This window comes from Canis lupus, chromosome Y (assembly GCF_048164855.1).
Source record: "Canis lupus baileyi chromosome Y, mCanLup2.hap1, whole genome shotgun sequence".
Taxonomy (NCBI): Eukaryota; Metazoa; Chordata; class Mammalia; order Carnivora; family Canidae; genus Canis; species Canis lupus.
The window spans coordinates 3,208,261-3,269,208 of NC_132877.1; the positions used below are offsets into that span (position 1 = coordinate 3,208,261).

At 39.5% G+C, this 60,948-nt stretch overlaps 1 long non-coding RNA gene across 2 annotated transcripts; it reads right to left on the minus strand.

Annotated features, from left to right (window-relative positions):
* Positions 1-18,941: 18,941 nt before the first annotated feature.
* On the minus strand, positions 18,942-60,600 carry LOC140629133 (uncharacterized). 2 transcript variants are annotated; one of them, XR_012026991.1, is made up of 8 exons: positions 60,257-60,600; positions 52,570-52,785; positions 45,071-45,163; positions 42,405-42,492; positions 34,476-34,538; positions 25,361-26,161; positions 24,743-24,858; positions 18,942-19,308 (listed from the first exon to the last, which is right to left on the minus strand). It is a non-coding gene; the product is annotated as an uncharacterized lncRNA (long non-coding RNA). The 2 variants fall into 2 exon arrangements; XR_012026990.1 differs by lacking the exon at positions 52,570-52,785 and having other exon boundaries at positions 18,951-19,370; positions 25,745-26,161.
* Between the last annotated feature and the right edge of the window lie 348 nt (positions 60,601-60,948).

Sequence of the window (60,948 nt, forward strand, 5' to 3'; positions counted from 1 at the left end):
ACTGAGCAGGGAGCCCAACATGAGGCTCTATCCCAGGACCCTGAGACCATGACCTGAGCTGAAGGTGGACCCTTCACCACCTGAGCCCCCCAGGAGCCCCTAAATAGCTCATTTTAATTGCCATCCCATTCTGTCATCAATAGTGTAATCAGAGTTTGACATACAATGCTTCATTGCCCTCTCACACGTTTCCATGTCAAGAGACCATTCTCCACCGTTCTATAGATAAGGCATTCCAGGGTCAAACAGCTTTTACTATTTTTGACAGTCACACTAAGTATCAAAATCCAGACTGTGACCTCTGTGCCCTGGCTCTAACTTTCACACCACACTTCTTAAAGGAAACAAAAGATGAAAGTCGGATGCTGAGCGGAAAAAAAAAAAAATCCATGTCCAACGTATACAACCCTATATAGTTCCCTTGGGTGACAATCTTGCAATGGCAGATTTGTAGAAGAGAAGGTGAGATCGGAGGGTGTCTGGGGCAGGTGAGGGAGGGGCTCTGTGAATACAGAAGCGGCGTCAGGGAGGGCTTGATGCTGGTGGAAGGGTCCTGCATCATGGTCTTGGGAAACAAAATAGGATCTAAGCGTGACAACAACATGCATTTTCCAGTTGGGATGCTGGTAACACTGGGACAAATGAGGGAAGGGTACTTTCAGCCACATAAATGCTTTTATTTTCTTCTACATATTTGTTTACAATAGATTGTGAATGTATAATTTTTCAAAATAAAAAATTTTTAGGGGTCTACAAATTTTGTCTAATATCAATCTCCTTAGCTTCATGATGGGATTTTAGCCAAGTGGATTAAACGGGGGGATGGATGTGTGACAATTAGCCTTCGATTGTAGTAAATAACAATAAATTTTACTTAGAAATTAAAACTAATAATGAGATTCCTGCACATGTAAGCTCTCACTCAAAGGGTGAGATGCCACGCTTTGAATGTTCTACCATATAATCAATCAGACTAGATTATTGACATCGATCAATCAGCAGAAACAAAGATATGTATTTAAGGGGGAGTGGAAGACATATACAACATTTGCATGCAGTAGCAATGGAAAATTTGAATTCTATACAATAGATAAAATTTATCCTTAAAATTTCAGAAAAAAATAGTAATTTCCTGTATCTTATAATTTAATTTCCTTAGGCTGCTGTAACAAACACGGCTACAAATTTCGTGGCGTAAAGCAACAAATTATTTATATTCTAAGACGGGAGGTCTAACGTGTGTCAGAGGCTGTGTGCCCTCTAGAAGCTCTCTGGAAGAATCCACTTCCCTGCTGTTCTCAGCTTCCAGAAGCCATGTGCTCCCTTCCCTCGTATCATAGACTCTTCAAATCTCCTTTTCTGGTTTGTGTATCCTTCCTTCTTAGGGCTCGGGAACCCCCTTTCTCTTTCTCATGAAGACTCTTGCCCAGTGACCGTGGGCCCACCTGGATCTCCCAAGGTAATCTCTCCATCTCAAGATTCTTGACATGATCACACCTGCACAGTCCCTTTGATCTTCTATGGTAATACATTCCCGGGTTTGCAACGTTAGGGCATGGACACCTCTGAAGGACTATTACTCACCTCGCCAGAGGAAATCAGGTAAGATTGCATTGAAGGAAAGACCTTGATGTTGCCTTGAATAATAAGAGGAGGATGCTACCAATGCCAGGCAGTCATACCTATAATGTCGGGGTGGGTACAGATTTTAATTGTTCCTGCTTTATAGCATGTCCTATTCCTTATTGCAGCAGCTATAAGCCTTCTAAATGTATCGTATTGTTCAATTTTGATATAATTCAATCTCTAGAGAATCATCATGGAGTCCCTGTAGAGGTGGAGAAAATGAGCTTCAAGAATTTCAAATATTAGGGATTAAGGAGTCAATATACGTGAGCCTAGCTTCGTGATGAGCCCTTTTTCTGTCCTGAGACCCAAAGAGCCACACAGAGCTGGCGGGACAGCAGGGAGACCTGAACCACATATGAGGCCGCTTCCTAATGCCCTTTGTCCGCAGGGCCAGAACGGTTTGCCCCATGCAGGCCAAAGTTAAAATTCATGATTCAAATGCAAGCAGAAAAACGCAGAAGGAGAATGTTTGCACAGAACACGCAGTCTTAGTATCTGGAAAACAGAGCAACCAAACACATTACCTTGCTTCAGAGCAGCCTGGATGCTGAAAACAGCTTTCCAGGTGTGCGTGTAGGAAGGTTTCTCAGCAGATGCACAGCCTGCCAGCTGGAAGCGGAGACCCAGGTGTGGGAGCCGCCACTTTGCTGCTGACAGATTTTCAAGTAAGCGATGGGGATTGTGAGCCTGGGTTTGTCTTAGAGCACTGGGGGAACGTGAAGACACTGGCTGCTGTGTTTTTTCTTGTTTTTGTTTTTGTTTTTTTGTTTTTTTTTTTTACAACTACCAAAGAAAATGTGGCATTGATTTCGCTGGGATGGATGGAATGACTCGTCATTCGAACACTCTCAAGTGTGGCCTCCTTACTAAAAAATGTCCAATCCCAGCATGGGGTGGGTGGGGAGGGGCAGGCATGCAAACATATCCCTAAAGTTCAGTGTGAAGGTAGGGGCGCACATAATAAAGGATGTACATGAAGTTGAGCAGGAAAAATATTCAATGTTGGCAGACCTTGCGAGCCATCCTGTCATCCTGATGAGTGAGAATCAATTCAGCTCCATGGGGCATTAGACTGGCTTAGTTGACTTTCACCAGAACATGCTTTTTCCTGTGACTTTGGTCTTGCACTGTTTTTACTTCATCCATTATATTTTTTCAAATATATTTAGTGACTACTCATGGATCTTTATGGCCTAGAGCTGACTAAGGCATAAGCTACCAGAACTTGGAGGGTGTCTGGGGCAGGTGAGGGAGGGGCTCTGTGAATACAGAAGCGGCGTCAGGGAGAGCCGCTATTTCAAATTGTAATGTACGCACAGAGCGCTACTCAAATGCAGATTTTTCGTTCTCTAGGTCTCTTTCTACCGTGGTCATGCGTGATATCAAAGTTGCTGTCATGGAAGAGAAGAAAGTGGCTAGACCAATTGAATGGGGTGCCATTTGAAGCTATGAGGAGACATTTCTCCATAAGATTGTGTGGAGTGGCTTTCTATAATGGAAATGGGTAATTAGACATTCTGAGTCTATAGAGTTCAAACCTTGGGATGTCAGACTCCTCCAAATGTAATGTGGTTGACATGCAGCAAATCCACCATGAGAAAAGAGGAGAAATCAAACCATCATCTATCTATCTATCTATCTATCTATCTATCTATCTATCTATCATCTAGCTAGCTAGCTAGCTAGCTATCGGTCTATCTATCCATCCATCCATCCATCCATCCATCCATCCATAATCATCTAGATCGATGGATCTATCATCTATCTATCATCTATCATCTATCTATCCATCCATCCATCCATCCACCATTCCCACCCCTCTTTCCCTCCATCTGTTCCATTTTCTATTTATATATCCATGTAACATCTATCCATCCATCTACCATCCATCCATCCTTCCCTCCATCCATTCAATTTCCTGTCTATCCATTTAACATTTATTCAGCCATCACCATTCATCCATTCATCCATTATCCATCCACCATCCATCCTTCCCTCCACCTATTCAATTTTCTATCTATCTATCTATTATCTATCTATCTATCTATCTATCTATCTATCTATCTACCTATCAATCATCTATCTATCATCTATCCATCCATCCAATCATCCTTCTATCATCTATGCATATAGGTACTTATGTACACACATAAACCAAAATGCAATAGCCCATAATCATAGTCCAAAGAAAAAATTTAACTTTGTCAAAGACTTGAGAGAAATACAAATAAATATAATGATAGAGTTTTGTTTCAAGTTTAAAATGAAATTTTGGAACCTGTATCAAACATGTGTATTTTAAATATGAGGTGGGCAGCCCTTCAGACTGAAAACCCATGTGCCTCTGCCCTTCCCATGACCTTTCATAAAATAATTGAGAGAAAGTACCTAGCCACTCTAGATGGGTTCTGGACACCTGTTAGATGGGAAGCTATGGACTATAACAAGGAAGAGAACTTAGAAATTAAGCTCTACCAGTCTGGTAATGCTTTCCCCAAAATGATTTCTCAGAGTGCACAGCCCACCAGACATCTTGTAGCTTCCTAATCCACAAACAGGTGAGCACCAGAGCTGCCTAGTACAGGAAGCAGGGGCTTGCCCATTCCTATCTCAGTCCCATTCTGTATGCTGGCTAATGATCACTATCCCAAAAAAGCATCTTCAGTATCACAATGTCAATAATCTAATCTTTTTTTAAATGGGTGGACATCTTAACTTTGAATTCCTACACACATTCTGTGAATCTTTTGCACTTTTGGTACGTGGATTATTTCAGTATGAGCTATGACTTTAAATACTCTGTAATGTTTCATTTCTGAGAAAGAGGTACATTTGAAATAATTTGGATGACAGAGGCACCTGGCTGGCTTAGGTGGAAGAGCACATGATGGTTGATCTCAGGTCATGAGTTGGAGCCCCATATTAGGTGGAGAGATTACTTAAATAAGTTAACATTTTGGGGATGCCTGGGTAGTTCAGTCGGTTGAGCATCTGACTCTTGGTTTTAGCTCAAGTAGTGATCTCAGGGTCATGAGATCGAGCCTCTGGTTGGCTCAGCGTGAGTCTACTTGGGTTTCTCTCTCCCTCTCTCTCGGCCCCCCATCCTATTTTCTCTATATGTAATAAATAAACAAATCTTTTAAAAATAGAAAAATAAATAAACTTTTAAAAAATATCAAAATTTTAAAACAGTAATAACCTGGACGACACAAATGACCAAAATTTTATTACTAACATTTCCTGAAATAAAGCGGAGAGACTAATATCTAGTTACCTGATCTCATGAAAAATTTGCATTTGACTTTCACTTTCTATAAAAGTGTTGGAAATGTACAAACCTTTGACAAAATCTAGGAGCCGTCGATCTAAACAAATCTCTGATTCTATGTAAAACCATACAGTTGGTTTCCTCAATGCTTTGCAGCATTTATGATGGGCAATGATTCACGAGGGCCCTCATTCCCTATGGGTTTCTTTGGATAGAACTGCAGGTGCTAAATTGTAGGGAGCAACCATCTCTGTTGCATGCAAATGTTTGCACCTGAAAATGTTGAGGTGTATTTTTAGACACGTATTTAAAAGTTAACATTATCATTTCATGTGCTTCCCAAGATTATCTGAATCTCCATTCCTTTTGCCAGATGGCATATTCAAATGTTAGCTCTAACAGTGATCTTTGGATGCCAATATTATTTCCAATGATTTTTTTTAAATAATTGAGGATAAGATTTGGCTATAATATATTTATAATGCTCAAAATGCCCTATCAAATATCAAAGAAGGGAAAAAAAATCATATGTCCATTAGAAAATTTAAAAGTATCCCAAACACATGTTTCAGGCATTTTTTCTCACTCAAACTATTTAAATACCCTATGCATGTTTCTTAATAATAAATAATGAATCCTGTCCTTCCCGTTTTTAGGACGGTCAATCGCCTTCCTTTGTGTTTGCAAGAGTCCACGGATGAACACAAGTGTTTGAAATATAAGCTGATGCTTAAAAAGAGCTTTAAATAAAAAAGGAACTTAAAAGATGAGAATTATTGTCTGTGATGGAGAGAAAAGAACGCATTCATGTTGGTTCTTGTTTGATCAAACGGGAGGGGATCGCAAGGATCTTATGGATGGCGTTGATAGAAACATGCTTTATTAAGAGTGGTTTGGTGTATTTACTACTACTAAGCCTACCGCTACATCACCAGCACTAGTCGGGTAATTACTAGTCAGGTGTGTCAGGTGACATTCTCAGCGCTGTGTCTAGTAATGCATTGAATGCATTAAATCATTTGGTTTAAAAATGGATTGGAGAAATTTGGGAAGAATTGGATTGGAGAAAAATTGGATTGGAGAAACTTGGAGCAGTCCTGTTTTAGGCAGTCTCACCATCCCAATATTATGGATGAAGTTACCATTTCTGGGGGTACCATCATGTGGAAACCATGCTTGTGGCTTTCCATTAACTCTTGTTCTCTCCCATTTCACAGTCATCGGCTCATTCCACATGCTTGCCCTATAGACTTTAAGACACAGCATCGGATAGGAGAAATGGCGGCTTTATAGAGTTTGCTAACTTGCTCTCATCACTGGGTGAGGTCACACCCTGGTGCTGCTCCTCTGGTTGTAACCTGTCTGACCCACAGAAGAATTTTAGTGATGTGAAAAATTAGAGTGATAGATTTGATATATTTTTCTTAAAGTATTGGCAGCCCGGATGGCTCAGCGTTTAGTGCTGCCTTCGGCCCAGGGTGTGATCCTGGAGACCTGGAATCGAGTCCCATGTCAGGCTCCCTGCATGGAACCTGCTTCTCCCTCTGCCTGTGTCTCTGCCTCCTTCTCTCTCTGTCTCTGTCTCTGTGTCTCTCTCTGTGTGAATAAATAAATAAAATCTTTAAAAATTTTTTTAAAAAAATAAAGTTTTAGATCTTACATCGAAACTAAAATGCAACAGTGTCTGGCTGGCTCAGACGGTAGAGCATGTGACTGTTAATCTCAGCATAGTGGGCTTGGACCCTAGAGAACTAACTAAATAACTGAATGAATGAATGGGTGGATGAATAAATAAAGTAAAATGTAATTCTTATTTTGAAAAACAATCTTAAAAATACAATAAGTTATGGACAATGTATCCTATGATTTTTAAAAATTCACCGAATATTTGAAAATGGGCATATTTTACATTTATAATCAAAATATACTTAAACTTACAGATATTTATGTTTGATTTGCTTTGGCTGTGAGAATAGGCATGATCACACCAACTTCCCAAATTTCTCCAATCCATTTTAAACCAAATGACTTAAAATTTCTAACTCTCCAAAAGATTGGAAAGATTGTACTATTAAATTGATAACTATTTTCATTGTACTTATAATGTCTGAGTGCCTTTTAAAAGGGACATCATGAATGAAATAATGAAATAATTAAGAAATAAAAATAAAGGAAAGTACATGGATATCATATCTGCTGGATAAAGGAAGCCATTAATGAAACCAGTAATTCTTCAAAAAACAGGATACTGACAACTGGTTCATTGAAAAACCGACTCCTTGCTCACCTGTGTCTATCTATGTATCTTCGGTTGGATAGTATTATGCACAAAAACAGGTTTATTTACCTTTTTATAAATGCTTTTTAAATTTTCCACACTCCGATGACTTTGCTGGTTGAAGTAAGTGATCTTGAAATTATAGTAGCTTTCAAGTGTGAAATTTAAATGGGTTCCAATGGGAATGTTTCATTAAACTTTTTGTGTTTCTGCCTGGTTTATGGATGATATTTATTCTATATTTTGTTACCAATAAACAAATTCCCTTAACTTTAATAATGAGATTAATGAGTATTTTACAGTGTTATAAAAATTGTCCTTGTATTTATTCAGCCAATCTACATACTTAATAAATCAGTAGATTCTCATCTAGTAAAGTATTTAGTTTTACCCTTCACACAGATACATTTTAGTATATTTTGAGTGGGGCAATATGAAAACAGATGAACAATGTGACCCACATTTTTGGCATAACAGCAGGTGTTCAAACCCAAATGCTTTAGTTGTGACATATGATTTCCTTGACATAGAGGGTAACTTTCAGGAGCAGAGAAACAGCTTCTCCCAAGCTGGAAATATGTGTGGGGTCCTGGGAGATGTATGCCTGGTGTTTATCTAGGGAAATATCTGGATATCGCGTAGCATGATTTTTTAAACATGTCCCTGTTACATGTTTCATTTACAATTTCCCATATAATCTAATACATTTTATATACGTTTTCAAATTCTTACAGGACACCAGAAATTCAAAGAAATTCTGATTTCAATGTTTAAAAAAAAATGCCTTGATCACTATCTTTGACCTGTTGCTAAGAATTCATTGTCGATTCCCCTGGAAACGCTTTCCAGTACAGATGACTAGGTATTGAAATCTCGTTAGAATAGAAAAATACATGAAAAGCTAAAACAATTTTCTAGGTTGTTGTTCTGGCTTTTTGTGTTGTTGTTGTTCTTTTTGTTGCATTATTCAGATAAGTTGATTTTCATTTTGTTCATACAGATTTGGTTTTAGTTAAACTAGAAAGATTATTTTGAAGTTATTAGGGCAGTCTTTTTATTTAAAAAGTTGGTTCATTCCACTTGTATGCATTATTTCTTCTAACCAGAGGAGTTTTTGTTTGCTTGTTTGTTTGTTTGTTTGTTTGTTTTAAGTAGGCTCCATGCTCCATTGGGGCTTAAACTCACCATCCTGAGATCAGGAGTTGCATGCTCTACAAACTGAGTCAGTCAGGTGCCCCCTAATGAGAAGTTTTTTTTTTTAATTTTATTTATTTATTCATGAAAGACACAGAGAGAGAGGCAGAGACACAGGCTGAGGGAGAAGCAGGCTCCAGGCAGGGAGCCCGATGTAGGACTTGATCCCGGGACCCCAGGATCACGCCCTGGGCCAAAGGCAGACGCTCAACTGCTGAGCCATCCAGGCACCCCTAATGAGAAGTTTATAATCAAATTCTACACTATTGTTGCTATATTTGGTTGATTATTATTACTGAGTAGTTTTGAAATATATTTTTGCCTTAATTGTCTTCCTCACAAAAGTTCTTTCATTTGTAACACTGAAATAATTAAAGAATATGCAAAGTTTGAAATTTTCTTGATATAATTTAAGTAGGAATTTTAGTTAAAGAAAGGAAACTAAAGCAAAAATAATACTAATAAGCCTTTTTTTTCAAAACGGTGTATCCACATATTTTCAAGTATTAATAAAAAGCCAATTTGCCTCTCAAATACCACAAATGCATATTTAAATTTCTCTTGAGAACCTCTCTCACTATTTTTGTTTCAATTTAATTAAATAGCAAGGTAGCATTGATTTCACGAATCTCTGAATCAAAGCTCTCTACAATACAATTGAAGAGGATTTCTAAAGTGTAACTCTGAAATGCAAAGGGAAAATTCATTATGCTTTAAAGTGAAATCCCTTTATTTGAACTGAGTAACATGAAATTGCAGTGACACCTATGATTAAGCGACTGATATTTTACAAAACTAACATCCCTTCGTGTTTGAAGACTATTGATTTCAAAGGGATCCCACACAGAGTGTTATGCAACTGTGGGCTTTGAATTTGCCCGTGAGCTCTTGAAATTAAAAGCTATTCACAGGTTTGGGAAACTATGGCAATCCTCCTGTCTCCTCACTTCACTTCATGTCCTACATCTAATCTGTTAGATGAATCCCTTTCACTAAACGATTAACATATACCAAGAATCAGGTACCTCTTTTGACTGAATTCCACAGCTCCCTCCTATGCTGAGCTGCCATTTCTGTTCCCGTGAATTTCTGCCAGCGTCCTTCATCTTCACACTTGGGCACATCCCCAAGACTTTTCTCAACACAGACCAATTCGTCTACATCAACTCTTTCAAAGCACCTGCTACTCTATTCTTTTCTTCTTAAATGCTGTTTATTTTATTTATTCTATTCTTTATTGTCTGTGTCTTCTACTAAAATATAAGGCTGTCAAGGGCAAGGATCTTTGTTTTGCTCATCATGAAACTATACACAGCACTCTGTCCGAAACACTTGTTTACCAGAAAATAGGTAGGCAATAAATAAAGGAAAATGTGAATACATGAACACAGTCCCTACCATTCCTCTTAGAATCAACTTAACTGAGCATTGCATTATACCCATATGGGTTAACAACAACATTTTGTTTTTATATTTTGGGTTTTTTTCTTCCATGCCATCTGATTATTAAAATAGTATTGCCATTGATTATAAAGCTTTGTATCATTTTCTATTTAGTCTGAATCTCTAATACAATAAAGAGTCAATGATAGATCCATATTGTGACTTTCTAGGTGGAGAAGGAAATATTTTCCATTTGTTTCACAGCATCAGGTGAAGCCGAAATTCAAGCAATACCGAGACTAGAAAGTGGCCTTCAGTTTGTGATTGTGTCATAGCTTGTTTTTCATATTTGGTAACTGGTCTTATGAGGGAAAAAATCTAAAGGATCCAAAATATTTAATCATGAATTTAGTAAAAGAGATAATTATGATATATTGGGTTTTAGTTTGTAGATGCTTGAAAGAAAAAAAAATTATATTCTGTTTATTTTAGGCATAATAATACATTTACAAAACTCTTAGTTGCATTGTGATGTGGAGATGTTGACTACAAATGGAAGAACAATGTGTGTGCTGCCAAAGTGAGCACTATAAATAGGAGAATAAAAGAATTTCCTTAGTTTTGAGAAACTGTGATCCTACCATACAATATTATTCAGTGAAGTTTATTCTGAAGTTTAGAATTCTCTTAGGTGAAGTGCCGTTCTTGGTGCTGAGGAACCCGCAGGTGTCTGACATAAAACAGGCATGATTTTGACAAGCCCAGTTCATTTTGAAACACTGTCAGGAAGTATTACTTTTGGAAATGTTAAAAAAGCCAGAATCACTTTTGAAGCAGATAGAGAGAGTGCAGGCATCTGTTTCTTTGATTTTTTAAATACACCAAAAGCAGTAACATTTATATACTGGATATTCTGGCTGCACAGAATTAGGTAAAAATGTAAAGTGGCTGGTATATGCGTAATACAGTAAGACCTTTGAAATTTATTGGTATTGATACCACCCATATTCTATTTATGTTTTTATTTATATTCTAGTTAGTTAACATACAATGTAATATTAGTTTCAGGCTTACAACTTAATGATTCAACACTCCCATATCTCACTGGGTGCTCATCACACATGCACTCCTTATTCCCATCGTCTATGTATTATTTTCTTTAAGTAGGATGGGCACCCGGTGTGGAGCCCAATGTGGGGCTGGACCCTGAGATCAAGACCTGAGCTGAGACCAAGAGCCACCCATCTAACCGACTGAGTCACCCAGACGCCCCATCCCATCGCCTATTTCACCCATCCCTTCCATACCCCTCCCCTCTGGTAAGCATCAGTGTGTTCTCTATAGTTAAGATGCACATAGCATGTTTAAAATAAAACATTGTACTTTTTGTATTCATCTGATAAAATAGAAATTGTTATCAGGATTCATTTAGAAGCTCAGGAAGTTGAAACCACTAATAGATTTTCATAATCTAGATATATATATATATTCTGAGTGAAAAAGAAAAGTATTGGGACGCCTGGTTGGCTCAGTGGTTAAGTGTCTCCCTCTTTCTCTGTCTCTTATGAAGAGATGGGTAAACTCTTAAAAAAAAAGAAAGAAAAGTATCATCATATCAATAGATACATTTGACCAAATCCAACACACATTAATGACTAACACTGTCAGTAAACTAGGAATAGAAAGGAACGCTCTCAACTTAATAAAGACTATTTATGAAAAACCCACTGGTAACGTGGTACTTAAAGATGAGAAACTGCAAGTTTTCTCACTAAAATGAAGAAACAAGGCAAGGATGTCCCCTCTAACCACTGCTTTGTAGCATTGTAATGGAAGTTCTTCCTAATGCTCTAAGACAATAAAATGAAATAAAAGGTATCTGGATTATGAAGCAAGACATAATACTGTCTGTGCTCACAGATGACACAATCACCTACGTAGAAAATCCCCCCCCCAAAAAAAAAATCAACAAAAAAGAAAGCAATTACAGAAAGGTTATAGGATACAAGGTGAATATACAGAAGTCAACTGTTTCCCTATGATTCAGTGCAATTTAAAATTAAAACCAAAATACCACTTATATTTGTACTTTGAAAATAAAATACTGGGTATAAATCTAACAAAATATGTACAAGATCTACATGATAAAATCTATAAAGCTCTGATGAGTAAAATCATGGAAGTAGATAAATGGAAAGGTGGTCTGTGATAATGGATAGGAAGACTGAATATTTGTCAATTCTTTCCAACTTGATCTATAGATTTAATCCCAATAAAATTTCTAGCAAGGTATTTTATGGATATCGAAAAACGGATTCTAGAGTCATATGGAAAGGCAAAAGACTCAGAATAGCCAATACTGTACTGAAGAACAAAACTGGCGGAGTGATGCTATTCAGCTTCAGCACTTACTATAAAGCTAGAGTAGAGAAAACAACAACAACAACAAAACCCAGGGTGGTATTGGTGAAGGAATAGATGCATAGATCAATGGAACAGAATAGAGAGCCTGGAAATAGACCCTCATGAATACAGATCAAGTCATCTTTAGCAAAGAAGCAGAGGCAATATCGTAGAGCAAAGATCATCTCTTCAAGAAATGCTGTGGAACAATTGGACATCCACATGCAAAACAAACTAATCTAGACATGAATCTTACACTCTTCGTGAAAAGTAACTGAAAATAGATTAAAGGAAAATGCAAAAATGATGAAACTCCTAAAAAATGATGTAGGAGAAAACCTAGATGTCATCTAGGTGTGGTGATGACTTTTCAGATCTCACACTAAAGACACAGTCCATGAAAGACAGAATTGACAAGCACCACATCATTAAGATAAAAACTTTCCACTCTATGAAAGACAGTGTCAAGAGAATGAGAGGAGAGGCCACAGATTGGGAGAAAATATTTGCAAAAGTCACGTCTAATAAAGGACTGTTTTCCAAAATATACTAAGGGACTTTTATAACTCAACTATAAGAAAACAACAACAACAAAAAATGGATTAAAAAAATGGGTCAAAGAACCTCACAAGAACAGATATGCAGATGGCAAATAAGAGTCTGAAATGCTCCAGACCATACATCACCAGGGAGATTACGCAAACTAAAACAACGATGAGATACCATGGCACACCTATGAGAATGCCCAAAATCTGGAACACTGATAGCACCAGATGTCCGTGAGGATTCGGAGCAACAGGAATTCTCAATCACGGATGGCGGAAATGCAAACTGCTATGGCCGCTTTGGAAAGATAGTTGGGTGGTTTCCTACAAAACTAAAGAAACTTTTACAAAAGATCCCATAATCACACTCCTTGGTATTTACCCAAAGAGTTGAAAACATGTCTACACAGAAAGTTGTGCACGAATGTTTATAGCTTTATTCACCGTTGCCAAAATGTGGAAATAACCAAGAGGTCCACTAGAAGGTGAGTGGATAAATAAGCCATCGCTGTGCTTGTTCTTTACAATGGAATATTTATTTGGGGCTAAAAAGAAATGAGCTAACAAGCCATGAAAAGACATTCTGGAACCTTAAATGCATCTGCTGTATGTCAAGTACCTTCACCTGAAAATAATGAATACGTCAAAGAGACATATTTTGGGGTGGCGTGTTTGGATTCACCAAAAGACAAGTACAAAAATATTATTAGTAATAATCAAAAACTGGAAGCAACCTAAATGTCCATCACCAGTAGAATGGGCAATTAAACTGGGATATTCCTACAATGGGATACTATACAGCAGCTAGAACCAACAAATTAAAAACCCTCAATGGAAGAGTAATGTATTTCTGGAATACGGAGGGCTCTTGTGTCCTCATTTCTTCTCAAGCTTCAATTCTGTGTCCTTTCTGCTTATCACAAGGTCAAGGAACAGGGAAGATCTCATGGTACCTCCAACTCCACACCAATTCTTGTCCTTGATTAGTTTGTAGGGCTTCATCTACTAGGAGTGCAGTATCACCCCGGTTTCTGATTTTCTCTCAATAGTCATTGACGATATCACTTGTTCCTTGAAATCAACAAGTAGCTCTTCTTGAAAACCCATATTGCGTTTTTTTAGCTCTCTATTCACCTTTCTATCTAATCCATCATATTAATAAAAAACTATATCTTTGTACCCGCTCTCTGCCACTAGAAAGAAACCTGTTAAAGCAGCATCAAAAGTTTAAATTCATCTTTATTCTCTCAGAACATGCTGTATTAGATGAAATTTTAGAATCCCTAATTAGGTAGCATGCATTTAAATTTAATATAAAATAATGTCTTAATTTAGAAACACTGCTCCATCTTCTTTGTGTTTCATGACGTCATTTCATGCATAGTTTTCAATACATTTTAAAAACATTGTCTTCAAAACAAGGATAATCCAATGCAGTTGTTCATAGCACATCAAATTTATATCCATCAAAGAAAAATTTGAAGTCACGCAGATTTTCATCCCAGCGTGATGCTGTTAATGGACTTTTATTGCAAGACACAAGTGCCCATTTCTATGACATTAGGACTGTATTTTTCCATTCTACAAACAAAGCCTTTATGGCATGACTTTACATGTGGATTTAAAATGTTGGAAAATCACGTGGGTATTTTCACACCCTCAAGAAATAACACTAAATATTAATCATGAAATTTAATATGTTTAATAATAATAATAATTAATAAAAGTAATGAAATATTTATTTAGTATTATATATAGTACATAGTATATGTATTACTGCATATGTTGTTGCTATATTATATATATTATATATATTAATTATATATTATTATATATATTATATAATTATATTATATATAATTATTATATATATTACTATATATAGTAATAGTATAGTTATGTATTAGTATACTAATATATATTAGTCATTAGTAATGACATATATGTACTATCAGATTATTATAAATTATATACATAATAATCATATATGTATAGAGTACTAAAATACATATGTACTTATATATTATGTATTAGTAATATGCACTTATCATTATTAATAATAAAACTGATTATATATACTATATATAATATACATAATCAGTTAATGTAACATATATTACTAATTAGTTATGACATATACATATTAGTTAATATATACACATACTTAAATTATTTTGCATATTTTTGAAAATAGTAATGTATTATATTTATATATTTTTGCAGACAATAATATATTAGTTATTAGTAATCATGACATTAACTATGACTATATATACTACATATGCCACGTGATAACTAAAATACATATAATTATATAATATACATTATATTTTATACATATGAACTCATGTATAATACCATATATTAGTAATATATATACCAGTTCTTTTTTTTTTATTTTTTTAAAAATTTTTATTTATTTATGATAGTCACAGAGAGAGAGAGAGGCAGAGACATAGGCAGAGGGAGAAGCAGGCTCCATGCACCGGGAGCCCGACGTGGGACTAGATCCTGGGTCTCCAGGATCACGCCCTGAGCCGAAGGCAGACGCTCAACCGCTGAGCCACCCAGGTGTCCCTATATATACCAGTTCTAAGTAATGATCTACATATAAATGTGTAATTATATATGCTATATCTACTATACATAATTACTAATAACTAATAGGTATCTGTATATAACAGTTATTTGAGGGATTCATTTGAGGGTCATGTAGCCTCTTCCAAGATTATATGGGGATTTAAATTCAGCCAATTATCAAACACCCCTACCTGGACACCCCAATCTATAGGTTGAACATGCATCGCAGACCAGTCTGAGAATTCCATCCTGCCTTGTGCAATCCCAGCGTAGCTCCCCCAAAGCCAGTCTACCTGCTAAACCTTGATCAGCTCTCTTCCTGTCTCGTTCCTGTTTGCAGAATTTTGGCTGAGAGAAAGAAACAGGGAGGCATGGTGTGCATGTGCTTCACTTCCATATGCTTCTGTCCCCTCTTGTCATCCATTGTCATCCAGGGCAGTCTGTGCTCTGTCTTGGTTTTTTGTTTTTGTTTTTGTTTTCATATTTAGGTCTCTATGTCTCTGGGAATCATAACCTTCAATGTCCATGTCTGCAGCAGAGTGAAATTTTGGTTTTACTGTTGACCTCAGTATTGATTTACATACTCAAGGACCTTCCCCTCCCCCAACCAGGACTCACTATTCACAGCAGTCAATCAACTTAATTGGTTTTATTGACATTGGTGCTTCCAGTATTGGCTTTGAAAGCGGAAGCAGTTTGGAAGAGTCAGACCCCAGCAGCAGCTGGATGGAATATGTGGTGAGAAGCAGGCAAACGGATACGGTTCTTCACTCCTTCTTCCAAAGCAAACCCTGAAATGACTCCATAATTCGGCTTTACAGAATTGATAAAAAAATAAATTTTTATTAGTATGAAAGACGAACAGAAAACTAGAAGACAAAATATGGGTTTTCAAGAAGAGCTTCTTGTTGATTTTTCTAAATGTTGAGACAACCTATGTCTTAACTGAAGAATGAGAACCAGGAACAGGGTCTTGTAGGCTCTGCACATAGTGACATCATCCATTAGGTGCTTAGTACCGTGCTGTTTCCACCCTCCACTTTCCTATCATCCTCCAAATAGATACTGTAAGCTGTGTTTAAGGGACTTTATAGGGACACCTAGTTGGCTCAGTAATTGAGCATTTGCCTTTGGCCCAGGGCGTGATCCCGGGGTCCTGGGATCAAGTCCTGCACTGGGCTCCCTGCATGGAGCCTGCTTCTCCCTCTGCCTGTGTGTCTGCCTCTCTCTCTCTCTGTATGTCTCTCATGAATAAATAAATTTTTTTTTAATTTTAAAAAAGAGACTTTTTAATAAAATCTGTTACCGACTGTGTTTGAAAGATCACCATGTTGCACAATACAAGCTTTTATAATTTAAATATAACAATATCAGTGAAACCAACGCTCTCTGGACTCTAATCCCAATGCTTTTATTCACGCAAACAATTTATAATAGGAATAAATGAAAGCATAGGAACAATGAGTCTAAATGTGGAAGCGACCGAGTTGTCCTCCCGCAGGAGAATGGAGAAGTAAATGCTGGTCTGGTCCACACAATGGGATGTCATTCAGCACTAGAAGGAAACAAGCTATCAGGACTTGAAAAGATATGGAGGATCATTAAATGCGTGTTAGGAAGTCAAAGAAGCCGATCTGAAAAGGTGGCATATGATATGATAATAGCCAGGTGACGTTCTACAAAAGGAAAAACTATGGAGACATATGAAAAACATCAGTGGTTGCCTGGGTTTTGGGGAAGAAGCGATGAATTAAGCAGAGCACGGGAGATTTATTTTTAAGATTTTATTTATTTATTTATTTATTTGAGATAGAGAAAGTGACCGATGGGGGCGAGGAGCAGAGGGAGAGGGATAAGCAGACTCCGCGCTGAGCACTCAGCCAATGCGGGCTCTACCCCACGACCTTGAGATGGTGACCTGAGCTGAAATCAAGAGTTCCATGCTTAACTGAGTGAGCCTCCCAGGCACTCCATGGAGGATTTTTCCGGCAGTGTATGATACCATAATGGTGGATACAGGGCATTCGACATTAGTTTAAACCCACAGAATGTGTAACACCAAGGGTGAACCTGAGTGTAAACTATGGAGCTTGGGTATTATGAGGTATCGATATAGATTCATCGATGGTCACGGATGCATCACTCCAGTGAGGGATGTGGACCATGGAGAAGGTTATGCATGGGGCAAGGGATGGAGGATCTGGGCAATCTCTGTACTTTCCCCTGAAGTTTACTAGGAACCTAAAACTGCCCGAAAAGTATGACGTCTTGGCAGAAAGAAGAAGTGTAGGTTTTGTGCACCTGCTTCATAACTTCCATCCCAAGACTGTGATGTTTGAGCATGCTCGCTAGGTCATTCTGCAGGCTTGTGCTACGGGTGATATGTTAGCTTCTGAATGCAACGGTGAGTCTTGCCACTCATGTGGGAATTTGGGGACTTCTGTGCAAAGGGGCAGGAAGATATCACCAGAACTTCAATTCAGTGGCAGGTATGCAAAGTGAGGATGTCACCTCCCCATCTGGTGGCAGCCTGCAAAGCATATGACAGGGGGAAGATTTGCACCAGCAACCAGCACCGTGCTGAAAGTTGCAAGACATCTTTTGGAGAAGTGAGTCAGCAACATCATCACCATGACTATTAATGCCTGACAATAACAGCCTTTTGGTGCCAGTTTTTCCTCAGAAATGGCAGTTTATAGATAGCGTAAAATCCAAACATTTGCTCACAGCTCTCTCTTTGCTCCAACCCAAGAAAATGTGAGCCACGGAATTGCAGAATAATGATGTTTTTTAGAGTGGTCACCTTGACCTTGCTGTAATCGGAGGGGAGAAAGTTGGCACGTTGACTCCTATAAATTATTGAAAAAAAATGCCCACAAAATTCTTAACACAGGAGAGTTTACAAGGAGACAGTTTTCTCCAGCTGGTAGGAGAAGGCGAAACCAAATGCACGAAGGCTGAGGAGGAGATGCTGTGCCATCGCTGGATTGGAGGGCATGGTTGGAGGGAGGCGTGTGCAAAGGATTTTACTAAGAATTTTTGGACCCCTTGGCACATGTGTCATAAGTAAGGGATAGCTTGAAAACAGTTAATATTTGAGAAAAAAAAAACAAGGACAGAAATATGTTAGAATGAACATATTTGTCCACCATATTTATTGATATGATACATATTTTGATATATATTTTGTTGTGCGGTAAATGGTAAATGGGATCAACCATGTCATAGGACAATGTATGGTTCTCCATGCTTAGTGCTTTGAGGGTAATGGTGCTCCAGACCCTTCTTTGGATGACGGCCTTACAAAGTTGATGGAGGTATTATAAGGTCTTCTGCTTCCTTTCGCGAAGAAGTCAGTGCCATGGATACAACGCTTTCTTATGTGGAGTTTGCTCGATAGGCGGAAATTGTCTCAAGGAGCGTGCCAACCCCACATCCCTAAAAACCGAGTCATGAATCCTTGCTTTTCTGTCATCCATCAGCTGTTCTTCTGTATGGAGTCTACATAATCTGTGGCTGGGTTATGGGGACAATGATATGGACACTGTGTTTGTTAGTCTTCATGCACGTTACCCATTTGGAAGCAAAATAGGAGAAGACCCCCCACCCTGAAAAGCATCTAAATGGATAAAAGCTGAAAGTGATGCAATCCCCCCCAAAGCATTTAAATACATGGACAAACGTTGAAAGAGATGGGACGTAAATTGTTTCAATCTCCCCAACTGCTCAGCACAGAGATTAGGTTTTAGACACATTTTTATAAATCCCACCCTGTGTTTTTGCATAAACCACGTTGACAGCAGTAAGAATAAAGCCAGGAATTGCTTTTTATGTTCCAAGACTCAGTTAGTTCCCCTACTCGAGGTTGGAGAGGCTTTTCATTCATTGCAACTTTGAGAATGAAAAAGTTCATGGAGTCATGGCGGCTTGGGCCCCCAACATCGGGGTGCTGAGCCTCGCAGTCATCGTGAAGAAGCCATGTCTCACACGCTGTTTCTCCAACGATGGCCCTATCCATCCTCCATGGGCTGTTGCAAAAAAAAAAAAAATTACTTTTCATAAGTCGTGTGAAGTCAAGTTTCACAATCGCCTGTGGATGTTTTCATTTGAGATGTGAAATCGCCAGGAGGAAATTTGGAAGGTGAAGAAAAAAAGAAAAAAAGAAAAAAACTTAATAGGGTTTATGTTTCTGTATGCAATCTGGTTTTTGTTAAATTCTGTTAACACATCCATTGTTACGTGTGTTCTAATTTCTTCCGTTGAATTTTAAGTGTGAGTTGACACAGGTCTGCTAAACACGTAACCAAGGCGCAGAGGCATGTACAACAGAGTAGAAAATGTATGAAATGTATGAAATAAGATGAATGCATTATGGCTGAGAGTGTATTTTCTTATGAAAAATAAGACCTCTGGCTGCTGTGTCCTAGTGACCGCCAGCTTCATGGGTCTGCCAAACGGCAGATCCATTTAGCCAACTATTTCTCACCGTATCTCGCTTAAACGTGTTTCAAATGTAAAGCTCTCACATTCCTCCTACAAGCCTACGTGTGTCTCTCTCGGGACACATCAGCATGTCTGAAAATGCCAGGACAGAAAACCACGTGTCACCCGTGACTCCTGTGTTTGTCTCACCTGCACGCTAATCCTGGATCACTCCTTGGTCTGTAGTATGTGCTTAATTAAATGCCTGCAGGAGGAATCAGCCAGGCAGTCTGAGTGAACGGCAGAGACCACGTACTGTCCAAATCCTGGGATACGTGGGATAGGATATTGGATAAATGGATTTGAGGGAAGGGGAATGACCAAAGTTGCAACTGCAGGATGTAAATCTCCAGGGGGCCAAACCCAAAAGAAGAGACATCAAGGAGAATACATAGAAGCGACGTTCGGAAAGTCCTGGCCATGAGCTTTTTGGGTGCGGGGATCTGAAACCATGTTGGCTACTTCCTATCGCCTTCTTCCTGTTTTTTTTTTTAAGTGGGTGACTATATATATATAGATCACCTTTCCAAGAGTTGGACAACTACAAAATAGGAATAAAATAAATCATTCTAAATGTCAAAAAAAAAAAATAGTGCTTAAAAAATAGGTAGCTGGACATGTAAGAAAATTTTTAAATAATCAAATTTCTTAAATTGGGTCTTAAAAGAGCTCAGTCACCTCAGTGAGAATCCTCTATGGATGAAGAGAATGTAGTATCTGTGGGGGAACCTGGCTGGCTCAGTTGGATGAGCATTGACTCTTGACCTGAGGGTCATGGGTTCAAGCACCACGTTGGGTGTAGAGATTACAAAACAAATTTTTAAAAAATTTTAAAAAATAAAAAAATAAAAGAATAGTATCAATGATATACAAGGGAAGTTCCACTCATGCTACTCAAGCTTATCAATTCTTGAGGGGCACCTAAGTGGCTCAGTTGGTCAAGCAAGCACCTTGGGTTTAGGGTCCTGGGTTTGAGCCCCACGGCAGGCTCCCTGCTCAACGGAGAGTCTCCTTCGCCCTCTTCCCCTGCTTGTGCCCTCTCTGTCAAACAAATAAATAAATAGGGCAGCCCTGGTGGTAAAGCGGTTTAGCACCGCCTGCAGCCCGGGGTGTGATCCTGGAGACCTGGGATCGAGTCCCATGTCAGGCTCCCTGCATGGAGCCTGCTTCTCCCTCTGCCTCTCTCTGTCTCTCTCTCTCTCTCTCTGAATAAATAAATAAATATTTTAAAAAACAAATAAATAAATAAATTTTTTTAAAAAAAGTATTCCTGACTGACTATAAAAGGATAATGAGGTCAAAACTGCAACATTTTTGCAAAAGGTTCAAATATCCATTGCCAGACAAATGTGCTAATGCCTTCCAGAGCACCATCAGCCGCTTCTTTGGGGGCCAAATCCATGGCGTTCTAAAAATAAATGATAAAGTAGGCTGTCCTACTGAGGTGAACTTCTGTCTCCTTTCGAGTGGGATCTTCTCCATCCTACCTGCCTCCGGCGAAAAGCCTGTATCCACAAAGACAATGAAGACTTGACACAATTATGTCAAAAGTGGGTGTCACAGAATTACTCCCGTCTATTTCCCCGTTTAAAGTCTTTTATTTCGCCTGACTGTATCATTTATAAATTGTAAGTACGTGATGGGATTTGAAGCACCCATAATAGGACTGAATTCTCATCCCCATGAACCACATGTAGACATAAAGACAGTGTGGATCGCCTGGGACTTGAGGTTAACTTTAGCACCAGGGGAGGCTTTTCCCTTATGTGTTGATGCAGTAGCAGTGTCAGGCATCTGCAGAGAGCTGGAGCTTGCAGATCGCACTTGCTGATTGCATCGCACACCTTGATGAGGGCAGAGCCCGGGAACGTTTGCATCCAACAGCCTGAGGCTGGCGGCAGGGATTGGATTGGACAACCTGGAGAGTGGTTGGCAAATTTGAAGGCAAGTCCTCAAGTTTGTGCGGATCCAGGCTGACTTCTTTCTTTTCTTTTAAATTGTTTTAAATAAACCTTTTATTTTTCATTTTTTTAGATTTGTGGAGAATTTCCAGTGATGGTACCAAATGCCCAGATAGCACCTGCAGCCGACTCCACACTACGTGGGGATCCTGCATCCTTTGGTCAAAGCTGAGATGCAAATGTTGATGCCTCCTCGGTAGTGAAAGTCCAGTTTAACCGGATTCTTGCCATTTTTGTTAAATAGATAAAGATGTGCCAATCACCTTTATATGCCAAGAGGGTGCTTTTATCTCTCTCTCTCTCTTTTTTTTTTAAGATTTTACTTATTTCCGAGAGAGAGCACAAGCATGAGCGGTGGCAAAGGGAGAAGGAGAAGCAGACTCCCTGCTGAGGGGTTTGATCCCAGGACCCCAAGATCATGACCTGAGTCGAAGGCACATGCTTAAGCAACTGAGCCACCCAGGCACCCCTGGAATGATGGTTTTTAATATACATTTTCTAAATAAACGCTTGTAGCAAAAGATGCATATGTTGAACCTGAGGCTGATGGGTTTTCATTGATTGTCTCAAGGTTGGATGGTTTGCACTTGACTTAGCCAGGACGGACAATGAGGAACCATGTAACCCAGAAGACAGGATGAGTCTGATTTCTCTACTGTGTTGACGTTCATTTTTATGAGCAAAATAGGTTTGCTGCTGAATCTGGTTTTTTTTTTTCATAATCATTCTTGTTCCGATTGCCAATTGTTCCGAAGCCAATTTATACATTATATTTAAACTCTACACAAGCCAGAAAGTGCCTCACCTACTGCAACTCTCAAACCTGAGTAGGTTTGTTTTGAATAGCAAGAAGCTTACGTGGGATGTTTATTTGTTCAACTGAAGCAAGAATACCTTCTAGGTCAACTTCAAGAGACAATCAAAAGTGATGGAAACCATCAAACAATTTACACTATCTCTTTAGAGTCTAAACACTTAAATGCAAAATAAACATCAACCCAAAGCAACTTTCAGTGGGCCTGAGGTAGCTCTTGATGACGGTGTTTGGCAGCTGCGTTGTGATGAGTAAGGGCAGCTTTCTTCGGGGAGTTTTATAAATCCAAAACACACCACAAAAATGGCATTCACAGATTCCGTATTGATAGGGAAAAAAAAAAGTGTGTATTTTATTGAACTTGATTTTTTTTAAAGGCGATGCTTCTCCTGGATAATAATTCAATGCTTGGAAGACAATACTGTTAACTTTTATCTCCAAGTATTCCTTTTCTTATAACTAACGTGAATAGATGCTTATCACAACACAACTATGTAGCTCGCTAAATGTCACCAGACGACGTAGGCGTAAAAATCTATGGCTGAGGGTCAGTCTGTGGATCACCTCCTAAAACTGACAATGACTGAGCCACCAGATTTACTGTATGAAATCCCATCAACCGAGACTCGTTGAAACTTTAAAAATCATCATTTTCATAGTATGTGACATCATAACGTTCCCTCGTTCAGGATTATATATTCGAAGCATCATCGCCTGTTAAGATATTATAAAATCAGCTCCTGCAATTCTTTGGCGCATGATGTTGCTGGGTCGGTAAAGCTACATTGTTAAAGATACCAGAAATTCTCTTGAGATGGATTAAGGAAAATGGAACGAGAAGGCATCTTAGAGCATCAACGACTTCCTTCCTTTCCCTGCATGAAAGCTAGAATGAGTGATCCGTATTGGAGGTTGCTCCAGCCATTATAAATGGTGAAACCAACCCAAGGACCCCTCAATTTAAAGTTAATTGACAATAACTGGACCTCTGTATTTCACTTGCCACTTCCTTGCCATAGATCAGGTCCTGTGCCTTTGGTAGTCTGTTCTCTTTTTTTTATTCATACACACGGTGTCATTTTATCACAAAACAGTCCCTAGAGGAATGTTGAATAGTATCTGAAGCAAAGAGCAAACACCTGTCTTAGGTGATTCAGATTTTGGTTTTTAGGTCATCTCTAGAGAGGCTGGGAGAACCACAGCTACACATCTGCTTTGGCGATTTGTTTTTTCCCCTTTTGCACATTCACGTGTGTGTTGCCACTCCGTGGGAAGGAAATCTCATTGCTTTGCAACTCCTAGGAAGACCTCATGGCCAGATCTCCGGCAGAGTAACAGCCTTTGTTGATGACGTCCCTCCCTACCTGGGGAATCTGGGCCAGTTGATATTCTCAGAAAAAAAAAATTAAAATTAAAAAATTCTTCCAAAATGCAGCCACAGTTAATTATTCCTTGTTGTCAAAATGCACCTAAAATATCTCACGAGTTGTCAGCATGCCACCGTGGAGAAGTGACACGTTTTGACAACTACCTATTTGTTGATTTGGGGATTTACATTGCATGTGACAAGAGTATTTTACGATATAAGTACTGACTGTTCTTTCTTCCGACTAGTTCAGTTTTCCGCAGGAGTTAGCTTTCTGGTGAAGGTCACGATGCCAGATTCTGGTTTGGCCTCAAAAGGAAGTCTTTAGTGTCACAGAATGCAGCAGAGTGGTGGGTGGGCAAGGGCGGAGGGTCTCTACCCAAGTTAATAAGGGGGAAAGCAGGTGGCAGCTGCCTAGTGGGCTCTGGCCATCTGCAGATACGAGAATCCATGGACATGACACATTACGGCAGTCGGCATTCCCTAGAATTTGCGAAAAGTGATTTTATCAGAAACAAGCCTAGATAATTCTAGTGGCGACAGACTTAGGAAGTTTGTCTCTACCGTTCATTATACAGAGTTCTCATTTAAAACGAAAACGTGCGGGGAGTGTCACATAACACATTTAAAAAATTGCTAGCTTCATTAGGAAAAGTTAGTCGGATCGTTCAAGTGTCTGATTTTAAATCGCTAGGAATTAAATAATTCAAATGAAACGATTGCATCTATTATTTTTAAAATAATAGAATAGTCGAAATAGAGAGGAGGAGAGAAGAGAGGATAAGAGAGGAGACATTGGTCCTCTGAGATGCCCAACAGGTGCAGCCCCTCTTTCTTACCTGCGGAGCAGAAGAGTTGGAGGAAGAGAGGCTCAGTTGGAGGTGTTATTCTACAGATTTCCTTCTATGTGAGGGAGCAAGAAGTATATGGGATAGGCACGTCCCTAAAAATATGCCTGCAGAGAAAATAGGAAAATAACATTTGGCTTTAAGACTGTATCGGATACCTGACATCACACATACTAGGATAACATGTTTTTTTGGGGTCTTAAAAGTTTAATCCTTTCCATATATACTCATGAACGGTGTGATGGAAGATGGAAAGGATGTCATGCTTCCCTACACACATAATCTTGGTCTACTTGGTTAATCAGTAGGGCACGGTTTTCGTTCATCAATGTAGGTAACATGAGGAATCTAGGGTATTGATAACACAAATTATGCTCTACAACTATGTTAAGTCATATTACCCATCGTCATGGCAATAAAACTCATTGATCACATCTCGTGCTGTTCATATATTTAATACATGTTTTAGAAAGCCATTCATCATCAAAGGCAATGCAGGTAATTATATATTTTTTTATTTTTTTCTAAAGATTTTATATATTTATTTGAGAAAGGAAAAAGAGAGAGAGAGGACAAAGGAGAGGGAGAGGCAGATGGAGAAGAAGCTACCTCACAGCTGGGAGCTCGACTCGGGGCTCAATCCCATGGCTCATGACCTGAGCCAAAACCAAGAGTCAAACGGTCACCCAGGTGCCCCACAATACACATAATTTTAATTGGCACTCCCCTTAGATGTTTCAGGTGCAAAAGATAAGTCAGAAATAATGAGAATTATTTTGAAGTAACTTCCTTATTGGTGTTTACTTCAATTTCTAGTTAATTTTTCAGGCAACTGTTGTCTCAGTCAACAGTAAACGGAAAGTTACATGTTTCTCATCTTTCTTGAAAGCAGAGGTGAGTGTAAGATGTTCGCTAAATCACAGTTCAGTAGAGATACTTGATCAAGAAAAAAAAAAAAGACATTCAATCAGCCCGATTTTAATGAACACCTACACCCGATTTTAATGGTCCTGCATTGCAGCCGTAAAGAAAAGAGAGTGCATTTGTAGAAATGTGTGGCACTGGACAGGTAATCAATGATAAAGCAGCCCAGTGGGATCGTTGGGAATTGCAAGGGCCTGTTGACACGCTAATGTAGGTGCGATGAAATCAGGACAGTCCAGCCACTCTCTGGAAGAAGAGTCTTTACCGCAGGTCATCTGGCACTTATGTTCTATTTTTCTTGGGAGAGCACTTGGTGAGCTTTGACTATATTTGAGGTTGACTCTGAGCTGCTGAGCTTTGGTGTCTGGATGAATCACTGTTTTTTTGAAGTCGGGCATGGGGTCGCCGTGTGTATGAGTCTGAAATCTTGTCTTCTGCTCCCATGTCTGAAATGAACAGCACTGTGATTCTTGGTTGACCTCATTCCTGTGGGAGAAAAGGAAAAGTGAGACCATCTTTGGCAGCTCTTTCAAGTTGATCTGTTTATGTAAACCCTCAGGGAAGACCCAGCATACTGCCATGCATGGACACAAATTAAAAGAGAGAGAGAGAGAGAGAGAGAAATCCATCCAGACTTTGAATCTCTTGTTTTCTCCTTCATGTTCTGCCTAAATCCCACCCCTACATGTGGAGAAACTTATAAGCCACTGAGCATAAATAATATAAACTGACATAAGAGCATAGGCCAAAATATCTCTCAAGCTGGTGTTAAATAGAGGTGGGAGGTGTGTACTCAAATATATGTGACATTTTGGGAAAAAAAGGTGTGAAACAGAAAATGGTATCTATTCAGGAATGTAATGCAAGGCTCATGCTTTCCTTAAAAAAAAAATGCAATTTTTACATTACTTTAGATAAACATTGTGTAGCCAGAGTTCCTTTTAAGGAGGCCACAACTCCACTTAACAGTGTGTGGTTTTGGGTCTTTCTCAGCTTTTTCATCCCCAGGGCACCGGTGGTCGGACTAGAATAATCCATTCAGATGCAAATTCTTTCATGGGGGCAGGAGTCAAGAGCAGCATGGACATTGAGGTTGGGTTTAATTAGTTAAAATGTAGTCTGTTAAATCTTAGGCCACAAAGTGAAACACAGGTGTTTTCTAAAGACTTCTTGACAAGACTCAAGAGGAGAGGGTCCTTGGGATGGACAGTCTCATTACAAGGGAAATGGAAAAGATGGGACCATAAGAACCATTGGCTCATGAGGTCGTTAGGTGGTGCTGGTTAATTTGAGAAATATGGAAAGGGACGTCTGGGTGGATCAGTGGTTGAATAAATAAATAAATAAATAAATAAATAAATAAATAAATAAAATCTTTTAAAAAGTTTTTGAGAAATATGGGGAAAATTCTGGAAACACCCAGTAGTTAATTATGCTTGCTAAGGAAGAGGAGCTTGCAATCGTTCTTTCTTTCCCAAATCAGAAACAGGTCAGCCAGGATGATGGCTTGAGAGCACTTCTGGCTCAACCTCACGGGAATAATATTGTTTTGTAGGTTACAATAGGAATCCTGTTCCACGTCACAGGCACGGAGATCTTTTTGTGACACAAAAGGATTGAGGCCACCAATTGAGGAAGACTGTCCAATCGCATTCGCATGAAGGCGCTGCCTTTGCATATTTGTAGGTATAACGTCAAAGCCACTCAGGTGCGTTAAGGGTCCCCACAGTCATATATACTTGTATGAAAAATAATTTCCCACTAAACTTGTATGTCTCCTCAAATGCTTCGGATCCGATTTTGCAGGGAATGCAACATGACAAGGTAATGACCTGCCAGAGAGAATCCAATCAGATCAAAACTTGAAAGATAGTGTTTTATAAACCTGTTTTTAAAACAAGCCATGCATCTCTTTAGCTACTCATGCTATTGTCTCTGTGATATATTTAAAATAAAAAAATAAAAGTTATTTCTCAACTTGTTGGAGATGTGTGCATGTATGTGTATATATAGAGAGAGATTTCTAAACGGCACACATACACATATATACATATAGAGTGTGTGGGTATATATATACACACATGAATATATGTATACATATATATTCATATGTATATATGTATATATTCATATGAACATATTCATATCTACCTATATATACATATCTACAGAATTATGGATAAATAGGGATGCCTGGGTGGTTCAGTGGTTGAGTGTCTGCCTTACGTTCAGGGCGAAGGTCCCTGGGATCAAGTTCCGCATCGGGTTCCCCGCAGGGATCCTGCTTCTCCCTCTGCCTGTGTCTCTGCCTCTCTCTGTGTCTCTCATGAATAAATAATTTAAATATTTTTTTAAAAAAGAATTATAGATAAATAGATAGATGGGATGCCTATATTATATACAACTCATGTTGCATTATTAAGGCTCCCAGTTTTAACCCAAAAGTCAGTTTACTGCTTCCAGGAGTATAAATTATATATAACATTTCTAAATATTTACATATCAAGAACACACACATATTAAAAGCACACACGTATATACATATGTATGTCTGCAATACATATGTACACATATATGTGTAATAAATGTGTAGAACTTAAGGACACCCACATACAAATATGTTAGAATATACAATATATAAAAGCAGAATTGAAGGTACAATTTTTTCCATTTCTAGTGGAAGAACTTGAAATGTAGCTCTTTGAATGTGTTATGAGTTGTTATAAAAACTGTAAAAATATATAGCCAGAACTCGCTTCTGGACACTGAAAACTACTATCTGTTCAATAAAGCACTTATGCCCCCCAAACCCCACATAGATTTCGAGCACTTTTACTTTTTAAGTCGTACATAGGAAATTCTAGGTCGCTTGTAATAGTAATAAGTAGTATGTCTCTTAGGAATGTCAGAAAAGGCAAGGGGCTCTATACAGAGAGTTATGGGCTACACCAATAAAAAGAATCATGGTTAATCCTGTTGCCGTCTGTAAACTACACACTAAAATGGAAACCCTCTTGGATTACACAATATAAAAATAATTCCGGGGCACCTGGGTGCCTCAGTCAGTTGAGCGTCTGAGTCTTGATTTTGGCTCAGGTCATGATCTCAGAGTCGTTAGACTGAGCCCCACGGTGGGCTCCGTGCTCAGCTCATTGTCTGCTTGGGATTTTTTTCTCTCTCTCCTTCTGCCCCTCGCCCCACTCATGCTCTCTCTTTCAAATAAATAAATAACTATTTTTAAAACATAATGATCTTGTGCTGCCCTAAGTATTCAGCTTTCTTGTCTACCAGGTTATGGTGCCACGGATAGTTTCCCACTTCATTTCAGGCTATACTAGGTAAAAGGAGACTAAACTATCAGTGGGGAGCAAGTAAGTATATTCAGAGCTGTCCATGTGGACAGAGACAAATATATAATTTTTTTTTTCATAGATTGTCCAGAATCTGGAGAGTTTAGATCTGTTGGTATGGCTGCACTGGCTTCACAAGAATTTTAAGAGCCAGTGCAATGGACTATAGATCCCAACACTGGTGGCTTTGAAAATGTGTGTTAGCTGTGTCATATCGAAGCAGAGGGAAGGCAGGCAGATGAGTGGCAGGAATGCATGCCTTCAAACTCTAAATAATCTAATAAGGGCATTTGTTCTGCAAGTGACTACAAATCAAAACTAGTTTGGAGCAAGAGGCTACCATTCAGTGTCTGGGGAAAAAAAAAAAACAAACTTCTCAAGACTAAGTGTATCTGCTGATGGGTTAACATGTCCATGAAGCAAGCAAACTGCCCAATATCTGGGAACAGTGAAGGTCAGTTCTGGCAATTTTTGAAATGGCATTTTTATGGGGCGATTTGATTTTAATGTGGAAACATGGTTTCTGGTGTGAGGTTGGTCAATGACTGGCTTGCTTTCCAAGGCACAGGGCTCGGTGACTGGGTAAGTTTCAGGACCATCATTCATGATGCGAGGCTGACGTTGAAAGATCACGGTGCTTTTGAGACCGGTTGTAGTGTTTCTGGTGGTTGAGGACAAGGAATAATCAGTCTCCCTCTGATGCTGAATTTGGAGCAAAAGATCTGTATAGCCTCATAAATGTCCAATGCAGGACCACGTGCATGCTCTTACTTTGATCCATTTTACCTGCCAATCTTCTGGTTCACATGTTCATAATCTTAATTTGTCTACCTACATCCGGTTTGACCTTCACAACTTCATCTACCCTGTGTGCTTCTGCTTTCAAATTTCCTCAAAGTATGTTTTCTTGATCAGTTTTTAACGTAAGAATTTCAGCAGCCCCATGGTTGTTTACATAACATTCAAAATGTAACAGGCACACAGCCATCTACGAGAAGACACAAAACAAAAACAGAAACCCCACAGAAATCTAGTAACTGAGAAATAATGCAGTTGACATTCCTTACGTGTGTAGTTAGCCAATCACTCCACTCTCTAGAGAATGTTTTGTAATTTGAAGATTATTTTTAGGTAACAATTTTTACGGCATTGCTGAGATATGCGCTTAATGAGCCTTTCTATGCTCCCCAATCATATTCATTGATACCTTTGCTGACTTCAGTTATTATGGTGGATGTGGATGAAATCAATCAATAAAACTAAACAGGGAAAGGAAACAAGAGTATTAGGAAAACCTCCTTTCATTAGGAAGACGACAGATTCACATCTTGTTCACGTTTCTGATCTGTATTTATTCAAGAGAAGCTTGTGCTTTTCCATTTAGAAATGATCAACAATACCTCCCTTCCACCACAGAGCCGAGACTGCTAGACTGTCCTCAATATCCATGTCAGTCTTCTTCTTCAGTTAATGAACTGAATTCTTTGTCCAGCCCTGGCCAGTGGGAGCACAGGCTACATTTCTCCGCACCTCCTGGGATTGACAGTTGTCTGACTCATATCCAGGAAATGTCCTGACCACAATGTCCTGGGTGCTTAAAGATCCACCCAGATCTAACCAGAGGTTACGGGTCTATCTTAAGTCATGAAAATATGCCGGAGGTGGAAGAAGGCGGAAGAATCCTTGCCTTCTGATGCCATCCAAGACTATGTAGTCCCGTAGTCCAACTATGTAGTATGTAGAGGAAAATATCCCCACCTGCTTAATGGTGATAGACACTATTCTTTTATGTTCAAGCACACTGAGTAAGTGGGATTTTGTTTTGCTTTTCACTACCAGTCTGAATTCTACGCAATCCGAATCTAGCTTTAAATACAGTCTGTATCTTACAGTGGTGAAAGGAATTCTCCTGTGTACGGTTGACATTTGATCAATGATGGGGCAGGGCCACTGACCCCCCCTCATTCAGCCAAAACCCTATGTATAACTTTGACTCCCCCAAAACTTGACTAGTAATAGCCTACTGTTGACCAGAAGCCTTACCAATAACAGCCAATTAACATATAACTTGCATATCATATGATAGCACACTATATTCTTTCAATAAAGTTAGCTAAAGAAAATGTTAAGAAAATCATAGGGAGGAGAAAATGCATTTATAGTACTGTACTGTATTTATAGAAAAGATATCCACATATAAGTGGACCCACACGGGTCAGATCCATGTTGTTCAAGGGTCAACTGTGTTTCTCTTCTCAAGTAATTTATTATCGCCTATGTTTCTGTGGTTACACTTAAATAAAAGGAGTTTGACAATAGGAATCTTACGCTTCAACATGCATGTGATAGCCACATTGCATGATATAAGGAACATAATGCATATTTATGTAAAGACAATCATCCCTAAAATTTTTGGAGTCTGAATGTTCCATTGTGGGAGATCTATTTTAAAAACCGACTGCAGTTCAGACATATTCTAATTTCAGAAACAAGATTCAAATTGTACGCTTTGTAACTTCTTGCTTCTGCAATTGATATTGGCAATGTCAAGTCTGCAAATATTCATGTAGGTAGGACAGGTAGGTAAATGCTTGGGATGTCATGCCAGTATGGTATCAGGTATGCAGAAGGAGATTTTTTAAAAAACGAAATGTGCTGTTGATGCTGGTCTAGAGTAGAGAAAAAGATGTTTTTCTTATACATGCAACAGTGTTGCTTGGTTAAACTATTTCAATCGGCAGTATAACTGGACTGCCTTTAAATATCAGGTCTAAAGGATGACAAGGGTTTGAAGTTGTTCAACAGATTAGAGGAAGCTCGAAATGTTGATCGTTCTTTCTCAGAGGCCAATAGGTAGACACACACGTGTTGCCCAACTTTATAAAGGTTCAGTTAGGGGTGAGAAGGCAGTAGCAATGGAACATAACGCAACAGAACATCTGTGTGGCTTCAGAGTGAAGGTGGCACATAACCACGTCTGGAAGAATGAGTCTACATTTGCACCGTGTTGAACTTGTGCAGCCAATATTTTTTTTCTTTCAGATGCAATGTGCCCTCATCCAACTCTTCACGGACTCCAACTCAATCATTCCTATTGCTACCTTTGCACTGTGTTCATGGAGGATAAAGGGTGGACATCCCCAGTGAAGGGAAGAGAATGAAAAGATACAGCAAAGAAGCACATTCGTGTATGTCACAAAGTAGTTAATGCATATTCATGATGTGATTGACTACGTTAATTAATTGATTATGCAAGTAGCTAATGGCAAATACACTGTTGCCCAGCACGGGCTACTTTGAGTATGAGTGCATTTGCAGATACCTCGTTAAACATAGCAAGTTGAAAACTGTTATTTCCCATAAACCCACTAAGAAGACAAAAAAAAAAAAATGTGTCGGTAAGAGGCAAAATTTTTCGAGACAGAAATAGGAGAGCAGATGACCACATGTTCAAGATTTCAACAAAGTAACATAAGCTGGGAAGCAGATGGATGAATCCCAATGTATCCAGATCAGAGAAGCTTGGAACATCTCATCCTCAGGGGAGTAAAACCAAGAAATAGGACAACTCTGGGCCCCAAATGCCAGAAATACTTGGGAACTGGTGGTACAAGAAGCCTCTGGTGGTGAGGTCCCAGGTGGGGATAAAGCAGGGCTATCCTGAAAAACAAAATCCCCCAACCCCTGCTCAAGGCTTGAGAATCGCCTCCTCCTGTACCTAGCAGAGCACCCACTGGAAATCACGTCTCTCTCGGAGGGGCTCTGTTCTTCCAGACGCCAGCTGCAGCTAGTGGGCAGGGTGGAGTCAGATAGAAAATGAGAGCATTAAGGGAAAGTCTACACACCGCATGTTGAGAAGCACAGCCCACTTTCCACACTGGATTCTAAGCTTGCTAACAGCTGGGGTTCAGCTATTTCTCCCTAGGAAAACGGACAAGTGGAGAGAAAACAGAAACAGATACTGCTATTTACATGTCCCCATTGACAACGCATGCCCCCGATTTAAGTGTAAGTCCCTTCAGTTGGCAAAATCTCTCCAATCACATGCAGCTTCCAGCCGATTTTCATGCAACTGAGGATCACCCAGTCCTTGAAGCGGTGCTCTATCCAACGCAAAACAGGGGGACTGCTAGAAAAATGGTCCGAGCGCACCTGAGGTTCCACTAAGTTGAAACTCTTCATAAAAACAATGGGACTTGACTTAAATTTTTTTTAAAAAAATTAAGTAATTACTTACTTAATTTATTAATTAAAAAAAATTAGTTTATTTTGAAAGCATACTTATTTCTAAAAATTATTTAATTTTTTAAAATTACTATTTTTTTATTTTTTAAGTAGGCTCCATGTTAAGTGGGGCTCGAACTCATGAACCTGAGATCAAGACCTGAGCTAAGATCAAGAGTCACCCAGGTGCCCCCCAAATTCTTCCATTTTTTAAAACAGACACTGCATTTATTTTTTGTGATTTAAAACTGAATACACGGAACACCAGGATGGCTCAGCAGTTGAGCATCTGCTTTTGGCTCACAGCGTGATCTTGGGTCCAGGGATCGAGTCCTGCATCAGGCTCCCTGTGAGGAGCCTGCTTCTCCCTCTGTCTATGCTCTGCCTCTGCCTCTCTCTCCATGTCTCTCATGAATAAATAAATAAATACAATTTAAAAAAATAAAATAAAACTGAATACATGATGAAAACTTTTAAAAAGTCTTAGTTCTAATTTCTAATATGGTAACTACCGATAGATACGAGTCACTTGTAAAACATACCTGCATGCACACATATCAGAAAGGTGGGGGATGGTCTTGTAAGTGGTTCTTTCCATTTACCTAGACTTGGTGTTTATATTCTTTTATCTGATAGAGGCGCAAAGTTCTTACCTGGTAGGAATGTGCTGGAGAAGGCTGCCCTTACCTTATATTTACTAATTTCCCTTTGTGCGTGCATGTGTGTATTCTCACAAACACAAATATGCATGCACACACACACATATATATACTGCATATATGTAATATATACATATATATATCCCTGGAGAGAGACAGATAGATTGATGATAGATAGGTTGGTAGATATGTAGGTAGGTAGATATCATGGATGGATGGATGGATAGATAGATAGATAGATAGATAGATAGATAGATAGATAGATAATGATAGATAGATGGATAGGTAGATAGGAAGATAGATATGATAGTTGGATAGGCAGGTAGGTAGCAAGATAGCTAGCTAGCAAATAGACACACAGATATGATAGCTGGATAGGAAGGTAGGTGGGAAGATAGATTGATAGGCAGATAGGAAGATAAATAGACAATAGATAAATGGATAATGGCATAATAATTCTCATCAGACCCTTTTTCCTCCTCAAAAAGTCTAGATAATTTTATACAAATGGATGTATAACATAGCATGCTTTACAACCGTTGTCCCGCAAAATGTCTCATGTATTACCTCATTTGATCCATTTGCTAATTTCTCCTCAACAAGCGATTTGGCGACTGTTGGGTCTCATCTCTGAAATGTGCAAGAACAATGGTGAGCACATAAATTAGGCCAGCGTCGCTGTGTCTGAAAGCAGCATGTGGGTGGTGTGTTAACTGGTTCAGAAGAGACGGATGTTGGCTCTTTGTGTTATGAAGAGTTTCCATCATCCAATAACTCATCCAAACGTTTGTTTTCAAGTGATCTTTTCTCTCGTGCATTATGATATTTCCAAACCCAACCCTTGGAATCCAACCAGGAGTGTCCCCTCTCCCTCAGGGTGCTTCTCGCCCCAGCTCCCTAGATTGAGATCAGGAAGCAAACACACTTCCCTGTTAGAAAGCACAGTCTAATTTGAAATGTAGAATGGAGCAGATCCCAAGAGTAAGAAATTAATGCCCACACCCAAAGGCACAAAGTAATTATTTTCCAAAGAGTGTGCCCGCTAATCCATAACTGCCAGATGCACAGTACTTCCACGAGAGGTGCAACGGAGAATGAATGGCAAACAACTCTACTTTCCTCCTTCGAAATCCCACCCCTGTCCGAGACCACGCAACGCCAGGCTCTACAAACATCACAAGAAGTATCTTCAAAAAGCAGATCCAGGGCAGCCCGGGTGGCTCAGCAATTTAGCGCCGCCTTTAGCCCAGGGACTGATCCTGGAGACCCGGGATCGAGTCCCACGTCAGGCTCCCTGTGTGGAGCCTGCTTCTCCCTCCGCCTGTGTCTCTGTCTCTCATGAATTAATAAATAAAATCTTAAAAAAATTAAAAATTAAAAAAATAAAAACCAGACCCAGCCTCACCTCTATCTGTCCTCATTCAGCCCTTTATTGCCTTACCCACCCACCCACTCACCCAGCTTTTGTCTGTTTATGTTCAGCTTGATTGCAAAGCTGGGAATCACTGCTTAGGAATCAGGATCTGAGAAGTTGCATGAAAGAGACAAAGGAAAAATAATGTGGAGTCGATAGGAAGACACACGTGAGTGGGGAGACTGGCACCACATTGTCGCCTGTTGTATGCGTGGTGGAGATCCTCACCTGTCACCCCTGTTTGCGGGTCCCTAACGGCTAGTACAGGCTCTTTTAGTATCTGTTTCTCTACAGTCAGATGGTGCAACCAGATGCCGTTATGGGTGACGCGCCCTGTTCTCACCCTTACCCCTTTCCGAAGGGTTGCTGCGGACACACACGAGCTTGAGGGACTTCCTCTCTTCACCTACACCCCATGGCTGACTGATGTAACGCTAAGAACTGAGACCCCTCGTCTCCAGCGGAACAAACCCTAAGCTGCAATCCACACTCCTGAGTTCCCGTGGGGCCAGGCTGGGATGCTTTGGCCTCTGCCCTGCCCATTCTGCTCCCCTCACTCCCTGACAAGAGTCCCCTGAAACCACACCCTCTATAAGCCTTGGGCCCTTGCTCAGCTTTCACTTCCAGAAGGGACTGGCCGGTAGTTCAACAGGAGGATGATTCCCTTATGCTGTTCCAAAAACTCTCAGGGTTACCTTGAAGAGGCAGCCACTGCCTGCATGCTCCGTCCAGCTTTGTGGTGACATCAACAGAGAGAACCAGAGAGCCCAGCAGGGGTGCTGTGCTGTTCTGGCTTCTGCTGCTACACCTCCTGGGGCACCATGGACTTCTTTGGACACCCTATAGCAAGACACGTGCCTCTGAATGAGCTCCGTGGAGGCAAAGCCAAAAGTGATGCTGCAATGGGGTCACGTGCAGCCCTGTTCTCCTGATGGTTCTCCTTTACTCTGTTGTCCCATGGGAAGGGAAAGGAGTCTCTGTCTCTGATTCTGCTACACTCATCTGAAAACACTCTTGCTCTTGGAAGCATTGGCCAGATTCTCCACCCTTTATACTCGGGAGCTGGTCAACATGCCAGCTGGGCCAGATGGCTGTTTGGACAGCTAGCAGTTGGTACAATGCGGATGCTTGGGTGAGTCCTTTCTCAAGAGCTCCTAGCACTCTGATTCAGATTCATCCCAACTGGGACTCGACTTTAGCGAGAGATTTCTAAAGATATCGAGTCCTTCTGGCTAAATCAAAACCAAATGGAACTTCTACTGAGAACCGGGGAGCAGCAAGAAGAATCTCCAGGAGAAAATAATAGGGAAGACCAGTGATTGCCACTGTACACAGGCATGTGGTCGCAATGCTATGGCCAAGACATGACCCTGCCTGTTCTTTCTGTAGCATGTGGAAGGGTGAAGGAGTAGAGCAGACACGGTCTTCTCCACCTGCCCAGTAGACATGCCAAGAAAGCATGAGGTCCTGGGGTCAGCCAGCTCTCTAAGCAAGCTGGGAGCTCCCTTCTGCATTTGAGGGGCAAATAGCAAATATGCATTTAAATCCATATGCAGGAGCACCTGGATTGAACATCTTCCTTCAGCTCAGGTCATGATCCCAGGGTCTTGGGATGGAGCCCTGTGTTGGGCCCCCTGCTCAGTGGAGAGTCTGCTTCTCCCTCTTCCTCTACCCCTCCCCCTGATTGTGCTCTCTCTCTCTTTCTGTCAAAATAAATAAATAAAATCTTTAAAAAAAACCCATTTGTACACTCCTCTTCAAGATGCCTTTTAATAAGACATTTAAAAATCTAGATAATCTAGACAGAGTATTAAAATATTTTACAAGGCATAGATATTTTAGGAAAGCTTAGTAGAACATACGGGGAAATATTCGTAAATAAAGCATGCTTAATCAAAATCAATAAAGTAAGATAGCAGGTGGTAGGTATTGGGACCACACGTGCGTTATCTGCAAGTGTTCACGAGTGTTTTAAGATGCAAGTCAACTCTTGACACAAAGGAAGGACACACATTCTTGAAACTGAGTCCAGAAATATGACGGGTTCTCGTGAGGAAATAGTGTAATTCACCGAAGAATGTCTGAAATAGGAAGCTACCATGTATGAACTGGCGTCCTGAGGGCCATCCCTCACGATGTTCCCCACACCAGCTGATGTCACAGCTACAAAACATGGCTCATGAATGAAATGATTCAAGGGCCAAACTCATACGGGATATGCTTCGCTACAGATGATTCATTCCAAGGTGTCTTTTAGAAGAGTGGGGGTCAACAGACATCTAAATGCTGACAAACACACACACACACACACTATAGACACATACATACGCTATACATGTACACATCACACATTCCGTAGCAAGTACACATATGTACACATTACACGCATACTTGACACACATTACACACGTACACATTACACAGTACTTCAGCCACACATATTACACACGCACACTTACACGCGGACTTCACACACATAACAAATGTACGCGTCACACTCATTACACGTGCAGATTTACACACATAGATTTACACACACACTTCACACATATTACATAAATGCACTACACTCGTACGTTATAGACACATGACACGCACATCACGCACACAAACATTACACACACATTTAGGAGAGCTGTAGTTGTGCCTTTGGAGAGATACACGTGGACACCTCTGGTTGAGAAGCAGTGCTTTTGAACAATGAACGGATTGTGCACCCCCAGAATGAACTTTGTGAATTTGTGATAAATAATGCATGTGAGGTCTCAATCCTTGGCAAAACCTCAAATGCAACCGGTTTACGTTTTAGCTAAGCTGTAACATTGCCTCCCTTCCAGGAAAAACTAGGATGTTCATTCATTTATGAGAGTCGATAGCTTATTCTAAGATAAATAGGCATCCGACGCTTCACCTAAATAAGGAAGTGGTTTCACTAGATGTGGAGGATTAGATCTCTATGCCCGGGCCCTGATGCTGAGCTGCTGTCTCTTCCCTATATTAGCTAGTGGGATGTGGATGCTACAGGTTTTCTAAGCTTGACACTGCATCCAAGGGTTATAAAGATGGAGTTTCATAGATGTGGCACCATAGAAACCTACATTTCTGGGACCTGGCATAGCATGTGAGGAAATGTCATGAAAACAATGTATGTTATAAATACTTGAAATACATATTATAAATAATTAATTCAAAATAGTATCAGTTTTAGGGGTAGTTCTAATTATTTTACAAGAAAAAACATAATCATTGCTATGAGTAAATAAAGAGTAAATGCCCACATCCTCGCATTGCTAATCAAAAATTTATATTTTCTTTTTCTTATTTTGCCAGTAAAACCTAAAAAAAGTTGGTTTCGTGTCTGTGTTTATCTGCTTTTTTTATTACTAGCGTGACTAGCCATTTGTTTATGTTCATTGATCATTTAAATCTTTACCGTGAATACATTTTTTCTTATTTTATAATTGTGGTCTTGTGGTCTGATGATCTTATCAGTATATATTTTCTTACTTATTTAAAGCACTCATTAAAAAAAAACCACTAACATGGGCTCATTGCTCCTTTTGTGTGTTGAAATGGTAAGAGAGGGATAATAACCATTTTGGTTTTGTTTCTTTGTTTATGGTTTCTGGCTTTTACAGAGTCAATATGGTCCTTGATACCATGAATTTTGATATCTAATATCATGATTTTATGATTCTCTGCTGTCATGTAAAGCTTAGGAAGGCTATTTCACTTCCAAATCTATAAAGATATTATTATTCTTTTCTCCTCATTTTTTTTGTTTTTTTGAGGGAGCTTTTGTGTTTTTAAGGCTTAAAATTTTATTTGTGCAGGTGGAGACCTGTCTGTATACTATTCCCCAAACCCCAGAAGACAGCCAAATGTCCTAACAGTGTTCATGGAAACGGCTCACTGATTGGATCTGACCTTCTGATGTATGACAAATGCCTTATACACATGGATCTGCCTCGAGATTTTAAGTTTTGCTCTTTAATGTTACATTTCTCTCTCTGCTTCACTCACCCACTATTTCTATTGCAGGATCCATTAATATCTGAGGGAGCAATATTTATACCTTACACTTCTGTCTCAGATATTTTTTTTCTTAATTATCACAGCACATTTCTCAACCCCAAAATGTGAGACTCAGTTTGGTAAGTCACGCCAAAACTCCCGTCCATTTGTTTGAACCACGTCACATTCACAGATTAATTTAAGATGGATGAGTTTCTTAAGCTTAGCATTTCAAAGTCACAAGAAGAAAAAGAAGCAGCGGTTTAAAATAATAAATATCCCAAAAGTATTTGGTAAGAGCACACTATTTACACTTCCAATACAAGATTCTCTGGACCGTGCTCTTTTCCTGAATTATTTTTAAGCCATGGAAGCCGTAGGATATTCTGATGATGCATGGTCTCATGAGGGAAGCCGAATTTTGCATGGGCTGCTTTATATCAGACCTAAACCGGTAAGATTTAGTAACTGATCTTGCAAGGAAAGAACATTATGCATTAATTGACTTCTGCGGGCTTTTCATCTCTGTTGTCTCTGTTGCAAACAGCTGGTGTAGCAGGTGGCGTACTAGAATGTGTACAATGGTGGAGACTATGAACTCAAATTTTTCCTAAATAAAACAAATAACAGTAGATACCACAGATCCTCGCTACCATGGTCTAGAGAGACCCCTTAAAATTATGAAAAAGGCATGCTGCAATTTAATTCCTTGGCTCTCTAAAGCTGACTTTGCCCTATTATCAATATCAGATTCAAAATTAATCAGTGTGGTTTTCTCTTCAGCACATGTAAGCAAAACTAAACTGATGGCTGTGTATATATATAGAAAGCATGAGTGATTTCCACGTGCATGTGGCTGAGAACCAAGTCTCTGGATGGCTTCCCCCCCACCCCCAATCTATTGAATACATACATACGTACATACTCGAGAGGAAAGAAAGCTCACAATGACATTGCCAAGTCTTCGAAAATGAGTATTTCACTTTGAGTGTCGATAATAGCGTCAAATTGTTAAGCCTCGCTTTGGTAAAAGGATGGTGAATGAGTACATTTATGTTTGCTCTGTGGGGCCACAGCATGTTTTTCTAGATGTCCACTGGAGAATGGCACAAAGTAGGGATCTCCATTTGTGGGAAATTTGAAAATACGGTGCAACAAAATTTATGAGAAGGCTACTTCCTCATAAATTCTAGACTCTGAAGTAATGGAGAACGTGTACTTCTGTGTTCAGATCGCCAAGGTCAGAGTGATTCAAAAGACTATGGAGCTGGTCTGTTCTAGAATATTCTATGATCTCCAAGGGCATACACATCATGTCTCCATATCACAGGTAGCTCATGTGCTTCTCATCTACATATTTGCATTGTGTGCTGTCAACTCAAATAAAAACACCACGCAGCCACCAATGGCAACGGTGGGCTTGTTCTGTCCATTGCCAAAGTGGCAGTGATGCCATATTCACATGTCTATAAAGCATCCCCAGAAATCTTTCTCTTTCCCTCTCTGTTCAACCATTCCCATGTCACCCCGTCAATCAAAACCTACGCTGTCTCTGGATCTGAGAGCTTTTCCAGCTCCTCTTCTGTCTGCATCTCTTCCTTGGCCATGAGCTGTCTGACATTCTTCTACCCTCTTTGCTGTGTCAGTGATGTGATTGTGTTCTGAAGACAGATTTCTAAAGATAAATTTATAAATTTATAAACATAAAGCTGAATTACCCCAAAGCGATGGGCATGGGACCTATGAAACTCCCATAATGCAAATATGTATGCAATTGAATGTGAAGAAATACTAAAATAGTTTGCGTCGTTGGAAAAAGGAGACGGTCATTTTTCATCGAAAATGTTCAGAATATGTTCCCTTCCTCTTCCTACTTACATGCGTTTCATAAGCAAAGATACCGCTGAAGCTAAGATTATTATCTTTGATGTTAGTTTTATTTTTTTGTTTTGTTTTGGAGGGAGGAGCAAGATCTCAGGCTAGAAACTCTATAAATGGGCTTAAATATAATTGCATGCCATTTTAATTGAAGCTTTCATAATCACTACAATAAAATTACTACTTTACCAAACGTAAACTATATATTCCAGTAACTATCAATCACACTGACAACCTTTGGAGCAAATGCAAGAATTTATCTATTTCATCTCTCCCTGCAATTCTCGTTCTATTTATAGAGGCCCCTGTGGCATTGATTAGGACCCGTTTCAGGGAAATCTTCTCCAAGTCTCTTATTCTATCCTGATCTTTTTGTTGCTGCTTTTATTTTTGCAATGATAGCTTTGTTTTTAAACCAGAGCATCTGCTCTGAGTTACTTGGGAATGAAGACATGTAGTAACACTGTGTCTCAGCCATTTAGCCTTGAGTTTTAGCTAGACACAATTGCCATAATTCTGAATGCTGATAATATTGACAATATATGTGAATAACTGCTTATCAATGAGGAGTATCGGGGGATTCTTTATGGATTAAGTTAAAGCAACATTTTAAAAAATGACTTTATACTCCATAGGGTCACGAGGAATTGCTTTAATATAGTTCTGGCTTCTCTCCTGCTTTCTCTGCTCATATTATTCTGCAGAAGAGTCTTTGCGACAGTGACCCGAGTGTAAATATTTCTAAACTGGATCCCCGCCACCCGTGGCTACGTCATTTTTCATTCTTTTCTTTTCTGTATCTTTTGTGCCAGGGTCATTGGGATGTTTCAGTATCACATTAGATCTTGTTGATGCAAAACACGAAAGCTTGTATTTTTATCTTTGTAATAAAGAACGTAAAAGAGTCCCCCCCTTAACTACAGGAGATTGGTTCCAAGACCTCCAGTGGACACTTGAAACCACGGGTAGTAGCAAATCCTATATATGCTATGTTTTTTTCCCATTCACACATGCCTATGATAATGTTTAATAAGTTAGTGACAGTAAGAGATTAACAAGAGTAAGTAATGATAAAGTATCTCATTGTGTCATACTCATGCTTCTTGTGATGATGTGAGATGATAAAACATCTATGTGATGCGATGAGAACAGGTGAAGGACACAGGTGTCCTGAGTGTTAGGCAACTGACCTTTGCGATACATAAGCAGGAGCATCAGCTTCCAGGACGCTATTGAGCACAGGCAACCAAAATCACAGATAATGGGGGAGAATTCTGTCTGTGGATATTGTACAAAAAATAGAAAATAGAAACACAAAACTATAAATACTATTAATGTCATCTTGAATCTCATGAGTCAGGGATACCTACTCCTAGTGAGGCATCCTCCGTGGTTTTAAATATGCATATAAATTTTTATTTACAAAAACAGGATCTCCCATGAAACTCATTTTTTTTTTTGTATTTTTTGCTTTTTGTTCAGCCTTTAATGCTGGATCTTTTTTCCATTTCCACATATATGCACTGACATCATCATGTGTAACGGCCAGGGAGTCTATCCACGTTTGGATGGTCAGGATGTTTCCTCACCTCGATGGCCATGCTTGAGGTTCAGTTTTCAAGGTGGTAAATGGAACACACCTGCCAGCCACCCTTTGTTAGCTCACCGAGCTACAAATCAAAGGAAACCGATGCCCTGAAATGCTCAGAAGAGCACATGGTTTATAAAATTCCCAGTGGAGGATACAAAAAACACCAGACCAAAGAAGAAATGAAAGCAGAAGGCATGATCTGAATTCTGCTTCATGAGGCGAGAACAGTGCTTTATTCCTCTAAAGAACTACATTTCTGGAAGTTTCAATCTCTGAATACAATTGACCCTCGAACAACATGGGTTTGGGCCACTTACATGTGGATTGTTTTTCAGTAAATGCAGTGCAGCACTATAAATGTATTTTCTCTTTCTTAATCATGTTTTCTTTTCTCTGGCTTGCTGTATTGTAAGAATACAGTTTATAATACATAGAGCATACAAAATGTGTGTGTGGGGGGCGGGGGAACTCCATCCAAGGACCCAAGGATCACACCCTGAGCCAAAGTCAGATGCTCAACCACTGAGCCACGCAGGTGTCACCAAAATGTATGTCAGTGGACTGTTTATTTTATTGGCAACGTATCTGGTCACGGGTAGGCCATTAGTAGTTAAGTTTGGGGGACTCAAGAGTTTACACAGATTTTAACCTGCAGAGTGGGTCATCGGCAGCCCTGACTCCCACGTTGTTCAAGGGTCAACTGAACTTTCCTCTTGTGCAAGTTGATGAAATCTGACATCTCGGAAATTGATTTCTATTAGTAATCCACAGTGGAAACATATCACCGAGTAATAGTATTTATGATGCATAAATATTTAACATGAATCGCATCATTTTATGAAGCAAGTTCCGTATAAGCCACAAATAGTTTGCATTCCATTGTACCTACAGGTCATAATTGGGGATGGTAGCATTCATTTTATTCTCAGATTTGTTTATTTTTTATTCTTTGTTTTTGCAAATGACCTAAACCTAGTCTTATCAGGAGATTTCTCACAAATAATTAGGACTGATATGCTTTCTTTTTTTTTTTTAAAGATTTTATTTATTTATTCATGAGACACACACAGAGAGAGAGAGAAAGAGAGGCAGAGACACAGGCAGAGGGAGAAGAAGGCTCCATGCAGGGAGCTGGACATGGGACTTGATCCCGGGTCTCCAGGATCACGCCCTGGGCCGAAGGCAGGCGCTAAACCTCTGGGCCACCCAGGGATCCCCAGGACTGATATGCTTTCTATAAGTTTTGTGATAAATAAATATTAGAGCGGAGAACATCCCTTTGCTAATTGAACACGTGATTATATGCAAACACATGTGAAATCAGAGGAGACGCAATGGTCCGTAAGGGAAGGAAGTGACCTCCTTTCTCCACAAGCATTTCAGACTGAGACTAAATTGCGCTCTGAGTGAGCACCTGCAGGAAACCTTGCCTGCAGCCTCAGCATCTCCTCCCACCCCTCTGGACTCCTGCCCACCCTGGGCTGCGGATTGGCCCCAAGGCTAAGACAGCTGCAAGAGAAAGAACGCTCATCTTCATGAAAATAGGCTTTGAAGCCCTTCTGCAGATAAACACTCTTCATTTGTTAACGACTTAATCCTTTAATTAAAGCTCACTTTGTTAGGTGGCTTGGCTTTCAAAAGCAGCCCAGGCCGATATTTGCATGAGTCCTTTAAAGATCGTCAGACCAGGGGAGATGGTTAAAAATATATTGTCCCAGGCTTATGGTAAACTGATGCAATCTATCCCTACGCGGGATGGGAAAAGATTACAGAAGACTTTGTGTTGAATTAGGTTTCCTGAAATATAACTCTTCCTTTTGCATCCATCTCAATTTGATACGTGTGGTCGTGTAATTCAGTCTTGGATAACTCACCAACAGTAAAGTTCTTTCCTTTCCTTTTTGGTTGAAATTGTAGACTAGTGAGAATGGGTCAATGGACTTAGTAAACGTAGACAGTCTAACACCTTAATTGAATGGGATCAGTAAAATATTGTTCCACTGGAAATGGGGGCTCTGGTGTATCTCTGATTCAGAAAGGCAGTTAATTGAAAGCGCAGTCTGGATGGATAGTGTGTGAAAATCTCATTCATGCTGCGTTTACAGTGTCTGTGGGTCTTTTCAGCTTAAGGGATAGAAGCAATAATATCGATATTTTAATGTGCTACAGGTATTGCACCAACTAGGAGTGGCATTTATCGGATAGCTGGAGAGAGGGAGATGTTATAAAATGCCAAAGTGATTTTCAACTTAGAAGAGAACTCACATTTGATGGCCTGGTTCTTTTTCGGGGGGCAGAGGTGGGCAATCCCCAGAGATGAGCAATCACATATAAGCTAGGGTGCAATCAGGCATGAACCTAAACAGAAAAATAAAAACTAGGAGAGTTAATAAAACCCTTCAAGAAAGTGAGCAAATAAAACGTGAAAATATCAGTATCTCTAAGTCTGATGTGGCCCCAGTGAGGAGACTGAAAACAATCACATTCACCGCATGTAAAAATGAGTATTTTTAAATCCTCTATAAAAGTATCTGTAGAGGGGCACCTGGGCAGCTCAGAGGTTGAGCATCTGCCTTTGGCTCAGGTCAGGATCCTGGTGTCCTGAGATAGAGCCCGACATCGGGCTCCCGGCATGGAGCCTGCTTCTCCCTCTGCCTGTGTCTCTGCCTCTCTCTGTGTGTCTCTTATGAATAAATAAATAAAATATTTTTTTTAAAAAAGTATGTGTAGAGAAATGGGACCACTACAGAAAAGTATCACATTTTAAATTAAAAATAAGGATTTAAAAACGAGTTGCACAATGGACAGCCTTTCCCAATAAAACTCAAAGACACCAGCAAAAAAATAAAAAAATAAAAAAAAATAAAAACGAGTTGCTGGCCACAATGGACTAAGAGACCTGCTTGAGCATCCTTCATGAGACATGGAAGAAATTGAAGGAAGGCTTTCAAGTGAAGTGGCCAGCAGGAAACAAAGAGCAGTGACCTTTGAGAGATACAAGACAAATTAGCTGACACCCAGCATTGCCCCAGCTCCCTAACTGCCTTGAGAGTCCTGAGGTAGGGGGAGAGAAGCCAGGTAGAAACCAGAAAACGCTCCGAATCTCAGGAGACCAAAGTAGGTAGGGTTCTTAGGACAGAGTATCATAGAAGAGAGCTCTTTGCCCAGACAGAAGAATGGAGAGCTGCAGAGAGTCCTCCCACACTCCCAGTTGAGTAAATACCAGGGCATTTAGATGAAGAGACCACTACTCGGGCTGCTCAAAGCCCGGGAACTAACCACCTGAAAAATACAGTAGGATCTCCACAAAACAACCTGAGGCCGGTAATGTGGGAAACAAAGGCAGAAGAAAGATGCCTAAATCTCCTTACTACCTACAGCCCAGTGGCCAGTCCTTGAAACAGGCAGAGGGACCTTCCTCTAAGAACTCAGCTGCCTTGATGTTAATACTTTGCTAAAGGGAAAAGGCCATCTTAGCCTGACCTTTATGATCCTGGGAGTCTACATTAACATCTAAAAATTCCTTTGGAAACTTTCTTTATCTCTGTCCCCCAAGATAACAGTTGGCAATCATCCTCCATGCATATGACCTTCCTCTATATACATCTGAAGGGTGTCATGGCTCAGGTTTAATTAGACGGTAATAATGACCTTTTCCCAACAATAGCTAGCCCTTTGAAGGTCCTGGAAACCTTGCTTCCAAAATTCCTTGAGACTCATGCTAAATCAAATCCCCTCCCAACTTGAAAGCATATAATGGGCCACCCTTCATGACCCCCATGCAGCTCTCTGCCCGTGAATCCTGTCCCCATGCTTTAATAAGATCAGATTTTTACACCAAAATCATCTCAAGAATTCTTTCTTGGCCATCGGCTTCGAACCCCCACATCTTTCCTACATCAGCCAGGAAACAAACCAGCAGAGGTGAGAGGGAATGTTTCCTAGAGATTGCCCAGGACCAGGAACAGCTGCTGTTCCAACCAACCACCCTAGGAAACTTCATGAAGCATGGTGGTAGCAGATGAGCTGCCCAGAGGATTTTGCATCAGTAGGAGAGGGTTTGTCTGGGCCTGACAACCACTGTGGTCCAGACTAACAAATCCTAATTAGCAAGATGTGAAAGAAACAAACTGTGTGGTGTGTGTGTGTGTGATATGTATATGTGTCCCAGAACAAAGGCCAAAGATATCCATGGGAATATAAAAATACCCAGCACCCAACAAGGTCAACTTCACAATGTTTGACATCCAATCCAAAAGATTGCCCAAGACATAATCAGGGTACAAAAATCAATCATTTTTCTGTATACTGGCTATTGGAATTAAATACCATTTACCAAGAAACACTTTTTACTGTACCATCAAAAATACAGAATGCATGGGCCAAACCTGACTGAAGAGTGTAGAGCCCTGTACATGGTCAACCCAAACCATTCCTGAGAAACTTAGAATAGTAAGAGTCAGAAGAATCAGTATTGTTAAGATGTCAATTATCTTCTCATTGATCTATACATTCAAAAACATCCCACCTAAATTTCCAGTAGGCTCATTGGGTAGAAAATGCCAGGTTGAACTTGACAAGTTGAATGGAAAATTTAAAACACTGAGACTGGTCAAAACAACTTTCAAAAACATGAATGAAGTCGGAGAACATGTATTACCTGATTTTAAGTCTTATTTTAAAGCTATCATGATCAAGAGAGTATGCTATCATTGATGATGTAGGAAAGTCATTAGGGTTCAAAGCTGACAGCCAAGAAAGGATTCTTGAGACATCTTTAGTGCAAAAAGGTGATTTTATTAAACCTCGGGGCAGGACCTTGTATCATATTAAAGAGTTAACTCAAAATGAGCCATAAGCTTGAATATAAATTGTGATTGAAAATCTAAATGTATCAAATTTCTAATGGACACAAATGCAACCTAGGGTCAGCCAGTGATTTCTTAGACAAGACACCAAAATTGCAATCTGTAAAATATCATAAGTAGAGCTTTGAAATTTGAAAGTACCTGCTCTTCAAAAGATGCCGTTAAGACATTGAGAAGACAAGCAACAGAAAGAAATCGTATAGCCAATAAAGAACTTGCAACTGGAATACACAGAGAACTCTCAAAACAGATTAATAGAAAACAAACAACCTAATTTTTTTTTTAAATAATGGGAAGAGATTTGGACAGACACTTCACTAAGTAAGATGCATGCATGGCAAATAATCACATGAAAACAGGCTCAGCGTGTCAGTGATTTGCCGAATACGATTAAAACTAAAATACTAGTAGTTGTGGATGGGACTATTAAATAGTGTAACCAATTTGGAAAACAGTTCGGCAGTTGTTATAAAGTTAAATGTACACGTACCATGCGACAATGATTCTATGACACTGACTTTTACTTCTGATATTTATTCCCAGAGAAACCAAAGCATGTGTGTCTACCAAGGCGTGCAAGCAAATGCTCATAGATTCTTCGTCGCTGTTGCTGACTGGAAACAACCAAATATCCATCCAGGGAAATAGATGAAGTATGGTATATGATGGATTGCTGCTCAGAAACGGGAAGCAAAGCACTATTGATACATGTAAAAATATGGATAAAAATATTTGTGTTAAGTGAAAAAGTCAGACCAAACACAAAAACCCAGAGTAAATACCTTAGGGTCCCATTTATGTACGTTTGTAGGAAATGTAGACAAATCTCTGTGCCAGGAAGATTACTGTTTGCCTGGGCAGGGGGTGGTGATAGGGACCAGGAAGGGTCGGAGGTGGGGTTAGAGGCGCCAATGTAAATTTCTGAGGGTGATGGCAATGTTTGTAATCTTGACTATAGTGATGATTACACACACACACACACACACATCTTTCAACACTAACCAATTAGCAGACTTTAAATATGTGCCCTATGTCAATTTCATCTGAATAAAACCTATTATTTTTAAAGGGCGGGGGAGGGGATATTAAATAACTATAGGGTAAAGCATTCATATGTGCTAAACGCAGGCTACCGGATTTTGGACCTTGAAATATTTCATAATTTAAAAATGCAAAAGTGAAATACACGAAATGAATGATAGGTTAAAAAAAACACTGGAAACGGGTATGTGACAAAATTATCATCTAAATAGCATATTGAAATACTGTTGGGAGAAAATACTAAGATATCAAGAATTTAATCTGTAGAGAAAATGGACAATATTGTTCAACAAATTGACAATCATTGAGTTCTTGAGGGGGAAAAGAAATCCGGCCTTGCTAATAATAAGTATATTCAATGTTAACATGTTGCTCTATTTCTTGTATTAATTTTAGATTGCATTGTCCCTGCCTGGCTTGAATATTGTGCAACTCTTCCTACCACATTCATGACTTTGTAAAGGTAGCGTAGATTTGTGGAAAGCAGTCTGTTAATCTGAATGAAAAGCCAGGAAATGATTTATGCACTCTGATCTGGCAATTCAATTACCGAGAAAGTACACTAAATATCTCCTCGAAAATACTGAACAATCTGTAGTTCAAATGTGTTTTGAGATAATTTCTTATTATGTCAAAATGTTGCAAATAATCTAATTCCTGCAAGCTTTTATAACAACATGAAGCCTAGCAATATAAATGAGGAGGAGGTATATTGTAACAGCATGGGGAATGTCTTAGGATGATAACATGATGAGTGGAAACAAAGTACAGAAAAGGAGACAGGGCGGGAGGTGTGGGGTTGCGGAAAGACAAGGAGACATCGTCAGGTTGCATAAGTTAAGAGCCTAAAGAGAAGTATCCGTAAGATGAATAGTGAGTAAAATACATTTATTTTAAAATTTTCTATCATGGGACAACATTACTGTTATAACTAAAATAACAGAGACATACAATCAAATATCTTTGTAACGATTGGGCGGGGAAATAAATGAATTATAACCTAAATTTTCGGAATTGCCTTGCAGAGGCAAACTGATGTTTTTTTTTTGTTTGTTTTTGTTTTTTGTTTTTTTGGCAAACTGATGTTAAAGGAGAATACAGAATTTTGAGGGAGTGACGCCAAATGAGAGGGATCAGTATTTTTGAGAAAGGACAACTGGAGTGCATTTCATGATAACTTCCAGGCAAGAGCTTAAGACGTGATGGCAATCCTAGAAGGAAGGAAACGTCCAGGTGTGGAAAATTAAGGCCATGGCTGATTGGGTGTAAGGACAAGTCCATCAGGTGGCTGCGAATTTCCATCTTACACTTAAAGGAAAAGAAAATGCAGACAGAGACATTACTTTACATCTTGATATTTTGAGGCTCTGGGTTCCCCAACGTTGAACTGTGTGGGTCACGAAAGCACAGGCTGAGGAGTTGATAGGGTAGATGGTGTCCATGGGTATTTGTGTGTGTGTGTGTGTACGTGTGTGCAGGATTGAAGGTGGTTGTGAATTAACAGGTGGTGAGGAAAGAACCAGGGAGGTTCTCAATGTGCCTTAAAAATGGTGTCCACAGTTGTTCATATGTGGGAAACAAAAGCAAACCCCTTCTCTTGTCCCCACGTTGGTCCTTCCTGTCATCCTTTGGGCAGGCAGTCCTCACAGAGGCCATAAGGACTCAAATGTTTGAGGGACTCCCCCTCAGTTGTTTGAAGCCAACAAAGCCAACAGATGAATTTGGAACAGGCTCCTAGAAGAATAAAGAACGGAATCTGTCCTTTGGACCAAGCCAATCCCTTCCCTGCTCCCTGGTGACAGCATCTGGTACTCCACCAGAATTTTCACTTGTGCTACAGATGTCTGGGTTATGATGCAAACAAATCTCAAATCTATTGTCTCTTTCTTATGTACACTCATGTCTCTCAACGTCCCTCTCAGCTGTAGGCTTGCAGCATGCCCATAAAACGTTCAAACAGCAGCCCATTTGGTGAGCCGGCCACTGACAGCTCACATCCCCTCGGATGCTCCCTGAAAAAATAAACCTTTCCATCCGCCCTACGTATCCCAGAGTGGCACCTGCTTCAAAGCTCCTCGTGCTTTGCTACCTGCTCACCCTCCACTCCCCCACCGGCCATGGTCATCTTCTGCTTGTGCTCACAGGATGAAATTCATCTGTACCAGGAATGATGGATGCTCCTCATCCCAACCATCCCCAAATAATTATATCTGCCCAGGCATTTTTAGTTGGCTGACGTTCACATACGGGCATGTAATGTTGGGCATTTTGAGCTTCCTCTTGGATCCTGTGAGTCAGTATAACCATTATTTAAGTGTGTGGTGTTCCAGGAAGGTGGAAGAGCATTGGTGGCATGCGACTGAGGAAAACGTCCTTCCTATCAAGGTTCCCCTGAAGCATCTGAAGGCTGGTGACATTTTTCTTAAATAGCAGATAATAAAGTGTTGAGGTGAGGGGGCAGTCATATAGCGATCCCTATCATCTCAAGTATTCCTTAAAATGGTTATATCTCAACTGCTGATGGAACACCTCAATAGCAGCCAAGCTCAATATTCCAGGAAAACCTAAATTTTGCCTTCCAAAGATTCAGAATGGCTCCACTGGTTTTAAATCTAGCAGAGGAGACATAACTGAGGCAGATTCATATGCTAACTTCCCTATTCAAGTCTCCATGTGAAATATTCTCTTCCATTGTAGAGTCTGTGGGATTTGAATATTTCAGATCCACTGTCCCCCACTTTTTTTTTCACCATGATGTTTAAATCTAGTGAGTAATTTCTTTCTCAAATTCAAGTACTGTTTCTTTTAACATGGCTCCATAATTCCTTTGGGTATCATGGATCATGGACCCTTTTATTTAATTTATTTATTTTTAAAATTTTATTTATTTATTTTTTCATGGACCCTTTTATCTTGTTAACAAGCCTGTGTTGTTAGAATCTCCTGAGCAAATTGCCATATTGACAAAAATGTGTTCTGTATGTAGATGGCATCAGGTTAGAAGAAAGAGTTTACTGTAATAAATGCATGGTGATACATATAAATATTTTCTCATTATATACATCAAAAGACTGTTCTGTATATTTACACTTAAAAAAAGGATAGAGAAAAACCTAACCGTGTTCAAGTTATATTACTAGCAAGATTAAACGCAAGCAAAGAATGAAAATCCACAAGGTATACTATAAGTCTACCAATATGTCACCCTTCTTTATATGTCATTAGAATATTTCACAAGCACCTAATCATTTCCATGTACTTTTGGTTAGAAAACTTATAATCAGCATATGCATTGCTTATTCACATTAAAGCTGCTTCCTTACTCATGAGTAAAATAAATAAGTTGATGAAATATCATTTTTATCCTAGATCCTATGTTACATAATTAATTTAGAGATATAAGCAAATTGACATAATTAGGATATTGAGCTGAATTAGTATTTGTGTGATGCAAATAATAATAGCTATTCTGAAATGTTAATTTTTATATATACAGAGGATTAAGCCAGCCAGCCATTGGACTAAGAAGAGAATGTCAGCTGTGAATTTGGATAGTAGGCATTTGATTTTTTTTTTTAAGATTTTATTTATGTATTTGAGAGAGAATCTCAAGCAGACTCGCCACTGCATGCAGAGCCTGACATGGGGCTGGATGCAGGGCTCCATCTCATGACCCTGAGATTACAACCTGAGCTGAAGTCAAGAGTTGGTTGCTTAACCAGTTGAACCACCCAGATAGATGCTAATGTATATTTTTTTAAAAATCAACTAGTCATGCAACTGCCCTCAGAGATAAAGGTTCAGTGGTAACCAACATGGCTCAGAGCATGATGAATATGGTAGGAGGAAACTTACCTGATGGCTCATTGGTTCACATTCGCTCATCAGCACCAATCGCTGGGTTTAACATTCCACATTGAGACAATAGACATCAAATTTCAGTGTCGCAAAATACCCCTGGTAAGTTTCTATAAAATGTACTTTCCACTGGATCAGTAACACCATGGTTAACAATCGTCCTTAGGAACAGTGGCAAGTCTCATGGATTACAGATGATATTTGTGAAGATTACTTATGTGGGGAGGAGAGAAGAAGGAGAAGGAAGAGGAGGAGAAAAAGGAGAGAAGAAGGGAGGGGAGGAGGAAGAGAAGGGGGGAGAAGGAAAAAAACAGAGAGGGGAAGATAAATTTTAACATTTCATCAAACAGAGTATAATTAAATTTGGGACCAATTGCCTCTTAAAAATAATATTTAACATTACAGTAATAAAGATGCTGAATGGTTGCTAATGATTTGATTTCTAACAGCAAAAAGGAAGATGAATTACATATGTTCCAGTACAAAAGGGACTATACCGCATGCCCCTCCAAATCCCAATTTACCAAGTAGAATCTGAAATAGAAACAAGGCGAGAATCTGCAAAAAGCGGTTTGCTAAAAATGTGACGCCATATATATTTCAATAAGCCATAGACTTCACCATAAATGCTTTTAAGCATTTCTTGAAGATAGTCTTCATTTTGTTTGAATAATATTGTAATAATTGATAGCATTGAGGGGACATGAGGTTCTTCATGTAGTCAACTCAATGATTTAACTGAAAGGCCCTCGCTCCTTGCTCTGATTAAGTGTTAATAATTGTGTTTCTTTTTCCCTAGCTTTTTTGTCTCCTTTCTTATTCCCAAGGAGATAAATCTTGCGTAATGGAAAGGCAGTTAAAATTTGTTGAAAAGACTCCGCCAGGTGAGTCGGTGAGGAACACGCTTCTAGGAAATGTAACAAAGTGGGAGGCGAGGAAAAAAAGGGCATTTTCATTTTATATTATCCTCAAGTGAGGTTGACAATCCTTAGGGAATTTGGCCGTGAGTCACTCACTGAGTCTATTGTGTTCGATTCTGAAGCAGTTTGTTGATTCTTAGATGACTAACACTTACTCAAAATGCATGAAAAATGGCCACTTATCTCTGAAAGATGTCTCCATTTTTTGTGTGTGAAATGTGATACTTTCCCTTGAAAATCAAGTCCATGGAACATACGAATTAAGTTAGTTCTGAAATATGAAGTTAGACCCTAGAAACCAATAACCAGGCTATTGACTGCCCCAGTACCTTGGCTTATAGAGGTTTAATAAATGCCTTCCAGGGCCTACTTAATAACACTTTATTGAGTTTTAGGGGAAAAAAAAGATAGGCATCGTTTTTCACTCTGCATTAAACTGACGAACATAGAAATAATAAAACATACAATATGATAATGCCACCACATTTAACTGATCTTGCATGAAAAGGTCATCTTTTGAGCGCTTTTGCTAGATTCAAATGAAGTCTCTAGATATACAAGATGGATATTGAAACACTGACTCTGGAAAAAAAAAAAAAAACGATGAAAGAGAACCAGTTCTCAGATAAAGAAAATCTTGATCTTAGTTCAGCTATGCTCCCGAATATATTTTGTAAATTGTGTGATTATGTAAACTATAATGGAATTTGAAAAATGCATTCTGAAACAATTATTCTTAGTTTAGAAAGAGATGTGATGATATTGAAAATTATCAATGATTTGCCTTATAGAAACAATTCATTCCTTTTGTCTGGATCCTTTAGATTGGCACTTTCTTTTTTAAAAATTATAATTAATTGATTAATTTTGAGAGAGAGAGAGAGTGAGTTAGGGCGGCTGAGGGAAAGGGAGAGAGAATCTCAAGCAGACTCCCCACTGGGCACAGAGACCCACCCTGGACTCAGATCATGACCTGAGCTGAAACCAGGAGTTGGGTGCTCAGCCACCCAGGCACACCTAGACTAGTAGTTTTCTTACAGAACTTCCTGCAAAGATGGAAATTCTCTATATCTGAGCTGTACAATATGTTAACCACCAAGCGTACATGGTTATAAATTGTCAGTGTCTACATTGATGTTAGTTAGAGAACTAGTTAAAGGATGAATTCCATACATAAGATTCCACCCACTGCATATAATCCCACATAAATACAACACTTGAAACATCCTTTAAAAATATCTCCACAGATTTCAATGTGCCTTGCGAGAACTATATGTACATATTGGGTTATTGCCAGAATTATATGAACATATGGGACTCTTTCCTTCATTCTCTTCAGTCATGACTTTGAAGGGCACTTGGATCTCATCTCAACCACAGCACTTTTGGACAGAATGTACCCTTTTACAATAAACTATCTGGGGGTGACTAGATGGCTCAGTTGGGCTGCAGCATGGAGCCCAGTTAAGTAAAAATAAAATAAAATTAAATTAAATAAAGTAAAATATCTGAAGAATTTAAGGCTGCAATGAAACAATATAGCTTCTCTTTGATGTGAAACTATAAATTACGTCAGATATTTAAAAATATATACAATTACTGATTATTATGATATTAGTTTAATTATCTTTTTTTTTTTTTAACCCATATGTCTACATTAGGTCTCAATGAATTCTAAAGAAAGGAAACCTAAGTTTCAGTTGAGGAAGTGTGTGGCTCAAGCAGACGAACCCAGCAGTACATTCATGTGGAGGATCACAACGTATGGACGGGGAAGACTCCGTCATTCATCCATGGCTGCCTCACCTCAGTTAACCTCTTCTAAAGAAAATAGGAAAATGCGTACAACAGGGTACAATCCAGTGCCACCGTCTACAACAGCTATTATACATTCCCTCTGCACCTAGTATTTAATTTATTCACACTCTGCTTAGATCTAGAACAAGGAAAGAATTTTTTTTTTTTTTCTGTAAAAGGTCAACATAATAAGCTTTTTAGGTTTTGAGGACCATAAGGTCTCTCTTACAAATACTCACTTGTACTGTGTTCATGCCCACACAGCCATAGGCAATAAAGAGCTGGCCATAGTGATTTCTCAATAAACACTGCTACAAAACCAGATGTCAAGCTGGACTTGGTACGTGGCCACAGTCTGCTGACCCCTGGCATCCATCTCTGGCAGACTTGACACTTACTAATAATGTTCTCATGGCCAATTTGGAAAGATGACATCTTATTTTATGAGAATGTATGTACACGCCCTCCTTTTGCTCTAACAGTAACCATTTCCCCCAACCCAAGCATGGATGTGTTAGTGGGTTTGCTGGTCATAATGGACAAGGCCACCTTGCTTAAAACGAAGTCTTTGGACATCCCTCAAACTCCTACAAGAGCTCAAAGTGGTATCCAAAGCCTCCGAGGACAAGGGGATATACACCCACATTACAGTTGGTCTCGTTATAATTATCTGAGAACCGGTTGGAGGTTGAATGGGAATAGCTACACTGAAGTAGTGCCTTCCTGTTTAGAAAAGAAAAGAACAGATTTATCCGTTTAAGCCTAAGGGAAATGAGTACTCATTTTGGTGGGGCATTTAGAATATAATAATACAAAACACCATGAGAGGCCACGTCTGTTGGCTCTGTGACAGCAACGATCCTGTATAGTTAAGGCTTAGACAGTGTGGTGCCAAGGGTGGGGGGAGAAAGAGATAGAAAAAAAGAAGAGAAGAAGAGGAGGAGGGTGAGGAGGGAAAAGAGGAAGAAGAAGGAGCATCTGGTGGGGTAAATAAATAAATAAATAAATAGATCCTAAAAAAAGAAAAAAGAAAGAGGAGAGGGAGGGAGGAAGAAGGTGAAAGGAGATGGTAAATTAAGCATGCTTTGATCTCTGGGGCTTTGCTATCCCTAAAGGAATCCCCTCTCCCAGGACCAGTGCATCCCTACAGTCACTAAAGATGGTAGGTAACTAGCTCCCAGCTCACAGTTTTCAAATACAAGCCAACCAGCGTGAGATCCACACCCCAACCCTCCTCTATGGGCCTCTCACACTGGAGGGCACCACGCTCCTGTCCTACTCTCTCCAGGGCTAGGTACCCGATAACCAGAGGCAGCCCCTGTAGCCCAGAGCCCAAGGACATTATTCAAGCCAGTCAGTCCTATGCCTGCTCACCTGTTCCTTCCTGTGGAGGCCACAGTAAAGGCCCCTGTCCACGTTTTCCCTCCTCGTCTGCCTCCCGAAGGCCCTGGGGCTTCCCCGTGGCGCCCTCATGGTGTGGTGCATCCCCTCCTCTTGGGAACTGTGAGTCTCAAACTATTTGGTCCATGGCACTCATCTCCTGATCTTTTGAGTCTGCTGTACCTCAAGAGTTCTAGCAATACATTATATTATGAAAACGACATATTTAATATATACACATTATGTTGTACATTATATAATAGTTCATGCTTAGGTGTATTTATCATACATGTGTTATAAACACATAATACTATAAATGTATTTATGTGTTTTTCATATAAATAGATGTATTATTTACATATACATAAAATTCAGAATATCGGGATACTAGAATACCTAAACCAAATTTTATATATTTATAAGCATATATGTAGACACAGAGCACACATATATGTAAATATAAATGTAATATATGTAAAGGTATATATGCGGTGTATGTGTAATACATATATTTTTTTAAGATTTTATTTAAGTTCATTTAGTCAACATATAGTATATTATTAGTTTCACGGGTAGAATTTAGTGATTCATCAGTGTTATATAACATCCAATGCTCATTTCATCATGTGCCCTCTTCAATGTCCATCACCCAGTTACCCCATCCCCCTATCCTACCTCCCCTCCAGCGAGCCTCAGTTTGTTTCCCAGAGTTAAGCATGTCTTATGGTTTGTCTCCCTCTCTAATTTTGGCTTATTTTATTTATTTTTCCTTCTTTTCCCCTATATTTACATTTTGTTTCTTAAATTCTGCATATGAGTGAGACCATATGATAATTGTCTTTCTCTGATTGACTTATTTCAATTAGCATAACACCATCTACTTTTAACATATCATTGCAAATGGCAAGACTTCATTCTTCTTCTTCTTTTTTTTTTTTTTTTTTTACTTCATTCTTCTTGATGGCTGAGTAAGAGTCCATTGTCTATACACATCACATCATCTTTATCCATTCATCTATCAATGGACATCTGGGCTCTTTCTGTAGTTTGGCCATTGTGGACATTGCTGCTGTTATATATTATAAGCTAACGAATGCCAGACCTTTATTTAATAAATATTCATGGGCTACCCACACATACTTGCCTCTGTGCATTTACTACAAGGTGCTTTGTTCTTATATCTTGGTTAAAATTAGTGAGACTTCCCCTTTAACCCAAAGATGACCATTCCCTGATGACTTTCTTCATGGGAAATCAATCCATCGTTTTGAGTGAAATAAAAAATGAAGATAATCGTGGAGAACATTCAAAGGAACATTCAAAGGAACAAAGGTAGGGTTTCCCTTGGTGCCTTAGCTAGAGCATCTATAAGTGCTTTGAGCCATTTGGAAAACTCAAGTTTTCAATCCAGGTGATGACTTTGGTGGTCTGCAGGGATTTGCAAGAACAGTGTCTGGTTGCAGAAGGAGGTACCATCAGGGACAATGGAGAGACAGAGCTGTGGGTTCAATGTCACAGCCAGGGAATGGTATGGATGCTCTGTCTGCATAGAAGTCACTGAGTTGCATTGCCCCAAGTAATTCCTTATTTTAAGCCTCTGACTGTCCCTTGGTGCATGAGTGTTAGACATATATTCTCTTATCTTAATAAAATAGAACTTCCCAGAGTAAGCCTCAGCCTTTGCAGGTTCTCGCTTTCCTTTGGTGGGACCTGTGAGATTTTGGAGTGCAGAGTGTTCTCTGCTGATGTTCAAAACAATAGCTCCTGGGATCCCTGGGTGGCGCAGCGGTTTGGCGCCTGCCTTTGGCCCAGGGTGCGATCCTGGAGACCCGGGATCGAGTCCCACGTCGGGCTCCCGGTGCATGGAGCCTGCTTCTCCCTCTGCCTGTCTCTCTTTCTCTCCCTCTCTCTGTGACTATCATAGATAAAAAAAAAAAAAAAATTAAAAAAAAAAACAATAGCTCCTGAACTAGCAAGCAAGCAGAGGTATTGAGAAAGCTTTTGTCTCCATTTGCAATGCTGTTATTGCCATCTGCTTTTCTGATTTTTTTTTTAGCCCGCTGTATTATTTTACTGATGTGTCCATTGCCTTTTTCCCACATTTTCAATGAGATTTTCCAATGGGATAAGCTTCTGGCTTTGCTGGAAATGTATGCAGCTTTGTAGGAGATGGGGGAGAAATGGATAAGCCCATCTGAAACATGGAGCGAATAGAGTCTGTATCATAAGGACGAGAGATTATACTTATAGTGCTATTGACCCAGATGAAAGGAATATGATGCAGGTCTCATCAGGTCAAAGAAAATGACAAGAAACTCTTCTTCATAAATTCACTGTATTGGGATAATGCTACATTTAAAAACCAAGTGCAACACCTTCATCAAGCAGACTGGTATCACCAGCTTGTTTGCAAGTGTCCCCTGGAGATGAAAATGAATGAGTGCCAGTTTCATAGGCTCTCTGAGTGAGAGGAAAATTATGGTCATAATTTGCACAATGCTGTGATTTGCTCATAGAGATCTGCTCTGAAATTTAGAGCAGATAGAAGAGACAAAAGTAAAGCAACACATTATATTACCAGTAAGAAAATGCTTTTCAGGTCTACCAAAGAATGGGCACAGTGAAAAGATATTAAGCATGCCTGAATATACAAAATTAAGCTTTTATTTTGGTTTATAGACAGATGTATCAAGATCAGAAAAAAAATGTCAATTATTCATTAATTCCCCATGGCATATATAAATGTGTGCATGCATTGTGACAGTCAGGATGACCTTATGCTTTATCAATCGGAATGTGTTTTCTCAGAGACTACCCATCCATGGTATCCCTACAACATCTGAGCAAGAAAGTAAGGATAGATCCAAGTATCCATCTATCAGAAGAATGGATACAGATGATGTGGTATATATACACAATGGAATATTACTCAGACATCAAAAATAATGACATCTTGCCATTTGCAATGATGTGGATGGAACTAGAGGGTATTACACTAAGCAAAATAAATCCATTGGAGAAGGATGAATACCATATGATTCCACTCGTGTGTAATTTAAGAAACTAACAAAACAAAGAAAAAACAGACCAAAACACCCCAGACTTTTAAATACAGAGAACAAAGTGATAGTTGCCAGAGGGGAGGTGGGTAAAGGAGTGGGTGAAATAAGAAGAGGATTATGGGGATGAAGGCGGGGACTCATTGTGATGAGCACTCAGTAATGTGTAGAATGGTTGAATCATTATATTGTGCACCTGAAATGAATACAATGCTGTCTATTAATTATACACAAATAAAAAAGCAGGAAGCAGATAGAATAAAACAGAAAGTCGGGGTAGGGCTTCATGTCATGCCTAACGTAGGAGCCAAATGTGAAATAAAAAGCACAGGGTTCTGTAGCTGTGACCCAAGTGCTTTGCACCATCCCACGCGGACTCTGTGTCTTGACAAGCATGGGGTAAACAGAGAATAAAAATCAAAGGTAGGGAAAAGAAAAGCCACCAGCCAGACAGGCGATAAGTCAGAGAGTGGAAATGAGGACCAAGATTTAAGCGTGAGGTGTAGAGATACAGGGACAGATACTCACCCAGACGAAGACTCAAGATACAGGTAAAAATAGACCGCACTCATTTCCTGGGGCTGCCGTAACAAATGGTCACAAACGGGGTAGCTGGCAGCAATAGAAACACATTCTGTCACATTGTGGAGTCTGTGTCTACACTGCAGATGTCTGGGCTGGGCTTCCTGGGAGCATCGGGAGACCATCCTTCCTTCCTTCTCTCCTAGTTTCCTTGGGCTCCCCGGTGCTTCCCTCCAATCTCTGCCTCTGCCACTACAAGTTCCCTGTGTCTCCTTTACCACATGGGAGTCTCCTCTCTGCATCTGTCTCTCCTCTTCCTGTAAAGACACCAGTCATCTTGGGTTCAGAACCTGCCCTACTACCTTATGACCTCACCTTTTGTGACCTCATTACACCTGCAAAGAGTCCATGTCCAAATAAGAGCAAAGTCTTAGGCAGTGGTGTTGAGGACACTGACTTTCAGGTTCAATGAACAATACGGACAGTGATCAAAACATGGTTTTAGAGATAGCAAGAGAGACAGACGTGAAGACTTGAGGTTTTTGCACACAGGATGAACGCAGAGCACCATGCCCGCGTTACAGGGAAACCCAGAAATCAAGTATAAACAACACTGAGCAAAAAAGAAATACCGATCTTCCTACTTTGATGGTAAAATGTCCTCATGCGATAATCTTTTCAGGTTATCCATGAAAACA